Below are 72,089 nucleotides of genomic sequence, written 5' to 3' on the forward strand. Positions count from 1 at the left end.
GAATTATAGGTGAGAGCTACCATGCCTGGCTGTCCCTTAATAGATTCTAAAAAAAGAGGGTTTCCAACCTACTGAATCAAAGACAGGCTTACCTCTGTTAGATGAACTCACACATTGCCAAGTGGTTTCCCACATAAGTCGTTTCTAGTTTTTACCATTTGATATTCTGTTTTTCACTATAGTCCTTGATGAGCTCAGAAATGTCCTTTGTGCATTCCACAAGAGGAGTGTTTGCAGAATCAAAATAACTTTTTAACTCTATAACATAAATCCACACATAACAAAGAAGTTTTACAGATATCTTGTTTCTAGTTTTTATAATGGGATATTCAGTTTTTCAATGTATGCCTTAATGGTCTCCAAAATATCCAATTGTAGATTATAGAAAGAGAGTGTTTCCAATATGTTGAATCAAAAGTAAGTTTTAACTCTATGCAATAATAGCATACATCATAAAACAATTCAACAGAAAGCTTGTTTCTATTTTTTGTCAAATAATATTTGGTTTTTCATTATAGGCCTCATTGGGGATTGAAATGTCCCTTTGCAGATTCTACACAATAAGGGTTTCCAACCAGCTGAATCAAAAGAAAGGTTTAACTCTGTGAGCTGAATCCACACACCACAAAGTGGTTTCACAGATAGCTTCTTTCTATTTTTTATAGCGGGATATTCCATTTTTCACTATAGGCCTTATGGGCTCCAATATATTCTTTCACAGATTCTACAAAAAGAGTGTTTCCACCCAGCTGAATCAGAAGAAAGTTCAACTCTGTGAGCTAAATCCACACACACAAAGCAGTTTCACAAATAGCTTCTTTATAGCTTTTATCACAGGATATTTGGTATTTCACTATAGCCTCATAAAGCTCTTGAAATGTCCGTTCATAAATTCTATACATAGAGTGGTTTCAACCTGCTGAAACAAAATATCTTTATCTTGGTGAAACGAATCTTCACATCACAGTTGGATTCTTTCTAGTTTTATTTTGAAGGATATTCCATTTTTCTCTACAGGACTCAATGGGAACCAAAATGTCCCTTTGTAGTTTCTTCAAAAAGAGGGTTTCCAATATGCTGAATCAAAGGAAAGGTTTAGTTTTTTAAGATGAATTCACACATCACAAAGTGGAGAGCTTCTTTCTAGTTTTTATTGTGGGATATTTGGGATTTCAATACAGGCATCAGTGGGCTCTGAAATGTTCCTTTGAAGATTCTAGAACGAGTGTTTTCAACCTGCTGAATCAAAAGAAATGTTCAACTTTTTGAATCCACACTTTTCAAAGTGGTTTAACAGATAACATTCTAGTTTTCATGGCAGCATATTTCCTTTTTTAAAATTAGTTAATTAATTATTATTATACTTTAGGTTTTAGGGTACATGTGCACAATGTGCAGGTTAGTTACATATGTATACATGTGCCATGCTGGTTCACTGCACCCACTAACTCGTCATCTAGCGTTAGGTATATCTCCCAATGTTATCCCTCCACCATCCCCCCACCCCATAACAATCCCCAGATTGTGATGTTCCCCTTCCTGTGTCCATGTGTTCTCATTGTTCAATTTCCACCTATGAGTGAGAATATGCAGTGTTTGGTTTTTTGTTCTTGCGATAGTTTACTGAGAATGATGATTTCCAATTTCATCCATGTCCCTACAAAGGACATGAACTCATCATTTTTTATGGCTGCATAGTATTCCATGGCGTATGTGTGCCACATTTTCTGAATCCAGTCTATCATTGTTGGACATTTGGGTTAGTTCCAAGTATTTGCTATTGTGAATAATGCCACAATAAACATACATGTGCATGTGTCTTTATAGCAGCATGATTTATAGTCCTTTGGGTATATACCCAGTAATGGGATGGCTGGGTCAAACAGAATTTATAGTTCTAGATCCCTGAGGAATCACCACACTGACTTCCACAAGGGTTGAACTAGTTTACAGTCCCACCGACAGTGGAAAAGTGTTCCTAATTCTCCACATCCTCTCCAGGACCTGTTGTTTCCTGACTTTTTAATGATTTCCATTCTAACTGGTGTGAGATGGTATCTCATTGTGGTTTGGATTTGCATTTCTCCGATGGCAACTGATGGTGAGCATTTTTTCGTATGTTTTTTGGCTGCATAAATGTCTTCTTTTGAGAAGTGTCTGTTCATGTCCTTCACCCACTTTTTGATGGGGTTGTTTGTTTTTTCTTGTAAATTTGTTGGAGTTCATTGTAGATTCTGGATATTAGCCTTTTGTCAGATAAGTAGGTTGTGAAAATTTTCTCCCATTCTGTACGTTGCCTGTTCACTCTGATGGTAATTTCTTTTGCTGTGCAGAAGCTCTTTAGTTTAGTTAGATACCATTTGTCAATTTTGGCTTTTGTTGCCATTGCTTTGGGTGTTTTAGACAATAAGTCCTTGCCCATGCCTATGTCCTGAATGGTAATGCCTAGGTTTTCTTCTAGGGTTTTTATGGTTTTAGGTCTAATGTTTAAGTCTTTAATCCATCTTGAATTGATTTTTGTATAAGGTGTAAGGAAGGGATCCAGTTTCAGCTTTCTACATATGGCTAGCCTGTTTTTCCTGCACCATTTATTAAAAAGGGAATCCTTCCCCCATTGCTTTTTTTTTCCTTAGGTTTGTCAAAGAACAGATAGCTGTAGTTATGTGGCATTATTTCTGAGGCCTCTGTTCTGTTCCATTGATCTATATCTCTCTTTTGGTACCAACACCATGCTGTTTTGGTTTCTGTAGCCTTGTAGTATACTTTGAAGTCAGGTAGTGTGATGCCTCCAGCTTTGTTCTTTTGGCTTAGGATTGACTTGGCAATGCAGGCTGTTTTTTGGTTCCATATGAACTTTAAAGTACTTTTTCCAATTCTCTGAAGAAAGTCATTGGTAGCTTGATGAGGATGGCATTGAATCTATAAATTAAATTGTGCAGTATGGCCATTTTCACGACATTGATTCTTCCTACTCATGAGCATGGAATGTTCTTCCATTTGTTTGCACCCTCTTTTATTTCCTTGAGCAGTGGTTTGTAGTTCTCCTTGAAAAGGTCCTTCACGTCTCTTGTAAGTTGGATTCCTAAGTATTTTATTCTCTTTGAAGCAATTGTGAATGGGAGTTCACTCATGATTTGGCTCTGTTTGTCTGTTGTTGGTGTATAAGAATGCTTGTGATTTTTGTACATTGATTTTGTATCCTGAGACTTTGCTGAACTTGCTTATCAGCTTAAGGAGATTTTGAGCTGAGACAATGGAATTTTCTAGATATACATCATGTCATCTGCAAAGAGGGACAATTTGACTTCCTCTTTTCCTAATTGAATATCCTTTATTTCCTTCTCCTGCCTCATTGCCCTGGCCAGAACTTCCAACACTATGTTGAATAGGAGTGGTGAGAGAGGGCATCCCTGTCTTGTGCCAGTTTTCAAAGGGAATACTTCCAGTTTTTGCCCATTCACTATGATATTGGCTGTGGGTTTGTCATAGAGGGCTCTTAATATTTTGAGATACATCCCATCTATACCTAATTTATTGAAAATTTTTAGCATGAAGGGTTGTCGAATTTTGTCAAAGGCCTTTTCTGCATCTATTGAGATAATCATGTGGTTTTTGTCTTTAGTTCTGTTTATATGCTGGATTACATTTACTGATTTGCATATATTGAACCAGCCTTGCATCCCAGAGATGAAGCCCACTTGATCATGGTGGATAAGCTTTTTGATGTGCTGCTGGATTTGGTTTGCCGGTATTTAATTGAGGATCTTTGCATCAGTGTTCATCAAGGATATTGGTCTAAAATTCTCTTTTTTGGTTGTGTCTCTGCCAGGCTTTGGTATCAGGACGATGCTGGCCTCATAAAATGAGTTAGGGAGGATTCCCTCTTTTTCTATTGATTGGAATACTTTCAGAAGGAATGGTACCAGTTCTCCTTGTACATCTGGTAGAATTCGGCTGTGAATCCATCTGGTCCTGGACTCTTTTTGGTTGGTATGTTATTGATGATTGCCACAATTTCAGCTCCTGTTATTGGTCTATTCAGAGATTCAACTTCTTCCCGGTTTAATCTTGGGAGAGTGTACGTGTCAAGGAATTTTTCCATTTCTTCTATATTTTCTAGATTATTTGCGTAGAGGTGTTTGTACTATTCTCTGACGGTAGTTTGTATTTCTGTGGGATTGGTGGTGAAATCTCTTTTATTATTTTTTATTGCTTCTATTTGATTCTTCTCTCTTTTTTTCTTTATTAATCTTGCTAGCAGTCTATCAATTTTGTTGATCCTTTCAAAAAACCAGCTCCTGGATTCATTAATTTTTTGAAGGATTTTTTTTTTTTGTCTCATTTCCTTCAGTTCTGCTCTGATCTTAGTTATTTCTTGCCTTCTGCTAGCTTTTGAATGTGTTTGCCTTTGTTTTTCTAGTTCTTTTAATTGTGGTGTTAGGGTGTCAATTTTGGATCTTTCCTGTTTTCTCTTGTGGGCATTTAGTGCTATAAACTTCCCTCTACACACTGCTTTGAATGCATCCCAGAGATTCTGGTATGTTGTGTCTTGGTTCTCATTGGTTTCAAAGAACATCTTTATTTCTGCTTTCATTTCGTTATGTACCCAGTAGTCATTCAGGAGCAGGATGTTCAGTTTCCATGTAGTTGAGCAGTTTTGAGTGAGATTCTTAATCCTGAGTTCTAGCTTGATTTCACTAGAACTTGATCTGAGAGATAGTTTGTTATAATTTGTTATATCTTGATCTGAGAGATAGTTTGTTATAATTTCTGTACTTTTACATTTACTGAAAAGAGCTTTACTTCAAACAATGTGGTCAATTTTGGAATAGGTGTGGTGTGGTGCTGAAAAAAATGTATATTCTGTTGATTTGTGGTGGAGAGTTCTGTCGATGTCTATTAGGTCCACTTGGTGCAGAGCTGAATTCAATTCCTGGGTATCCTTGTTAACTTTCTGTCTCGTTGATCTGTCTAACGTTGACAGTGGGGTGTTAATATCTCCCACTATTATTTTTTGGGAGCCTAAGTCTCTTTGTAGGTCACTGAGGAATTGCTTTATGAATCTGGATGCTCCTGTATTGAGTGCATATATATTTAGGATAGTTAGCTCTTCCTGTTGAATTGACCTCTTTACCATTATGTAATGGCCTTTTTTTGTCTCTTTTGATCTTTGTTGGTTTAAAGTCTGTTTTATCAGAGACTAGGATTGCAACCCCTGCCTTTTTTTATTTTCCACTTGCTTGGTAGATCTTCCTCCATCCTTTTATTTTGAGCCTATGTGTGTCTCTGAATGTGAGATAGGTTTCTTGAATACAGCACACTGATGGGTCTTGACTCTTTATCCAATTTGTCAGTCTGTGTCTTTTAATTGGAGCATTTAGTCCATTTACACTTAAAGTTAATATAGTTATGTGCGAATTTGATCCTGTCATTATGATGTTAGCTGGTTATTTTGCTCGTTAGTTGATGCAGTCTCTTCCTAGTCTTGATGGTCTTTACATTTTGGCATGATTTTTCCGTGGTTAGTACCGGTTGTGCCTTTCCATGTTTATTGCTTCCTTCAGGAGCTCTTTTAGGTCAGTCCTGGTGGTGACAAAATCTCTGAGAATTTGCTTGTCTGTAAAGTATTTTATTTCTCCTTCACTTATGAAGCTTAGTTTCGCTGGATATGAAATTCTGGGTTGAAAATTATTTTCTTTAAATTGTTGAATATTAGCCCCCACTCTCTTCTGGCTTGTAGACTTTCTGCCAAGAGAGCCGCTGTTAGTCTGATGGGCCTCCTTTTGAGAGTAACCCAACCTTTCTCTCTGGCTGCCCTTAACATTTTTTCCTTCATTTCATTTTGGTGAGTCTGAAAATTATGTGTCTTGGAGTTGCTCTTCTCGAGGAGTATCTTTGTGGCATTCTCTGTATTTCCTGAATCTGAATGTTGGCCTGCCTTGCTAGATTGGGGAATTTCTCCTGGAGAATATCCTGCAGAGTGTTTTCCAACTGGGTTCCATTCTCCCTGTCACTTTCAGGTACACCAATCAGACGTAGATTTGGTCTTTTCACATAGTCCCATATTTCTTGGAGTCTTTGCTCATTTCTTTTTATTCTTTTTTCTCTAAACTTCCCTTCTCGCTTCATTTCATTCATTTCATCTTTCATCACTGATACCCTTTCTTCCATTTGATCTCATTGGCTCCTGTGGCTTCTGTATTCTTCACGTAGTTCTCGAGCCTTAGTTTTCAGCTCCATCAGCTCCTTTAAGCACTTCTCTGTATTGGTTATTCTAGTTATACATTCTTCTAAAATTTTTAAAGTTTTCAACTTCTTTGCCTTTGGTTTGAATATCCTCCTGTAGCTCAGAGTAATTTGATCATCTGAAGCCTTCTTCTCTCATCTCATCAAAGTCATTCTCCATCCAGCTTTGTTCCATTGCTGGTGAGGAACTGCATTCCTTTGGAGGGGGAGGGGCACTCTGCTTTTTAGAATTTCCAGTTTTTCTGCTCTGGTTTTTCCCCATCTTTTTGGTTTTATCTACTTTTGGTATTTGATGATGGTGATGTACAGATGGGTTTTTGGTGTGGAAGTCCTTTCTGTTTGTTAGTTTTCCTTCTAAAAGACAGGACCCTCAGTTGCAGGTCTGTTGGAGTACCTGGCTGTGTGAGGTGTCAGGCTGCCCCTACTGCGGGTTGCCTCCCTGTTAGGCTGCTCAGAGGTCTCAGGTCAGGAACCCACTTGAGGAGGCAGTCTGCCTGTTCTAAGATCTCCAACTGCATGCTGGGAGAACATTGCTCTCTTCAAAGCAGTCAGACAGAGACATTTAAGTCTACAGTGGTTACTGCTGTCTTTTTGTTTGCCTGTGCCCTGCCCCCAAAGCTGGAACTTATGGAAGCAGGCATCCTTGTGCTGTGGTGGGCTCCACCTAGTTCGAGCTTCCTGGCCACTTTGTTTACCTAAGCAAGCCTGGGCAATGGCGGGCACCCCTCCCCCAGTGTCACTGCCACCTTGCAGTTTGATCTCAGACTGCTGTGCCGGCAATCAGTGAGACTCCATGGGCATAGGACCCTCTGAGCCAGTTGCAGGATATAATCTCCTGGTGCACCATTTTTTAAGCCCATCAGAAAAGAGCTGTATTTGGATGCGAGTGACCCGATTTTCCAGGTGCCATCTGTCACCCCTTTCATTGACTAGGAAAGGGAACTCCCTGTCCCCTTGGGCTTCCTGAGTCAGGCAATGCCTTGCCCTTCCTCAGCTCATGCACAGTGCATGCACCCACTGACTTACACCCACTGTCTGGCACTCCTTAGTGATATGAACCCAGTACCTCAGATGGAAATGCAGAAATCACCCATCTTCTTCATAGCTCATGCTGGGAGCTGTAGACCAGAGCTGTTCCTGTTCGGCCATCTTGGCTCCTCCCCCCTGGTTTTTTAATATAGGCCTCAGTGGGCTGCAAAATGGTTCTCATAGACTCTATAAAAGGAATGTTACAGAGCTCCTGAACCAAAAGCAGGATTTCACTCTTGGAGATGAACTCACACATTGCATAGCAGTGTCACAGATAGCTTCTTTCTAGTTTGTATCACAAGATAATCAATTTTTCATTATAGGCCTTACTGCACTTTGAAATATCTCTGCAAATTCTATAAAAAGAGTGTTTACAAACTGCTGATTCAAAAGAAAGGTTTAACTCTCTGAGCTGAAACCACACAATACAAAGCAGTTTCACAGGTAGTTTTTTTCTAGATTTATTGCAAGATATTAGGTTTTTCACTATAAGTCTCAAGGCCCTCCAAAGTGTCCCTTTGCAGATTCTACAAAACAAGTGTTTCAAAACTGCTGAATGAAAAGTAAGGTTTAATTCTGTGAGCAGAATACGCACTTCACAAAGCATTACCATAGATAGCTTCTTTCTAGGTTTTATAGTGGGATATTCGAGTTTTTACTATAGGCCTCAATGTGGTGTGAAATGCCACTTCACAGATTCTACAATAAAAGTATTTCTACCCTGCTGAATCAAAAGATAAGTTCAACTTTGTCAGCTGAATCCACATCTCCCAAAGCGGATTCACAGATAGTATCTTTCCCATCATTATGGCTGGACATTTGATGTTTTAGTATAAGTCTCAGTGGATTGAGAAATGTCCCTTCACAGATTCTACAAAAATAATGTTTCCAACCTGCTGACTCAAAAGAAAGGTTTAATTATGTGAGCTGAATCCAGAAATCACAAAACAGTTTCACAAATAATTATTTCTAGTTTTTGTGACTGAATATTGGGTTTTGCACTATAAGCCTCACTGTGCTCAAAATGTCCCTTTATATATTCTACAAAAAGAGTATTTGCAAGCTGCTGATTCAAAAGTAAAGTTTAACTCTGTGAGCTGTTTGCACATATGACAAAGCATTTTCACAGATAGCTTCTTTCTAGTTTTTATCTAGTAAATTTCAGTGTTTCACCATAGGCCTTACTGCACTGGGAAATGTCCCTTTGCCGATTCTACATAAACCGTGTTTCCAAACTGCTGAATCAAAAGAAATGTTCAAATCTGTGAGGTGAACCCACACATCACGAAGCAGTTTCACATATAGCTTCTTTTTAGTTTTTAATCAAGAAATATTCAGTTTTTCACTATAGGTCATAATGACCTTTGAAATGCAGCTTTGTGGATCCTACAAAAGAGTGTTTTCAAACTCCTGAAGCAAAAGAAAGATTTAAGCCTGTGAGCTGAATGCCCACATCACAAGGAAATTTCACAGAGCAGATGTTTCTTGCTAGTTTTTATCAAGGGATATTCTATTTTTCACCATGGGTCTTAATGTCCTATGAAATACCACTTCACAAATTCTACAAAAACAGTATTTCCAACCTGCTTAATCAAAAGAAAGATTTCATCCTGTGAGATGAATCCACACATCACAAAGCAGTACTACAGATACATTTTTTCCAGTTTTTCATGTGAGATATTCAGATTTTCACTGTAGGCCTCACTGTGTTCCAAAATGTCCCTTTGTAGATTTTTCAAACAGACTGTTTCCAAACAGGGGAATCAAAAGTAACGTTAGCACTGTGAGCTGAATACACACAGAGCAAAGAAACTTCAAGATAGCTTCTTTCTAGTTTTTACTATGTCATATTTAGTTTTTCCCTGTAGACCTCAGTTACCTTTGTAATGTCCCTTTACAGATTCTACAAAGAGTTTCCAACCTGCAGAAGCAAAAGAAAGATGAATGGACCCATCACAAAGCAGTTTCATGATAGATTTTTCTGGTTTTTATCATGGGATATGCATTTTTTCACCATAGGCCTCACTGCACTGTGACATCTCCATTTGCTGATTGTACAAAAAGAGTTTTTCTAAACTGCTTAATCAAAAGAAAAGTTTAAATCTGTGAGATGAATGTACACTTCATAAAGCAGTTTCCCAGATAGCTTTTTTCTATTTTTTATCACAGGATATTAGGTTATTCATTAAAGGCCTCAGGGACTTCTGAAATATTTCTTCACAGATTCTACATAAAGAGTGCTTCAAAACTACTGAATCAAATAAAAAGTTTAACTGCATGAGGTGAATCCACACATTGCAAAGCTGTTTCACAGATAGCTTCTTTCTAAATTGTATTGTGAGATATTCAACATTTTACTATAGGTCTCAGTGAGGTGTGAAATGTCCCTTGGTAGATTCCAGAAAAAATTGTTTCTAACCTGCTGAATCAAAGATAGGTTTAACTTTATCAGCTGAATTCACACCTCAGAAAGTGGATTCACAGACATCTTTCCCATTTTTATGGCTTGATATTCTGTGTTTTACTATAGGCCTCAGTGGTTTGAGAAAATTTCCTTAGCAGATTCTACAAAAATAGTTGTTTACAACCTGCCTAATCAAAAGAAAGGTTTCACTCTGTGAGCTGAATCCACCCATCACAAAGCAGTTTCCTATATAGCTTCTTTTTATTCTTTATCAAAGGATATTCTGTTTTTCACTATAGGCCTCAATGCCCTTTGAAGTGTTCTGATGCACAATCTACAAAAAGAATGTTTCCAAACTGCTGAATCAAAAGTAAGGTTTACCTCTGTATGCTGAATGCACACATCACAAAACAGTTTCACAAGCAGCTTCTTTCTACTTTTTATTTCAAGATATTCAGTTTTTCACTATAGGTCTCTGTGGGCTCAGAAATCTCACTTTGCAAATTCTACAAAAAGAGAGTTTCCAAACTGTTAAATCCAAAGTAAGGTTTAACTGTGAAGTGCATGCACACATCACAAAATAGGTTCACAAATAGCTCCTTTCTTGTTTTTATTTTGGAATATTCTCTTTTTCACTTAATCCCTCAATGGGTTTTAAATTCTCCCTTTGGAGATTCTGCAAAAAGAGTGTTTTTAAACTGCTGAATCAAAAGAAAGGATTAACTTTGTAAGTTGAATGCAGACATCACAAAGCAGCTTCTCAGATAGCTTCTTTCTAGCTTTTATCGTGGGATATGTCCAAACTGATGAATCAAAAGAAAAGTTTCACTCTGTGAGCTGAATCCACACATTACAAAGCAGTTTCATGTATAGCTTCTTTCTAGTTTTTATCATGAGATATTTGGTTTTTTACTATATGCCTCCATGCCCTCCAAATTTCCGTTTTGCATATTCTACAAAAAGAGACTTTCCAATCTTCACTATATGTTTCAGTGGACTGAAATGTTCCCTGGCTGATTCCACAAAAAGTATGTTTCCAAATTGCTTAATCAAAAGAAATGTTCAACCCTGAAAGCTGAATCCACACATGAGAAAGCAGTTTCACAGATAGACTCTTGTTTTTATTTTAGGACATACATTTTTTCACTATAGGCCTCAGTGCACACACAAATGTTTCTTTGCGGATACTCTAAGAGGAATATTTTCAAACTGTTGAATCAAATGTTACATTGAACAATGTGAGCTGAATGTGTATGTCACAAAGCAGTTTCACCAATAGCTTCTTTCTATATTTTATTTCAGAATATTCAGTTTTTCACTATAGGCCACACTGGGGTCTGCAATGTCACTTTGCAGATTCTACAAAAAGAGTGTTTCCAAAATTCTGAATCAAAATAAGGTTGAAATCTTTGACATTAATGTACACATCACAAAGCAGTTTCACAAACAGCTTCTTGCTAGTTTTTCTTTTGTGATCTGTGTTTCACTGTAGGCCTATGGTACCCCAAAATGTCCCTTTGTAGATTCTAGAAAAAGTGTTTCCAATCTGCTGAATCAAAAGAAAGGTTTCACTCTGTGAACTGAATGCACCCTTCACAAAGCAGTTTGGCACGTAGATTCTTTCTAGGATGTTTTATTTTGGGATGTTTGGTTTTTCACTTTTAGGTCTCAGAGGGCTCAGAAATGTCCCTTTGCATATTCTACAAAAAGAGTGTTTTGAAACTACTGAATCAAAAGTAAGGTTTAACTCTGTGAACTGCATGTGCACATCACAAAATAGGTTCACAAATAACTTCTTTCTTGTTTTTATTTCAGGATATTTGGTTTTTCACTACAGGGCTCTGTGGTCTCTAATCTCTTTGCAGACTCTATAAAGAAACCATTTAAAAACATCTGATTCAAAAGTAAGATTCAACTTTGTGATCTGAATGCACACATCAGGAGCAGTTTCACAAATATCTTCTTTCTAGGTTTTATCTAGAGATATTCAGGTTTTCACTATATGCCTCAAAGAGCTCTGAATCACCCTTTGCAGATTCTGCAAAAAGTGTGTTTCCAAACTGCTAAATCAAACAAAACCTTTCACTCTATGAGCTGAATGCATGCATCACAAAGCAGTTTCAGAGATACTTTCTTCTAGGTTTTTATCATGCTATATTCAGTTTTTCATGATAGGCCTCAATGCCCTCCAAAATGTCCCTCTGCAAATACTATGAAAAGAATGTTTCCAACTTGCTGAATCAAAGGACAGGTTTAGCTCGGTGAGCTCAATTCACACATCACAAAGTAGTTTGATAGATAGCTTTTTTGTAGTTTTTGTCTTGGGATATTCAGTTTTTCACTATATGCCTCAGTGCATTCCCAAATGTCCCTTTGCAGATTCTACATAATAAGGGTTTCCAAACTGCTGAATTAAAAGAAAGGTTTAACTCTGTGAGCTGAATCCACACATCACAAAGCAGTTTCACAAATAGTTGCTTTCTACTTTTTATCAGAAGATTTTTCATTTTTCACTATAGTCCTCAATACCCTCATAAATGTACCTTCTCAGATTCTACAAAAAGAGTGTTTCCAAACAGCTGAATTTAAAAAAAGAAAGGTTTAACTCTATGAATTTAATGTGCACATCACAAAGAAGTTTCATTGACAGCTTCTTTCCAGTTTTTATCATGGGATATAGTGTTTTTCAGTACAGGCCTTCTGGGTCTTATAATATCCTTTCGCAGATCCTACAAAAAATGTGTTTTCAAATTGTTGAATCAAATGTAATGCTGTAAAACAAGAATTGAAAGCACACAACACAAAGCAGTTTCACAGATAGCTTCTTTCTAGTTTTTATTTCAGGATATTTGGTTTTTCACTATTTGCCTCAGTGGACTCCTAAATATTGCTTCACAGATTCTACCAAAAGAGTGTTTCCAAACTGCTGAATCAGAAGTAAGCTTTAACTCTCTGAGCTGAATGTATGCATCACAAGCAGTTTCACAAATTGCTTCTTACTAGCTATTTTGGGATATTCTGTTTTTCACTATAGGCCTCACTATTCCCCAAGATGTCACTTTATAGATACTGTAAACAGAGTTTTTCCAATCTGCTGAATCAAAATAAAGGTTTCACTCTGTGAGCTGAATGCACACATCACAAAGCAGTTTCACAGATAGATTATTTTTAGATTTTTTCTTTTTTTGAGATGGAGTCTCACTCTGTCACCCACGCTGGGGGTGCAGAGGATTGATCTTGGCACACAGCAACCTCTGCCACCCTAGTTCATTGATTCTCTGACCTCAACCTACCAAGTAGCTGAGATTTAGGCTCCTGTCACTGTGCCTGGCTAATTTTTGTTTTTATACAAGCAACAGGGTTTCACCATCTTGGCCAGGCTAGTCCTGAACTCTTGACCTCATGATCCACCCACACAGGCATCCCAGAATGCTAGGACTACAGGCAAAAGCCACCATGTCCAGCCGATTTTTTTTCTAGTTTTCATAGTGGCATATTCATTTTTTCAGTATAGACCTCAATGCCCTTTGAAATATCCCTTCACAGATTCTAGAAAAAGAGTGTTCCCAAACTGTTGAATCAAAAGTTAAATTTAATTCTTTGAGCTGGATGCACACATCACAAAGCAGTTTCACAAAAAACTTCTTACTAGTTTGTATTTTGAGATATTCTGTTTTTCACTGCAGGCCTTACTATGCCCCAATATATCACTTTGTAGATTCTACAAAAAAGAATGTTTCCAATGTGCTGAATCAAAACAAAGGCTTAACTCTGTGAGCTAAATGCACACATCACAAAGCAGTTTCACAGATAGCTTCTTACTAGTTTTTAACCTGGGCTTTTCAGTTTTTCACTGCAGACCTCAATACACTCCGAAATGTCTCTTGGTAGAGTCTAAAAATACAATGTTTCCCAACTGCTGAATGAAAACAATGGTTTAGCTCTGTGAGTTGAATGCACGCATCACAAATCAGATTCAGAAATAACTTCTTTATACTTTTTATTGTGGGATAATAAGTTTTTCACTATAGGCTTTACTGCATTCTGAAATGTCTCCCACAGATTCTACAAAAAGAGTGTTGCCAAACTGCTGAATGAAAACAAAAGTTTAAGTCTGTAAACTGAATCCATACCTCACAAAGCAGTTTTACAGAGAGTTTCTTTCAATTGTTTATCAAGGCATATTCAATGTTTCACTATAGGCTTCAATGCCCTCCCAAATATCCCTTTTCTAAATCCACAAAAGGAGTGTTTCCAAACTGCTGAATCAACAGTAAGGTTTAACTCTGTAAGCTAAATGCACACACCAGAAATAAGTTCTATTATAACTTCTTTCTACATTTGTTTCAGGGATATTCATTTTTTCACTATAGGCCTTAATGCACTTTGAAATGTACCTTTGCAGATTCTACAGAAAGAGTGTTTCCAAATAGCTGAATCAAAAGAAAGGTTTAACTCTGAGCTGAATGCATACATCAAAAAGCAATTTCACAGAAAACTTCTTTTTAGTTTTCTATCTAGGGATATTTGGTTTTTCAATATGGGTCTTTCTGCTCTCTGAAATATCCCTCACAGATCCCACAAAAACAGTGTTTCCAACCTGCTGAATCAAAAGATAGATTTAACTCTTTGAGTTGAATGCACACATCACAAAACGATTACACAGATTTCTTCTTTCTAGTTTTTATCATGGAATAATCAGCTTTTCACTGTAGGCCTTACTGTGCACTGAAATGTCCCTTCACTGATTCTACAAAAAGGGTGTTTCAAAACTGCTGAATCAGAAAAAACAGTTTAATTTTGTGAGCTGAATCCACACTTCATAATTCAGTTTCACAGACAGCTACTTTCTAGATTTTATCACTAGATATTCAATTTTTTCCTATTGGCATGGTGGGCTCTGAAATGTCTCTTCTAGATCCTTCAAAAAGAGTGTTTCCCAACTGTGGAATAAAAAGAAAGGTTTCATTCTGTGAGCTGAATGTAGACACCACAAAGCAGCTTCCCAGTTAGCTTCTTTCTGTTTTTATTATGGGATATTCAGTTTTTGACTATAGGCCTAATGGCCTCTGAAATGTGCCTTCTCAGATTCTACAAAAAGAGTACTTCCAAATGTTGAGTCAAAAGAAAGGCTTACACCTGTGATCTGAATACAGACATCACAAAGCAGTTTCACAGATAGATTCTTCCTAATTTTTATCATGGGATATTGGGTTTTTCATTATAGGCCTTAATGTGCTCTGAAATGTCCCTTAGCAGATTCTACAAATAGAGTGCTTCCAGGCTGGTGAATTAAAAGACAGTTTTAACTCTGGAAGCAGAATCCACACATTGCAAAGAAGTTTCACAGATAGTTTCTTGTTAGTTTTTTATCCCAGGCTATTTGCTTTTTCACTATAGGACTCTGTGTCCTCTGAAATATGCCTTTGTAGATTCTACAAGAGATGAGTCCACACACCATGAAGCAGTTTCACAGATAGCTTCTTTCTAGAATTTATCATGGGACATTCGGTTTTTCACTATAGGCCTGATAGCCCTCCAAAATGTTCTTTCACAGATTCTATAAAAAGAGTGTTTCCAAATGGCTGAATCAAAAGTAAGTTTTAATTCTGTGAGCTGAATGCACATATCACAAAGCAGTTTCACAGAGAGCTTCTTTCTAGTTTTTATCTAGGGATATTTGATTTTTCACTATAGGCCTTACTGCACTCCAAAATGCCCTTTTGCAGATTTTACAAAAGAATGTTTCCAAACTGCTGAATGAAAGGAACAATTTAACTTTGTAAGCTGAATCCACACATCACAAAGCAGTTTCTCGGCTAGCTTCTTTCAATATTTTATCAGAAGATATTTGATTTTTCACTATAGGCTTAGTGGCCTCGGAAATGCCCCTCACAGATTCTACAAAAAGAATATTTCCAAAATTCTGAATCAAAGGAAAGTTTTAACACTGACCTGAATGCACACAACAAAAAGTAGTTTAACAGATTGCTTCTGTCTTGTTTTTATCACAGTATATTCAGTTTTACACTATAGGCCTTAGTGTGCTCAGAAAAGTCCCTTAGTTGATTCTACAAAAATCATACATAGCATCTTTTTAATTTTTATCTCAAGTTATTTGGTTTTGCACTATCAGCTATACTATGCTTTGAAATATCCATTTGTGCATTCTACAAAGAGTGTTTCTAAACTTTTGAATCAAAAGACAGGTTTAATTCTGTGAGCAGAATCCACACATCACAAAGCAGTTTCACAGATAGCTTCTTTCTAGATTTTAATGGCAAGATATTCGGTTTTTCAATATAGGCCTTTGTGCACTCTGAAATGTCCCTTAGGCGATGCTACAAAAGGGGTTTTTCCAAACTCCTGTGTCAAAACAAAAATACAACTCTGTGATCTGATTCCACACATCACAAAGCAGTTTCACAGATAGCTTCTTTGTAGTTTTTATTGTGAGATATTATGTTTTTCACTATATACCTCACTGTGCTCTGTAATATTTTCTTGCACATTCCACAAAAATAGTGTTTCCAATCTGCTAAACCAGAAGAAAGATTTAACTCTGCAAGCTGAGGCCTTTCATAACTAAGCAGTTTCACACAGAGCTTCTTTCTAGTTTCTAATCAAAAGATACTCAGTTTTTCACTACAAACCTCAATGTGCTCTAAAACATCTCTTCTACAAAAAAAGTATCTCCAAAGCCAGGCACAGTGGCTCATGCATGTAACTCCAGCACTTTGGGAGGCCGAGGCACTCAGATCACCTGAGGGCAGGAGTTCAAAACCAGCCTGACCAACATGGAGAAATGCCGTCTCTACTAAAATTACAAAATTAGCCAGGCATGGTGACATATGCTTGTAATCCCAGCTACTAGGGAGGCTGAGGCAGGAGAATCACTTGAGTCTGGGAGACAGAGGTTGCAGTGAGCCGAGATCACACCATTGCAGTCCAGCCTGGGTGACAGAGTGAAACTCCATCTAAAAAAAAAAAAAAATTTGTTTCCAATCTGCTAAATCAAAATATTTACCTTTGTGAGGTAAATGCAGATGCCACATAGCAGTTTCACATAACTTCTTTCTGGTTTTTATCTAGGGATATTCAGTATTTTACCACAGGCCTTACTGCCCTCTGAAATGTCCTTTCACAGTTTCTACAAATACAGTGTTTTCAACCTGCTGAATCAAAAGAAAAGTTTAACTCATCCGAATACACATATCATAAAGCAATTTCACAGATAACTACTTTCTAGTTTTTATCATAGGATATTTGGATTTTCACTATAGACTTATTAGGCTCCAAAATGTCCCTTGTAGAGTCTCCAAAAAAAAAAAAATCCAATTCCAAACTACTGAATCAAAAGAAAACTTTAACTTTCTGATGTAAATGCAGACATTACAAAGAAGTTTCACAGAAAGCTTCTTTCTAGTTTCCAACACGAGATAATGTTTTTTTCACAATACGCCTCAATAAACTCTGAAATGTCTCTGCAGCTTCTACAAAAAGTGTGTTTCAAAACTGGTGAGTCAAAAGAAGGGGTTGGCTCTATAAGGTGAATGCAGACATCACAAAGCAGTTTCTCAGAAAACTTGTTTTTTTTTTCAGTTTTTACAAGCAATATTCAGTTTTTCACAAAAGGACTTAATGTTTTCTGAAATGTCTTTTCTCAGATTCTCCAAAGAAGTGTTTCAAGCCTGCTGAATCAAAAGAAAAATTTAACACTGTGAGCTGAATCCAACGTCACAAAGCAGTTTCACAGATACCTTCTTTCTAGATTTTAATGTAAGATGTTAGGTTTTCCACTATAGGCCAAGTTGTCTCTGAAATATCCCTTTGCAGATTTTAGAAAAAGAGTGTTCCCAAACTGCTGAATCAAAAGAAAGGTTTAATTTTGTGAGTTGAATGCAGATATCACAAAACAGTTTCACAGATAATATCTTTTTAGATTCTGTCGTGGGATATTCTGCTGTTCACGGTACATCTTACTGTACTCTGAAATATCTTTTAGCGTATTTCACAAAAGGGGTGCTTCCAATATCTGAATCAAAAGAAAGATTTAACTCTGTGAGCTGAATTGAGATATTCCAAAAGAAGTTTCACAGATAGTTTCTTTAAGATTTTATGATGAAATACTCTGTTTGACCCTATCAGCCTGGTTGTCTCTGAAATATCCCTTTGCAGATTTTTCAAAAAGTGTGTTTCCAAACTGCTGAATCAACAGAAAGGTTTAACTCTGTCAGCTGAATGACATCACAAAGCAGTTGCATAGATAGCTTCTTTTTGTTTTTATTGCAAGATCTTCTGTTTTTTACTATTGGCCTTCCTGTGCACTGAAGTGTCCCTTCACATATTCTAGAAAAAGGGTGTTTCCACTGAACTGAATCAAATGAAAGGCTTAACATTGTGAGCTGAATACACACATCACAAAGCATTTTCACAGACAGCTTTTTACTAGTTTTTATTGTGGGCTACTAGGTTTTTTACTGTAGGCCTCAATGTCCACCAAAATGTCCCTTTGCAGGTTCTAAAAAAAGTGTTTCCAAACTGCTGAATGAAAAGAAAGGTTTACTTCTGAGAGCTGAATCCAGACATCATGAAGCAGTTTCACAGGTAACTTCTTTTAGTTTTTATCATAGGATGTTCAATTTTTTACTACAGGCCTCAATACCTTCCAAATTATACAAAATCAAAACCAAAAGAAAGATTTCACTGTGTGAGCTGAAAGCACACATCAGAAAGCAATTTCACAGATAACTTTTTCCAGTTTTTGTCTAGAGATACTTGTTTTTTCATTGTAGGCCTTAATATGCTCCAAAATTTCCCTTCTCTCGTTCTACAAAAAGAGTGTTTAAAACTGCTAAATCAAAGGAGTGGTTTAACATTGTGTGCTGAATCCACATTTCACAAAGCAGGTTAACAGATAGATTATGTCTGGATTTTATCATGGGATATTCTGTATTTCACTATAGGCCTACTGTATTCCAAAATGTCCCTTTACAGATTCTACAAAAAGAGTGTTTCCAAACACTGAATCAAACGAAAATTTTAACACTGTGAGCTGAATGGAGACTTCACAAAGCAGTTTCAGAGACAGCTTCTTTCTAGTTTTTAAATAGGATATCCAGTTTTTTTCTTACTGCATTCTGAAATGTCCCTTAGCAGATGCTACAAAAATAGTGTTTTGAAACCATGAAATCAAAGGTAAGTTTAACTTTGAGAACTGAATCCACACATCACAAAGCAGTTTTGTAGATGGCTGCTTTTTAGTTTCTATTGTGGGACTTTCTGTTTTTCACTACAGGTTTTACTTTTCTCTGAAATATCTCTTTGTATATTCTACAAGAAGAGAGTTAACAACCTACTGAATCAAAAGAGAGGCTAAACTCTATGAGCTGAATCGACAGATGACAAAGAAGTTTCACAGATAGCTTCTTACTAATTTTTATCATGAGCTATTCACTTTTTCACTATAGGCCTCAATGTCCTCAGAAATATCCAGTCACAGATTCTGCAAAAAGAGTTTTTCCAAACTGCTAAATGAAAAGAAAGGTTTAACTTTGTGAGCTGAGTGCACACATCACAAAGCAAACTGACAACTATTCTTTCTTCCAATTTTTATTGTGGGATAATTTGTTTTTCACTATAGTCTTTACTGTGCTCAGAAATGTCTCTACATATCCTACAAAAATGGTGTTTCCAAGCTGCTGAATCAAAAGACCAGTTTAATTCTGTGAACTGAATGCACACTTCACAAAGCAGTTTCAAAGATCGCTTCTTTCTGGTTTTTATCATGGAATATTCACTTTATCATTATGGGGCTCACTGTGCTCCAAAATTTCTCTTTGCAGATTCTACAAAAAGAGTGTTTTCTAACTGATGAATCAAAATAAGGTTTAAATCTGTGAGCTGAATGTACAGGAAGCAGTTTCACAGATAATCTCTTTCTAGTTTTTATCTAGGAATATTCTGTTTGTCACTGTAGGCCTGATGGTACCCTGAAATGTCCCTTCACAGATTCTACAAAAAAAAGTGTCTCCAAACTGCAGAACCAAAAAAACAGTTTAACTTTTTGAACTGAATTCTCAAATAGCAAAATAGTTTCTCATGTAGCTTCTTTCTAGATTTCATCATGAGATGTTCACTTTTTCACTGTAGGCCTAGTGGTCTCGAAATTTGCCTTCACAGATTCTACACAAAGAGCTTTTGCAAACTGCTGAATCAAAAGAATGGTTTAACCTTGTGAGCTGAACGGAGACTTGACAAACGTTTTCACAGATAGCTTCTTTCTAGATTTTATCATGGGATATTCAATTTTTCACTATAGGCCTTATTGTGCTCTGAAATGTTCCTTCACAGATTCTGCAAAAAGACTTTCCGAACCACTGAATTAAAAAACGGTTTAACTTTGTGAGCTGAATCCACACATCACAGATTTAGTTTTTATTGTGGGATATTCGGTTTTTCACTATGGGCCTTACTATGCTCTGAAATGTCCATTTGCAGATTCTACAAAAGCACTTTTTCCAAACTTCTGAATCAGAATAAACTTTAAATTCTGTGAGCTGTATCCACACATCACTAGGCAGTTTCACAGATACCTTCTTTCTAGATATTATTGTGGGATATTCTGCTTTTCTCTATAAGCAAAATGGGATTTGAAATGCTCTTTTGCAGATTCTCCAAACAAGAGTGTTTCCAAGCAGCTGAATGAAAATAAAGGTTTAAGTGTATGAGCTGAGTCCACACATAACAAAGCAGCTTCACAGATAGATTCTTTCTAGTTTTTTAGTGGGATATACAATTTTCAATTTAGGACTCACTGCACTCTGAAATGTCCCTTCACAGATTTTACATAAAGAGTGTTTCCATCCTGCTGAAAAAAAGGAAAATTTTAACTCTAGGAGCCTAAGCCACACAGCATAATGCCATTTCACAGATAGCTTCCTTCTGGTTTTTATCACAGGTCATTTGGTTTTCCACTATAGGCCTCAATGTCCCTTCATAGATTCTACAAAAAGAGTTTCCAAACTGTTGATTCAAAAGTATGGTTTAACTCTTTGAGCTGAATTCACACATCATAGAGCAGTTTTCACAGATAACTTTCTAGTTTTTATCATGGCATATTCAGTTTTTTTAATATTGGCCTTACTCCACTCCAAAATGTACCTTCACAGAATCTATAAAGACAATGTTTCCAAACTGCTGAATCACAAGAGAAAGATTTAACCCTGTGAGCTGAATTCACACACAAAAAAGCAGTTTCACAGATAGATTCATTCTAGTTTTTAATATAGGATGTTAGGTTTTTCACTGTAGGTCTTAGTGTGTTCCAAATTGTTCATTAGCAAATTCTACAAAAAGAGTATTTCCAAACTGCTGAATCCAAAGAAAGGTTTAACTCTGTGAGCTGAATCTGTGTATCACAGAGTAGTTTCACAGATAGCTTCTTTATAAATTTCATCATGGATGCTTCTGTTTTCGCTATATGCCTGGTAGGCTCTGAAATGTCCCTTCACAGATTCTACAAAAAAGAGTTTCCAAACTACTGAATGAAAAAGAAAAGTTAAATCTGTGAGCTGAATGCAGACCTAAGAATAATGTTTCAGATATAGTTTCTTTTTAGTTATTCTCATGGAATATTGATTTTTCACTATAGGCCTTACTGTGCTCCAAAATCTTCCTTAGCAGATTGTACAAAAAGTGTGTCTCCAACATGCTGGAAGGAAAGAGATGTTTAATTCTGTGAGCTGAATCTACACATCATCAAGCAGTTTCACAAATAACTTCTTTCTAATTTTTACATAGGGCTATATGATTTTCCACTATAGACCTTACTGTCCTCTGAACTGTCCCTTCACAGATTCTACAAAAGAGTGTTTCCAAACTACCAAATGAAAAGAATGGTTTAACTTGTGAGCTGAATCCACATATCACAAGGCAGTTTCTCATGCAGCTTCTTTCAAGATTTTATCGTGGGATATTCAATTTTTCTCTATAGGTCTCACTGTTCTCCAAAATTTTCCTCAGCAGATTGTACAAAAAGAGTGTTTCCAACATGCTGAATCAAAAGAAAATTTTAACTCTGTGAGGTGAATCAACACATCACAGAGCAGTTTCACAGTTTCTCTTTAGTTTTTATCATGGAATATTCAGTTTTTTACTGTATGCATTACCGTGATCTGAAATGTCCCTTCGCATATCCTACAAAAAGTGTTTCACACCTGCTGAATCAAAATAAAAATTTAACTCTGTGAGCTGAAAGCATTAATTGCAAAGCAGTTTCACAGATAGACTACTTTGAAATTTTATCATGAGATATTCTGTTTTTCTCTATAGGCATAATGGGCTCCAAGATGTCCCTTTGCAGATTCTACAAAAAGAGTGTCTCCAACCTGCTGAATCAAAACAATGGTTTAACTCTGTGAATTGTATCCACATATGACAAAGCAGTTCCACAGATAGCTACTTTATACATTTTATCACAAGATATTCAGTTTTTCACTGTAGGTCTCAAGGTCCTTCAAAGTGTCCCTTTACAGAATCTACAATATGAGTTTTTCCAAACTGCTGAATCAAAAAAAAGTTTAACTCTGTGAGCTGAATGGAGACAAAGCACTTTCACAGAAAACATGTTTCTTTGTTTCTAGGTATATTTGGATTTTCACTATCGGCCTTACTGCACTCCAAAATGACTCTTTGTATATTCTAAATGACCCTTTGTAGATTCTAAAATAGGAGTTTCTGATCTGTGGAATCAAAATGCAGGTTTACTCTGTGCTGAAATCATACGTCACAAAGCAGTTTCACAGATAGCTTCTTACAAATTTTTATTGCGGGATATTTGGTTTTTCATCATAGGTCTTAATGCGCTCCAAAATGTCCCTTCACAGATTCTACAAAAGAAGCATTTCCAAACTGCTGAATTAAAAGAATGGTATAACCCTGTGAGCTGAATCCACACATCACAAAGCTGTTTCACAGATAACTTCTTTCTCATTTTTATCTGAGGATATTCTGTTTTGTACCATCAGCCTCAATGGGCTCCTAAATGCCAGTTTGTAGATTCTCCAAAAAGAGTGTTTCCAACATTCTAAATGAATAGAAAGGTTTAAATCTATAAGGTGAATTTTCACATTACAAAGCAGTTTCACCAATGGCTTCTTTCTAATTTTTATCTGGGAATGTTCAGTTTTTCCCCATAGGCCAGAATGGGCTCAAAAATGTCCCATCGCAGATTCTCCAAAAAAAAGTATCCAACCTGTTGAATCAATAGAAAAGTTTAACTCTGTGAGGTGAATCCACACATCACAAAGCAATTTCACAAATAGCTTCTTTCCAGTTTTTATAAGGGGATATTCCGGTTTTCCTCATAGGCCCTAATGGACACCCTCATGTGAGATTTTCCAAAAAGTGTTTCCAACCTCCTCAATAAGAAGAAAGTTTTAACTCTATGGGATGAATCCAGACATCACATAGCAGTTTCAAAGATAGCTTCTCTCTAGGTTTTGTCTTGGGGTATTCAGTTTTTCCCAATGGGCCACAGTGGGCTTCCAAATTCCCCATTGCACTTTCTTCAAAAAGAGTGTTTCCAACCTGCTGAAACAAAAGAAACGTTTACCACTGTGAGATAAATTCACACATCACAAAGAAGTTTCACAGAGAGATTCTTTCCAGTTTTTATCTCAGGATATTTGACTTCTCCCCATAGGCCTGAATGGGATACTAAGTGTCCCTTAGCGGATTCCTCAAAATGTGCATTTTCTAACTGCTGAATCAAAAGAAATTTTTATCCCTGTGAGATTAATTCAAACATCACACAGCAGTTTCACAGATAGCTACTTTCTACTTTTTCTGGGGATATTCTGATTTTCCCCTTAGGTCTCAATGGACTGCCAAATGTCCAGTTGTAGATTCTCCACAAAGAGCGTTTCCAACCTGCTGAATCCACATAAAGTTTTAAATTTGTGAGTTGAATACACACATCACAAAGTTGTTACACAGGTAGCTTCTTTCTTGTTTTTATATAGGGATATTCAGTTTTCCCAAAAGGCCTCAGTGGGCTTACAAAAGTCCCTTTGCAGATTCTCCAAGGAGATTGTTTCCAACTTACTGAACCATGAGCATGAAATGTTCTTCCATTTGTTTGTGTCCTCTTTCATTTCGTTGAGCAGTACTTTGTTGTTCTCCTTGAAGAGGTCATTCACATCCCTTGTAAGTTGGATTCCTAGGTATTTTATCCTCTTTGAAGCAATTGTGAATGGGAGTTCACTCATGATTTGGCTCTCTGTTTGTCTGTTATTGGTGTATAGGTATGCTTGTGATTTTTGCCCATTGATCTTGTATTCTGAGACTTTGCTGACATTGTTCATCAGCTTAAGGAGATTTTGGGCTGAGACAATGGAGTTTTCTAAGTGTACAATCAAGTGATCTGCAAACAGGGACAATTTAACTTCCTCATTTCCTAATTGAATACCCTTTATTTCTTTCTCCTGCCTGATTACACTGGGCAGAACTTCCAACAATATGTTGAATAGGAGTAGTAAGAGGGCATCCCTGTGCCGGTTTTCAAAGTGAATGCTTCCAGCTTTTGCCATTCAACATGATATTAGCTGTGGGTTTGTCATAAGTAGCTCTTATTATTTTGAGATATATCCCATCCATACCTAGTTGATTGTTAATTTTTAGCATGTAGGGCTGTTCAAATTTGTCAATGGTCTGTTCTGCATATAAGACAATCATGTGTTTTTTGTCTTTGGTTCTGCTTATATGATGGATTACGTTTATTGATTTGCATATGTTGAATCAGGCTTGCATCCCAGGGATGAAGCCAACTGTATTGTGCAGGATAAGCTTTTTGATGTGCTTCTGGATTCGGTTTGCCAGTATTTTATTGAGGATTGTTGCTTCAAAGTTCATCATGGATATTCGTCCAAAATTTTATTTTTTTGTTGTGTCTGTGCCAGGTTTTAGTATCAGGATGATGCTGGCCTCATAAAATGAGTTCAGGAGGATTCCCTCTTTTTCTGTTGATTGAAATAGTTTCAGAAGGAATGGTGCCAGCTCCTCTTTGTACCTTTGGTAGAATACAGCTGTGAATCCATCTGGATGTGCTTTTTCTTTGGTTCATAGGCTACTAATTATTACCTCCATTTCTGAGCCTGTTAATGGTCTATTCAGGGATTCAACATCTCCCTGGTTTAGTCTTGCGAAGCTGTATTGCATCTATTCAATTCTTCTCTCTTTTCTCCTTTACTAGTCTTGCTAGTGGTCTATCAATTTTGTTGATCTTTCCAAAAAACCAGATCCTGGATTCATTTATTTTTTGAAGGTTTTTTTTTTTTTATGTCTCTATCTCCTTCAGTTCTGCTCTGGTCTTAGTCATTTCTTGCCTTCTGCTAGCTTTTGAATGTATTTTTTCTTGATTCTCTAGCTCTATTAATTGTGATGTTAGCCTGTCAATTTTAGATCTTTCCTGCTTTCTCTTGTGGGCATTTGGTGCTATCCATTTCCCTCTGCACACTGCTTTAAATGTGTCCCAGAGATTTTGGTATGTCTAATCTTTGTTCTCCTTGGTGTCAAAGAACATCTTTATCTCTGCCTTCATTTCGTTATTTACCCAGTAGTCATTCAGGAGCAGGTTGTTCAATTTCTATGTAGTTGTGTTGTTTTGAGTGTACTTCTTAACCCTGAGTTCTAATTTGATTGCACTTTCATCACAAAGACTGTTTGTTATAATTTCTATTGTTTTAAATTTGCTAAGGAGTGCCTTACTTCCAACTCTGTGGTCAATTTTGGAATAAGTGTGATGTGGTGCTGAGAAGTATGTATATTCTATTGATTTGTGGTGGAGAGTTCTGTAGATATCTGCTAGGTCCACTTGGTCCACAGCTGAGTTCAAGTCCTGGTTATCCTTGTTAACATTCTGTCTTGTTGCTCTGTCTGATGATGACACTGGGGTGTTACAGTCTCCCATTATTATTGTGTGTGATTCTAAGTCTCTTTGTAGGTCTGTAAGAACTTGCCTCATGAATCTGGGTGCTTCTGTATTGGGTGCATATATATTTAGGATAGTTAGCTCTTCTTGTTGAATTGATCTCTTTACCATTATGTAATGGCCTTCTTTGTCTCTTTTGATCTTTCTTGGTTTAAAGTCTGTTTTATTAGAGACTAGGATTGCAAAACCTGCTTTTTGTTTCTTTGTTTGTCTGTTTTCCATTTGCTCGGTAGGTCTTCCTCCATCCCTTTATTTTGAGCCAATGTGTGTCTCTGCATATGAAATGGGTCTCGTGAATACAGCACAGTTGGGTCCTGACACTATCCAGTTTGCCAGTCTGTCTTTTAATGGGGGCATTTAGCCCATTTACATTGAAAGTTAATATCGTTATGTCTGAATTTGATCCTGTCATTAATATGTTAGCTGGTTATTTTCCTCATTATTTGATGCAGTTTCTTCCAAGCAGTGATGGTCTTTACAGTTTGGCATGTTTTTGCAGTGGCTGGTACCAGTTGTTCCTTTCCATTTTTAGTGCTTCCTTCAGGAGCTCTTGTAGGGCAGGCCTGCTGGTGACAAAATCTTTGAGCATTTTCTTGTCTGTAAGGTATTTTATTTCTCCTTCACTTATGAAGCTTAGTTTGGCTGGATATGAAATTCTGGGTTGAAAATTCTTGTCTTTAAGAATGTTGAATATAGGCCTCCACTCTCTTTGGCTTGTGGAATTTCTGCCAAGAGATCAGCTGTTAGTCTGCTGGACTTCCCTTTTTAGGATACCCAACTTTTCTCTCTGGCTTCCCTTAACATTTTTTCCTTCATTTCAACCTTGGTGAATCTGACAATTATGTGTCTTGTGTTTGATTTTCTTGAGGAATATCTTTGAGGCATTCTCTGTATTTCCTGAATTTGAATGTTGGCCTGCCCTGCTAGGTTGGGGAAGTTTTCCTGGATAATATCTTGAAGAGTCTTTTCCAGCTTGGTTCCATTCTCCCTGTCACCTTAAGGTACACCAATCTGACGTAGATGTGTTTTTTTTTTCATAGTCCCATATCCCTTGGAGGCTTTGTTTGTTTGTTTTTACTCTGTTTTTCTCTAAACTTCTCTTCCTGCATCATTTCATTCATTTTATCTTCTTTCACTGATACCTTTTCTTCCACTTGATCGAATCAGCTACTGAAGCTTGTGCATGCATCACATACTTCTCGTGCCATGGTTTTCAGCTCCATCAGGTCATTTAAGGTCTTCTCTATGCTGTATATTCTAGTTAGCCAATTGGCTAATCTTTATTCAAGGTTTTTAACTTCTTTGCAATGGGTTCAAACATCCTTCTTTAGCTCGCAGAAATTTGTTATTACCTATTTTTGAAGCCCACTTCTGTCAACTCATCAAAGTCTTTCTCCCTCCAACTTTCTTCTGTTGCTGGGGAGGAGCTTGCATTCCTTTGGAGGAGAAAAGATGGTCTGAGTTTTAGAATTTTCAGCTTTTCTGCTCTAGTTTCTCCCCATCTTTGTGGTTTTATCTGCCTTTGGTTTTTGATAATGGTGACCTTCAGAAGGGGGTTTGGCATGGATGTTCTTTTTGTTGATGTTGATGCTATTCCTTTCTGTTTTTTAGTTTTCCTTCTGAAATCCAGGGCCCTCAGCTTCAGCTCTGTTGGTCTTTGCTGGAAGTCCACTTCGGGCCCTGTTTGCCTGGGTATCACCAGCGGCAGCTGTAGAACAGCAAATACTGCACAACAGGAAACATTGCTGCCTGATCCTTCATCTGGAAGCTTTGTCTCAGAGGTGCACCCAGCTGTATGAGACTTCAGTCACTCCCTACTGGGAGGTGTCTCCCAGTTAGGCTACTTGGGGGTCAGGGACCCACTTGAGGAGATAGTCTGTCCATTCTCAGATCTCAAACTCCATGATGGGAGAATGATTACTCTCTTCAAAGCTGTCACACAGGGACTTTTATGTCTGCAGAAGTTTCTGCCTCCTGTTATTCAGCTATACCCTGCCCCCGGAGGTGGAGTCTACAGTAGCAGGCAGGCCTCATTGAGCTGCAATGGGCTCCACACAGTTTGAAGTTCCCAGCTGCTTTGTTTACCTACTTAAGCCTCAGCAATGGTGGACGCCCCTCTCCCAGACTTGCAATTGCCTTGCAGCTTGATCTTGGACTGCTGCTCTAGCAGTAAGCAAGGCTCTGTGGGTGTTGGACCCCCTGAGCCAGGCACAGAATGTAATCTCCTGGTGTGCCATTTGCTAAGACTGTTGGAAAAGTGCAGTACTAGGATGGGAGTGTCTTGATTTTCCAGGTACCATCTGTCATGTCTTCCCTTGGCTAGGAAAGGGAATTTCCTGACCCCCTATGCTTTCCAGGTGAGGCAATGTCTCTCCCTACTTTGGCTCACACTCCATGGTCTGCACCCACTGTCCAACAAGTCCCAGAGAGATAAATCCAGTTCCTCAGGTGGAGATGCAAATATCACCTGTCTTCTGTGTCACTCTGGGAACTGTAGACTGGACCAGTTCTTATTCAGCCATCTTGGATCAGTCCCTCACTTCTTTCTAGTTTTTAAATGGAGGTATTTGGTTTTTCACCATAGGCCTCAATGGGCTCTCAAAAGTTTTATTGCAGATTCTCCTAAAAGAATGTTTTCAACCTGCTGAATCAACAGAAAGCTTTAACTCTGTGGAATAAATCTGCAACTCACAAAGCTGTTTCACAAATAGCTTCTTTCTATTTTTTTATCTCTTGAAATTTTGCTTTTCTGCATAAAGCTCAAAGGGCTCCCAAATATGACTTCACAGATTCACCAAAAAGAGTGTTTCCAACGTGCTGAATAAAAACAAAATTTTAATTCTGTGACATGAATCCACATATCACAAAGCAGTTTCACAGATAGCTTCTTTATGGTTTTCACCTGAGGATATTCAGTTTCTCCCCAAGGACTCAATGGACTCGAAAATTCCCTTTGGAGATCCTTTAAAAAGAGTTTTCCCAACTTACTGAATTAAAAGAAAGGTTTAACTCTTTGAGATGAATCCAAATATTACAAAAGAGTTTCACAGATAGCTTCTTTCTAGTTTCTATCTGGGGGTAGTTTGTTTTTCAGCATATGTTTCAGTGAGCTCCAATACGTGTCTTTGCAGATTCCACAAAAACAGTGTTTACAACCTGCTGAATGAAAAGAAAGGTTTAACTCTGTTAGATAAATCTACACATCGAAGGTAATTTCACAGAGAAATTCTAGTTTTTTCTGAAGATACTTGTTTTTTTCCCAGAGGCCTCAATGGCCTTCCAAATGTCTTTACGCGGATTCTTCAAAAATACTGTTTCTAACTTCTGAATCAAAAGACAGTTTTAACCCTGTGAGATGAACCCCCATATCACAAAGTAGTTTTTCAGATAGCTACTTTCTAGTTTTTATCTGAAGATATTCAGTTTTTCCTCATAGACCTCAATGCACTCTCAAATGTTTCATGACAGATTCACCAAAAATAGTGTTTCTAACTTGCTGAATCAAAAGAAAGTTTTATCTCTGTGAGATGAATCCACACATCAGCAAACAGTTCCACAGATAGCTTGTTCCTAGTATTTACCTGTGAATATAAGGTTTTTCCCCATAGATTTCAATGGGCTCCAAAATGTTCCTTCATGAAGCACTTTCCTGGCATGATAATCCAAAATGGCTTTTGGAGACGTGTCTTGCAAATGGATGACAAAATCTGGATAAGGCTCCCTTGGAACCTGTGGAACTGAGTTAAAAGAATGGTAAGTAGTACCAGGGTTGTGAATTTTTTCCCAGGCTCTTAGGCATATAGTTCTTAGCTGATCAACAGGTTCAACACCCATTACCATCAGTTGATTTCAAGTACCTCATGCCTCTCCAATTCCAAGCAACAGATCAGATGTGATATTAATGGGAGGTTGTGCTTGAGCATTTCTGCATGCCTAATTTGTTGTTTCATCCATCCACCAAGTTTCAAATTAGAGAAATTGAGAGGGAGACAGGATGGATCAGGGTAATAACTCCTAATTCATAAATATTAAATGTTGGTTATAAGCCACAGATTGTAATAAGAAATGAACATAAGGAGAATTTGGCCCATATTGTCCAATTGCTTGCCTTAAGTCTTTTAATATTTTAAAATAAAATAGCTCCCACTGTGCTTGAGAATGTTCTCTGAAATTTTCAGCTGGCAAAATAATTAGTAAAAACTGCCAACATCCAAATACCCCATTTCTTGTGTCGGGAGAATGGATGCCTGGATTATCCCTGAGTCATAATTAGTATCTGGGCTGGCTCACAGAATTCCTTTACCATAATTAACAGGTGTACAAGCCTGGATCATTCCCTACTGTAATTGGCTGTTGGGCAAGCATGCAGCTTCCTTTCACCACAGTCAATGGTGGGGCATGCAACATTGGGAGTGGCAAGCCGTGTCTCAGGTTTCCTTTCCAGAAATTCATAAGGCTGAGGAAGGGGTGACCATTCCAGGCCTTCCCCTAAAGGCACAGTAGGTGGCAATATTTCTGCAGTAGATGGAACTGTTTCTTTCATAAGTTTTTGAAGATTAATATATAGCTTCCCATTTCTACCCCTTTTTAAACCTAGACTGTGATGGTTCACTTTGCTCATCATCAGACTTCTGATTGTTAAAATTTTCTATGTCATCCTGACATAGAAGGAACTCCTGTTCCTTCCTCCTCAGTGGGGAAGCACTTCAGTGCTGTTTAATTGCCAACCACAATGACCAAGTGGAGAAAGTAATATTGTGGCTCTCTCATTGTGCTAATTTTAAGTCTGATCCAACCTTATACCAATCTTTTACATGCCTGGTTCCATATTCCATGAACCGAGGAGAATACTCTTCTATGAGATGGAACAAAGATGTGAGATTTCAGGTACTCACAATTGCCCCACTGTAGCCCAATAACTGTGTCACCAGGCATAAGTAATTAGCAAACTTACTTTCAGCCTGACCCACATTTTCCTGAGGTTACCATGGAATTCTCCACAGAGCCTGAAGTGAAAACGTACGTGGGTGTCCTTTGTCAGTCATGCTCCACTTTCCATGCTCTGGCATTTCTTCACTGTATTATTGTAGAGATTACAGGGAGATCTGTGTTGGGTGCCAGATGTTGGGGAAACCAGTCCCACCCTACCCAGTGGGTACCCTGACTCTGGTGGAGAAAAAAAGAGTTAGACCGAGTAAGTGTTTAAAAGGTGGGTCTAGGCGACTGGAGCATTGAAGGCTTCCTCACAGCCTGGAGCCCTCAGGCTCCACCCAATTTATTGGTATACGGACAGTTTGTTCTTACAGCAGATGGGAGGGGGAGGAAGGAATGAGGAAAAGGATTAATCAGTGAAGGAGATCTTGTGAGTCATTCGATAAGATGTATAGCAGTGGTGATTTCTGTGAATTTCCTTGAGGAGAGGCGTGTGTCTAAACTACTTAAGATCTTTAACTTATTGGGACTGAAACAGGTGGGAGCAGGTTTTAGGAGAAGCCAAGATGTTTGGCTATACTCCACTGCTTCAAGGGAGCATTATCTCCCTGAGAAAACTGTGGAATGCTACTGAGTGGTTATGCTCTTGGGGCATAAAAACCTGAAGGTAATAAGGAGAATTTTCTGCTCAGAGACCAGCCATGGCTTTCCATGGGTGTCTCACACAGGTGAGACCAACACAACTGGCACCCCAGAAACCCTCCTTCTCACATTTCCAACCACATAAATCAAAAGAAAGATTTAACTTTGTGAGATGAATCCACATATCACAAAGCATTTTCACATTTTCTTTCTAATTTTTTGCTGGGGATATTGGGTTTTTCCACATAAGCCTGAATGGACTCCCAAATATCCCTATGCAGATTCTCCAAAAAGAATGTTTTTAACCTGCTGAATCCAAAGAAATTTTTAACTCTGTGAGATGAATCCACACATGACAAAAGCATTTTCACAGATAGCTTCTTTCTAGTTTTTACCTGAGGATATTCGTTTTTTTCCCAATAGGTTTTAATGGGCTGCCAAAAATTCCTTCATAGATCCTCCAAAAGACTGTTTTTAACCTGCTGAATCCAAAGAAATATTTAACTCTGTGAGATGAATCCACACATCACAAAGCTGTTACACAGATTCTTTCTAGTTTTTACCTGTGGAAATTCAGTTTCTCCTCATGGGCCTTAATGGGCTCCTAAAAATCCCTTTGCAGATTCTCCAAAAAGAGTGTTTCCAACCTGCTAAATCAAAACAAACTTTTAATTCAGTAAGATGAATTCACACATCATAAAGTAGTTTCATAGAAAGTTTTTTCTAGTTTTTACCGGGGGATATTGGGTTTTTCCCCATATGCCTCAATGGGCTCTCAAATGTCCCTTTGCAAATTTTCTAGAAAGATTGTTTCCAACCCGTTGAATCAAAGAAAACATCTAACTCTGTGAGAAGAATCAGTAAACCACAAAGTAGCTTTACAGATAGCTTCTTTCTAGTTTTTACCTGGTGATATTTTGTTTTTCTCATTGGCCACAATGGGCTTCAAAACGTCCCTTTGCAGATCCTCCATAAAGAGTATTTCAACCTGCTGAGCCAAAAAAAGAGGTTTATCTCTATGAGATGAATCCACACATCACAAAGCAGTTTCACAGATACCTTCTTCCTAGTTTTTACCTGGGAATATTTGGATTTTCCCCATAGGCTTCAATGGGCTGATAAATATCTGTTAGCAAAATCTCTAAAAAAGAGTGTTCCCAATCTGCTGAATCAAAAGAATCTTTTAACTCTATAAGATGAATCTACACATCACAAAAGAGTTTCACAGAGAGCTTTTTTCTTGTCTTTACCTGGAGATATTCAGTTTTTCCACATGGGCCTCAGTGGTCTCCCAAATATACCTTTGCATATACTCCAAAAAGAGATTTTCTTTTTCTTTTTTTTTTTTTTTTGGAGGTGGAGTCTTTCTCTGTCACCCAGGCTGGAGTGCAGTGTTGCAATTTCCCACTCACTGCAAGCTCCACCTCCCAGGTACCTGCCATTCTCCTGCCTCAGCCTACCAAGTAGCTGGGACTAAGGCACCCACCACCATGCCTGGCTAATTTTTTTTTGTATTTTTAATAGAATGGTGTTTCACCATGTTAGCCAGGACCGTCTTGAACTCCTGAGCTTGTCATCCACCCAGCTTTGCCTCCCAAAGTCCTGGGATTAGAAGCATGAGCCACCCCACTCAGCCGAGATTTTCTAACTTGCTGAATCAAAAGAAAGGTTTAATTCTGAGATGAATCCACAAATCACAAAGCAGTTTCACACATAGCATCTTTCAAGTTTTTACTTGAGAACATTCTGACTTTCCCCATGATCTTTTATGGGATCTAAAATGTCCCTTCACAGATTCTCCAAAAAAAAAAAAAAAAAAAGTGCTTTCAACCTGTCCAATCAAAAGAAAGTATTAACTCTGTGAGAAGAATCTGCAAATCACAAAGCAGTTTCACAGATAGATTCTTTCTAGTTTTTAATCATGGGATATTCCATTTTACCCCATTGGCCTCAATGGACTTCCAAATGTCCCTTCACAGATCCTCCAAAAAGAGTGTTTCCAACCTGCTGAATCAAAAGAAAGTTTTAACTCTGTAAGTTGAATCCACACATCACAAGGCTGTTTGACAGACAGCTTGTTTTTAGTTTCTACCTGGGTACATTCTATTTTTCCACATGGTCTCCTAGGCTCCTAAATTTACTGCTGCAGACTCCCCAAAAAGAGTGTTTCCATCCTACTGAATCAAAAGAAAGTTTTAACTCTGTTAGATGGATCCACACATCACAAAGCAGTTTCACAGACACCTTCCTTCAAGTTATTCCTTGGGATACTTGGTTTTTCCCCATGGTCCTCAATGAGCTCCCAAATATCCCTTCATAGATTCTCCAAAAAGAGTCTTTCCAACCTGCTGAGTCAAAAGAAAAGTTTAACTCTGTAAGATGAATCGACACATCATGAAGCCATTTCTCATACATCTTCTTTCCAATTTTTATCTGTGATATTCTGTTTTCCCTCTAGGCCTCAATGGGGTCCAAAATGTCCCTAGGCAGATATTCCAAAAAGAGTGTTTCCAACCTGCTGAGCAGAAAGGATGTTTTCCTTCTGTTAGATGAATCCACACATCACAAAGTAGTTTTACACATAACTTCTCCCTAGTATTTACCATGGGATATTCAGTTTTTCCCCATATGATTCAATGGGCTCCCAAATGTTCCATTGTAGATTCTCCAGAAAGTGTTTTTTACCTGCTGAATCAAAAGAAAGGTTTATCTCTGTGAGATGAATCCACACATCACAAAGTGGGTTCTTTGATAGCTTTTTTCTATTTTTTACCTGGGGATATTGCACTTTTCCCCATAATCTTCAACATGTTCCCAATTGTGTCTTCTCAGATTCTGAAAAAGAGTATTTCCAACCTGCTGAGTCAAAAGAAAAGTTTAACACTGTGAAATGAAGCACACTTCACAAATCAGTTATACCAATAGCTTCTGTATAGTTTTTACCTGGGTATATTTTGTTTTTCCCCATGGGCCTCAATGGGCTCCCAAATGTCTTTTTGCAGATTCTCCAGAAAGAGTGTTTCCAACCTGCTGAATCAAAAGAAATGCTTAACTCTGTGAAATGAATTCACAAAAAACAAAGCAGTTTCACAGATTCTTTATTTCTAGTTTTTACCTAAGGATACGTGGTTTTTTTCTGCATGGGCCTCAAAGGTCTCTTAAATGTCCCTTATCAGAATCTCCAAAAAGAGCATTTCTAACCTGCTGCATCAAAAGAAACGTTTAAACTCTGTGAGATATAGCCACACATCACAAAGCAGTTTTACAGATAGCTTCTTTCTAGTTTCTAACTGAAGATATTCAATTTTTTCCCTTAAGCCTCAAAAGTGTCACAAATGCCCCTTTGTAGATTCTCCAAAGAGAGTGTTTCCAAACTGCTGTATCAAAAGAAATGTTTCACTCTGAGAGATGAATCCACATATCACAAAGCAGTACCACAGAGAGCTTCTTTCTAGTTTATACCTGGAGATACTCCATTTTTCCTCATAGATCTCAATGGCCTCCAAAATGTCTCTTCACAGATTCTTCAAAAAGAGGGTATCCAATCTGCTGAATCAAAATAAATGTTTCACTTTGTGAGATGAACCCACACATCATAAAGCCATTTCACAGATAACCTCTTTCTAATTTTTACCTTGGATATTCAGTTTTTTTCCTGATTGTCCTCAATGGGCTTTCAAATGTCCCTTTGGAAATTTTCCAAAAAGAGTGTGTCCAACCTGCTGAATCAAAAGAAATGTTTAACTCTGTGAGGTGAATCCAGATGTCACAAAGCAGTTTCATGGATAGCTTCTTTCTAGTTTTTTCCTGAGGATATTGTTTTTCCCCATTGGCCTCAAAAAGCTCCAAAATGTTCCTTTGCAGATTCCCCAAAAAGAATGTTTCCCACCTATTGAATCAAAGCAAAATTTAACACTGTGAGATGAATCCACACAAAACAAAGCAATTTCACAGTAGACACTTTGTAGTTTATACCCGTGGATTTTCAGTTATTTCCTTTAAGCCTCAAAGGGTTCCCAAATGTACCCTCACAGATCTCCTGAAGGAGTGTTTTCAACCTGCTGAATTAAAAGGAAGGCTTACCTCTGTGAGGTTAATGCATACATCACAACACAGTTTGATACATAGCTTCCTTCCAATTTTGATATAGGGATATTTTGTTTTTACTCTAGGCCTCAATGGGCTCCCAAATGTTCCATCACAGGTTCTCCAAATACAGTGTTTTTTAACTGCTGAATCAAAAGAAAGGTTTAACTCTGTGAGATCATTCCACACATCACAAAGCAGTTTCACATACAGTTTTTTCCAATTTTTATCTGGGGATACACAGTTTTTCTCAATAGGCCTCAATGAGCTTCTCAATGTCCCTTCACAGATTTTCCAAAAAGAGTATTTCCTACATGCTGAATCAAAAGAAAGATATAACTTTGCAAAATGAATCCACACATCACAAAATTTCACAAATATCTTATTTCTAGTTTTTATCTGGCATGGTTTTTTTTTCATAACCCACAATGGACCCCCAATGTCCATTTACAGATTGTCTAACAAGAGTGTTTCCAACCTCCTGAATAAAAAAAAAAAGTCTGTAAGATGAATCCACACATCACAAGGCAATTTCACAAAGAACTTTTTTCTAGTTTTTATCTTGGGATATTCCATTTTCCCCCAAAGGCTGCAATGGCCTCCCAAATGTCCCTTTGCAGATTCTCCAGAAAGAGTGTTTCCAACCTGGTGAATCAAAAGAAAGATTTAACTCTGTGAGATGAATCTTCACATCACAAAGTAGTTTCAAAGAAAGCTTCTATCTTTTATCTGGGGATAGTTGATTTTTCCCTATAGGCTTAAAAGGACTCCCAATGGTCTCTTCACAGATTCTCCAAAAAGAGTGTTTCCAAGCTGTTTAATAAAAAGAAAGGTTTAACTCTGTGAGATGAACCCACACATCACAAAGCAGTTTCATAGATAGTTTCTTTCTAGTTTTAATCTTGGAATATCCAATTTTCCTCCATAGGTTTCAATGGAATCCAAAATGTCCCTTCACAGATTCTTCAAAAAGAGTGTTTTCAACTTGCTGAATCAAAGAAATGTTTAGCTCTGTGAGATGAATCCACACATCACAAAATAGTTTCACAGATACCTTCTTTCTAACTTTTATCTGGGAATATTCAGTTTTTCTTCATAGGTCTCAAAGGACTCCCAAATGTTGCTTCACAGATTCTACAAAAAGAGTATTTCCAACCTGCTAGATTGAAATAAAAGTTTAACTCTATGAGATTAATCCACACATCACCAAGTAGTTCCACAGATAGCTTCTTTCTAGTTTTCATCTGGGGATATTCTTTTCTTTTCAAAAGGCCCACAGTGGCCTCCAAAATGTCCCTTTGCAGATTCCCCAAAAAGAGTGTTTACAATCTGCTGAATCAACAGGAAGGTTTAGTTCTGTGAGACGAATTTACACTTCCCAAATCAGTTTCACAGATAGCTTCTTTCCAGTTTTCTTCTGGGGATATGTAGTTTTTCATCATAGACCTCATGGGCTATAAAATGTCCCTTCACAGATACTGTTAAAAGAATGTTTCCCATCTGCTGAAAGAAAAGAAAGTCTTACCTCTGTGAGATGAATCCACACATCACAAAGACATTTCACAGATTGCTTCTTTCTAGTTTTTATTTGCGGATATTTGGTAGTTCACTGTAGGCCTCAAAGGACTCCCAAATGTCTCTTCATAGATTCTCCAAAAGTTTTCCTAACTGTTGTATTAAAGAAAAGGTTTAACTCCATGAGATGAATTCACACATCACAAAGCAGTTTCAGAGATAGTTTCTTTCCAGTTTTTGTGTGGGTATAGTAGATTTTTCCCCATAGGCTTTTATGGGCTCCCAAATGTCCCTTTGCAGATTCTACAGTTAGAGGGTTTCCAATCTGCTGAATCAAAAGAAAGGTTAAGCTCTATCAAATGAATCCACACATCAAAAGTCAGTTTCACAAAGAGCTTCTTTAGGTTTTTATTTTAGGATATTTTGTTTTTTTCCATAGGTCACAAAGGGCTCCCAAATATCCCTTTGCCACTGGGAATTGCTACTGCAAATAAAAGAAGAAGTGGTAAGGAGACAGCTAATTCTTTCAGGCAAGGACCTGCCAGTCAAAACAGAAGATGAAAAAGAACTTTTAGAAGCATGGAAAAATTATAACTAGACCTAAAAAGAAAGCATCATAGTTGAAATGATAACCAGTGATGCTAGTCTCAGTAAGTCAAAATCATTGCATCTCTAGTGAACAATACTGTGACCTACCCCTTTAGAAAAAGTTGTGGTGAGGAAAAAAGAATAAAAATTAATGCCACAACACCAAGAATGTTCATTTTGACAATGAAAATAGGTGCTATATTTGTAAGTCCCAGTCAACATTGACTAATTCACATACATACGTGTATATATATACACACACATACATATATGTATTAGGTACTGTGTTACATCAGTGCTGGGTGTCCAAGACAGACAGTAAAACTAATGTGATAGACAAGAAGCACTATCCTGGAAGGAGTGATGTCTGTGTTGTAGTCGTCTTAAGTAGGCAAATTGGGGAGATACTTTTATCTACAAGAAAATAATGGGACTGAAGTTACCAGATAGAAAAGGGCATGTCTGAAAGTGGAACGGTCTGAATGTCTCACTGTGGTGAAATAGAAGGACATGAAGCTGAAAGGAGAACAAATATCAGGTCTGGAAGGGATTTATTTAGCCATGCTGAGGATCTGGACTCAGAATCTAAAAGGTGTTAATCCTGACAAAAGCAATTAAATCTGACTTTGTATGGAGCACGAAACCAATGTGATGAAAATCTGCATTAGAAGTGGGATATGGTGGCTCAAGCTTGTAATCTCAGCACCTTTGGGGGCCATGGTGGGTGGATCACAGGCAGCCAGGAGTTCAAGACCATCCTGGCCAACATGGTGAAACCCTATTTCTACTAAAAATATAAAAATTAGCCCAGTGTTGTGGGCATGTGTTTATGTGAGCATCTATTCCCTTTCTGTCATGCAAATTTTTGCCCTAATTTGATTTATGCCAGAGTACTTTAGAAGTCACTTATTACTTTTTCCTAACTCCAGTTGTTTCCTTTCCTTTGCCTGCTGTCATTGTTTGATATGTCCCCTCCAAATTTCACATTGAAATTCTGTGTCCATTGAGATACTGTTGGGAGGTAGGATGTTTGAGAGGTGATTAGCCATGTGTGTGTAACCTCATGACTGAATTGATGGTGTTATCTGGAGAACAAGTTATTTATTCTGTGAGTTGTCTTTGATGAAGGATGAGTTTGGCCTCGATTTTCTGTTCATCTCATGCCCTTCACCATATGAGGTCAACCTACCATGTTGTAACATAGAAAGAAGATCTCATGAGATGCAGCCCCTAGGACTTCCCCACCTCCAGAACCATGAGCAAAATAAGTCTTTTTACAAATTACCCAGGCAGTGGTACTGTGTTGTTTCAGCAGCAAATGGACCCAAAGACTTTATTATTTTTTCCTCTTTAGAGAACTAAACTAGTTAACTTACATAGGAGCACATTAAATTTCCTTACAAATGATCAAAAAGCCCATATATACTTTTACAAAAATTAGTACAATAGCCTGACACTGAAAGAAAACACCATTCTACTTTTAACTATACTTTGAGAAAAAGAGAAAAAAGCAAACATGAAAGTCGACATGCAGTTTTATTGTTCAGTAAGATAATTACAGAATTTTTTAGGATTTTTTTGGTCAATGTAAATGTTAGTCTCTGTTGTCCCGCATAATTTGGTACTCTTTTAATGGAAGATCATTTGTAATTAGGGTGATATTTGTCCAGTTGTGATGGTTGAAGATCTGGCCTGGAATGAGGGACAGCTGATGTATCAGGTATCATAGGCATTTGCAACCACGAGTTGCCTGCTGGTAGCAGGTTAAAATGTGTAGCCTTGTTGACTGATATCACAGGATATCTTGTTGGAAGAGCAGATTGTTCCACTATCAGCCCCAGATAATGGTTTTGCTAGGGAGATATGTTAGGGTATTGAGAAGTTGTGGTTGTAATGAAACTCACAATGTGGCCACTTGCTTGGATGCAGGTGCTATGAGAGTGCACATGAATAGTGGTCAACTGATTTAAAATAGCATGTTGATCTTTTGTAATTTGTTGAGACAAGTGGCAATAACAAACATAACACTTAAAATATCAGATTTCTGTTTCATCACACAAACTTAATGTCATCAAGTAATTCATGAACATGGTTTACTATCTTCAGGAATGTGCTTTTGGGAAAAAAGCACTCAAATTGTTAAGCCCTCAAGTGAAAACATGTTATATATTAATAGTAACATTGCATTAATGGCTTTGGTACATTTATTTTGATAAATGAGATTCAAAGTTGTTAGCAAAATTTCTTAAAACCCTGAAAGATTAATGCTCAAGCTGAACTCAATAATTTCAAAAAATTAAATAATTTTTACATTAGTGTTTTATATAATTTTCAAAATGTGGTCTCACTGCATGTATTAATATATTTACTGATGTACAAAGTAAAATTACATATCTACTCTATGTAAAGTGTTAACTGAAATATGTTAAATACCTTGCTCGAGACAATGGATTTATTCTCTTCTGCCAGAAAGGTGGCTACAAAGGCAGATGTTTGAAAATTCTGTAAATTTTACTAAATCCATAAAGGCTGAGCTGTCAAACAAAACTTGTAATACTGTCAGCTTGAAATATTCTGCAAGGAGACTTTCTATCCAAAATTTCTTTCTTGAAGAGTTCTTCATTAATCACTATGCAAGTTCCATTCTCATCCCATAGAATAGACGTGAATTGGTCACTCTCAAATATTTTCCAACGTTTCCTGGGAAAGGTCACAGAAAAAAAAATCATTATCTTTATCTGGCTCAGAGACACACACTCTGTAACATGGCCATTTTAACAAGGATTCTTGTGACAAAACCTGAACAGAATTTTCTTCAATGTTTGACCTTAAGTCTGAGTCCCCAGGGAATGTGTGTTTACACAGTGGAGATCTAGTGGAAGGCTTCTGAATCAGTTAATTCATCTCTGGGAGAAACAACTTGAGTTTCTGAAGAAACATGTGCCATCTCAAATAAATATTTCTTTAGATATTTTTTCAGCCTCTATGATTTTCAAGACTGCAGCTTCAAACACTGCTTCAGAAGGCCTATGAAGGCAAACCAATCTAAAGCATCACTCTAGTATATGTCAAGCTGAGTAGCAAAGACATCACAAGAGTACTTTAGTCTCCTAGCAACCAATAAAAATCTGGCTAAAAGTATTTCCTTCCAAGTCTGAGAAATGTATCCAGTGAAAATAAATTATAGACTGCTCACTTACATACTGTAGGCTGCAAAATCTCATCCCTGTAGCAGCATTTAAATAAATAAGAAAATAATGTCCTCAATCCCTGAAATAAATGTAATAATTCTCTCACTGACACACACACTCTTACTAGATTGGTGAGAGGAGCACAGGGCCTGGTAATTGCAAAATGAAAAAAAAAAAAAGGAAAAGGAAAAGAAAAATGAACAATTTTAAAACCTCTATGACTTTGGCATGTTGGATTGAAAACTGCTGCAGTGCAAAACCCATGTGGTAAAAAGGCATAGCCATAGAGATAAAAGGTAGGTTACTGGTTATCAGGGACTGAGAAATAAAAAGAACTGTTTAGTAGATATGGAGTCTCCTGTTGGACAATAGAAATGTTTAGGAACTAAAGATAGATGATGATTGTACAACATCATAAGCAGAATAAATTTCATTGAATTGCATACTCAAATGTAATTTCACATTATGTGAAACTTACCTTGATAAATTAAGGAGAAAACAAATGTGAATAAAACTAACTGATTACTTTTCAGAATAAAAGTTATTTATATGCATGTCTCTTCAAAACATTTTTCAGTCATATCAGAAAAATAAATAATGATTTTATTTGTTATGTCTGTAAATATCTGACAAATATTAATGATGAAATATTTTAAAAGCTGGTGATTTACTTGTAAGGAATTCCCAAAGAGTAGATGTAAATAAATAATAATAACAATAAAAATAATAACAAGAAAATGTTTTAAGAAAAGAACATATGTATGTGTGTCTAAGCAGCAAAATTTTTATTTGGCTCCAAGAACATAATCTCTATTAAAAAAAGATTTGTAAGGAATGATCTTTGTGTCCTGCAAATAATATTATCATTATTAAGCAGGACTTGAATTCATAAAGTAATATTATTATTGAATGAAACAACAGTGCTGCATTTACAGTAAGAATTTTTATATCTTCATGGTTGAATTTGACATATTAAAATTTGAACTCTTTGGCATTCATAAGTGTTGAATATGTGTAGAAGAAAGAAATAAAATATTGATATTTCTCATATCATAGGAGGTAGTTCTCTTATACTGGAAAGAGGTGTCATTGTTAGAAGATTGTCCTGGTTTAATATCCTTTAGGTTTTTTGTTTGTTTTTTTTTTTTTGGAAAACGTAGACTTTAAATAACTGCTTTTATCAACAGGTTAAGCCATGCAGTTACAAAGTAGTGAGAAATTTCTGAAGGGTGTTATAGTTTAAAAAAAAAGAAGTTGATTCTTACACATATATTATCTACCACTTCATCGGGACACTACTGTTCAAAAGGCACTGGCCAAATAACTCCCAAGTGAAACACTCAACCCAAGGTTGTTTTGAGCCCACTGTTAGTGAAGCTGGGTGCAGAATGCAAAGCCTCTAAAAGGAGAGGATACAAAGTAAGGTGAGTAGGGGCCATTGGCAATGCTCAGAGCCAGCCAGACTCCAAAGAGGGAGCCGAAGTGGTTTCTTTCTGGGACACTCTACTTGAATTATTGTTTAATTAGTCAACCATAGGTCTTCAAAAGAGAAAAATTAGTTAACATGATAAAAAGATTCCTGCATTCTTTGGACTATGTTTCATAATTATAGTAAGCAAATTCTGACAGTTTTAGTGAAAATAGCCTCCATATTTTGCAGGTATGAAGAAAACTTAATTATCCACAGGGCTTTTAATATTTGCTGGACAACAACACATGAATGATAAGCTATAAATAATATTGATTTATGATATAAAAATACTAGTTTTTTTATTTATTATTTTTATAGGCATTCACTGTTTGAGTCAAGGTTAGGCTTGTTAAGTGATTAAAGACAGCATGTACTTATTCTATTCTAAAATAATAAAATTCATAAACAGAAACAGCTTTTATATTTGTCTGTAACCTGCAAAATTGTGTTATTTTGCTGACATAAAATACTAAGAACTCACTTGAGGACCATGCCACCTTCTGAAAAGGCCACACAACTACTTCTTAAATGTGTTAAAGTTAAAGCATGTCCCAGACTCATCCAGAGCAAAATAAGTAAGCAACTGACTGCTCTTGACTGTCCCTTCCCCAACACTAGCACTGATTGTGTTGGGAAAAGCCACAGAGCAAGGCTGCATAGCCAGATTGAGGAGGCTTTTTATTTAAAGGCAAAATACCAAAATGGCTCTCTGATGTAGGTGATTTCTACTTTCACACTCAGCTCGTACATGATCCTCTAACCTTAATTTATTACTCCTTAACAGGCTGATTTGGATTGACTTGTTGAGAATGGTATCCATTATTAATGAGTCAGGAGAGAAAGGGATTTATGTGGTTACATGTAAACTTGTGATAGGTCTGCAGAAGTCACACGTGAAGAGGGCAGTGAGGAAGTCAGCCATGATCCATCTATGTGAAGGTCACGCCAGCTTCATTGCACACTTTGAAGGCTTTCTCAATGGTATTGACATAGGCAACTGTTCTCAGGTCCAATCCCAGGTTATACTTCCTGGCTGTGCACATGATTTTCCTGGCAGAACACTCCATTGTGTACACAAAGCCAGAGTGCCTGATGTCTTTCTCAGTTGCACCTGACATCCTGTCTTGGAACTCTGCCATGGGTACAATGGGAATAGTTTCACCGTGCTTTCCAAATTGTCTTTCTAAACTCTCTTGAACAGACATGAGCATGTGGTAGTTAGAATCCCTTTTATATTTGAAGGTCAAATGGCCATAGCTCACATGATTTAGATTCTTCAGCCACTCGAAGTAAGATACTGTCACTCCTCCAGCATTCAAGTAGAGATCTGGAATAACAATAATGTTTCCGTCCAGGAAGATCTTGTCAGCTTCTGGAGTTGTGGGCCCCTTGGCACCTTCAGCAATGAGCTTGGCTTTGACTCTGGGTTCATTGGATTTGGTCAACTGCTTCTCACGGGCAGCAGGGATCAGTATGTCACAGTAGGCCTCCAAGATGCTTCTTTCATAGGGCTTTGCCTTGGGGAAACCCAGAATGGACCCATGTTGCAATTTGAAGTCTTCCAGTTCCTTTGGGTCAATACCATCTGGATTCCATATACTCCGATCAGACTCATCAACAGCAATGCATTTACCACCAAAATGATGTAATTGTCTCATAGAGTGTAGGCCCACATTACCAAATCCCTGAACGAGAAATGTTTTTTCTCCAAACTCTCGTGTCATTCCTAAAACGCTCATGTAAGAGGCTTCATTGATGAAGTTTTCAATCCCATGGAAGACACCATGGCCAGTAGCAAAGATGCGTCCATGGATTCCCCCTTGGCTGATGGGTTTACCAGTAACAGAGGAGAGTGCATTAATAGCATCGTGACCTATGGTGCTGGCATAGGCATCAGCGATCCAGGACATCTCCCGCTCACCTGTGCTCATGTCTGCAGCAGGCACATCAATGCCAGGACCAATAAAGCCCTTCTTTGCTAGCTCCATGGTGAACCTCCTTGTGATCTTTTCCAATTCATTATTAGTATAGTTCTTTGGGTTGATCTTAACACCAGTTTTAGCACCCCCAAATGGCACAACAACCACTGCACACTTGTATGTCATCAGAGAAGCCAAAGCTTTTACTTCATCTGCACTCACATCAGTGCTGTAACGGACATCTCCCTTGCAGGGTGTGCAGTGCTGGCTGTGCTGGGCTGGGTAGCCTTAGATGACCTCCCAGGAGCTGTCGTCGCTCCGGATGCGGAAGGAGACTCAGCACAAGGTTGCCGGGCTTGAAGATCAACAGGATGCCGTGCAGCCGGTTCCGCTTCTGCTCCTCGCTCTCCCGGGTCCTCAAGTCATCCACCAGCTTGTCCTCCACGATGCTGGCGCCGCGATTGAAGAAGCCCTCCACCGTCCTGAAGAAGTTAGGATCGTCCTCGCGCTCGGCCACCGCCTCGCTGTAGTGGCGCCAGGCGGCCAATGCGAACCCTGGCTGTGAGGCGGCGGCGGACTGTCTCTGGGCCCGGCCCAACAAGGCGGCGGAGAGGGGGCCGCCGAACCCAGGGCAGAGGGCCCGTCCCGGGCCAGCAGCAGGGCTTCACTTCAGGTTTTGGGGATTTTTTGTTCTTGTTTCATTCAGAATTTTTTCTACTAATATTATGTAACAAAAATGTTCCTATCAGTAAATTCTTTGTGAAGATGAAACCCGTCTCCTACCAGATGCATGTGGTTCCTCAATTTTGACCGTTTTTTAAAAATTAAAAAAGTGCAAAATTAAAATATGTATTTTTTTATTTTGTGGTTTTTCTGGGGAATTTTCATGTTGCTGTATCTGAAGGGAGTACAGGCTTCTTTTGTGATGGGAGGGGATGAATGATTACTGACAGTAGCCAAAGATGGGACTTGAGTGTGGAGAAAAGAGAGCGTTAATGGAAGGATCAGAAGACAAAAATCACATTAATTTAGGACAATCTAAGTCAAATTGGCTGAACCTTTTGGGGCACTAAGATGGGTGACTGTGTAGGAAGGAAGAATGCCTTGTGTTTTCAGGGAAGATGGCTCAGCTAAAGCTGTCCTCTGACTCCAAACTACAACCCTACCTATAGTCATACAAAGTCAAGAAAATAAGCAATTTTACATGAAAAAGATAAATGTAAAGTAGGCTGTATCCACTTAGCTATGTGAAAGAATCAGGTATCTGTCTCATCTCCTTAGTGGCAGCCTGTGATACCCATGTTCTTGCAGCTTCAGCCTCCCAGTTAGCTGGTTCTCCAGGAAAAGGCCAGTAGGCTCAGATAATTATTTAATTTCTTTAATTATTTTAATTTTTTGTATAGACAGAATCCTGTTATATTGTTCAGGCTGGCCTCAATTTATATGCTGAACTGATCCACTCACCATGGACTTATAGATTGCTAAGGTTACCGGTGTGAGCTACCATAACTTCTTGATTTGTAAAAACTTTTGTGGAGATTGTGTTTCACTCTTTGGCCAAACCATGTTCAAAATTCTTGGCCTCAAGCGATCTTTTGCATTGGCCTTCCAAATTATTGGAATTATGAATATCACCAAGAAAACCTCATCTACAATATGTTATATCTTTTTAATTATCACTTAATATTTTATTTAGTAAAGGTAAAACTTCATACTTAACGATAAAGTGGAAAAACGTGCAATACGAAGGTATTGGAGTAGGAACCAATTTTGAAATAATAAACACACATTTAGATTAGACAAGTTTAAGTTTAGGAAGAATTCTCTCACAATTACTGCAAAAATGTTTATTGTATATTTAAAATTTGAAATAATGTTTTTATGGTTAGGAAAATATAAAGCAGTATAATAGACAACCAAACCAATTATAAGTTCCCTATGAATAAAATCCAAAGCTGTATACCAGTCACTGGCAGGAACACAAATTACTTTTTTAAAATGTAAAATACAATGATAATGAGGAATACAGCAGCAATGTGTATACTAATCAAAGTAATTTATTTTGATTCAGGCAGAAAAATAATTCTGCTCTTTAAATAAAAAGTACCTATACAGTCAAAAACAGTTGTATTTTCAAGCTCTTTCTTAACATAATTTTTGTTAGTTAAGACTAGTTTTACTGATGATCTTACCACTTCACTAACCCACATTTTAAACTAATGCTTCAGTAAAAAATGATCACTGGTGTAATAAATAAATGCTTTTCATATATCCATACATTAAGTTCCACTATTCTAAGGTAGAGATATCTTAAATTTTTTTACTTTAGAATAATTAAACCAGAAAGGCAACACATTCACATAAATTAAGGCTAATGATTCTATGAAAAAAGCAAAAAGAAGACTGAAGAAAAATATTAAAAACATGTTGATGTCTTGTAAAGAATTGTAGAAGCCAAGGACACATTATTTTTATTACGAAGAAGCTAATCTAAAAGCTTAGCATGAGCAGGGTTTAAATAAACACCATTACATGTAAGCAGTTCTTTCACAAACTGCAAATACTCTCATCTTTATTGCTTTCATTTAGGAATAAATGTCATTTTCTTTTTTTTACCGTACGCTTTTCTTGAAGGCTGGTGACATGACGATGTAATGTGGTCTTGCAACAGTTAGTCATAATATATGTCTTATCATCTCATCTCCTTCATCAATCATGTCCATCTGTTTATTGCTTCAAAACTATATAAGCATTTTATCACCTCTTCTGCTGTCTGTATGACATGCACTTCAGCATATGATTAAATACATTCATGTACTCTCCGTCAAAACACTAATTTTTAAAATTTCTTTTTTTTATCATTACACTTAAAGTTCTAGAGTACATGTGCACAACGTGCAGGTTTGTTACATATGTATATAAGTGCCATGCTGGTGTGCTGCACCCGTTAACTCATCATTTACATTAGGTATATCTCCTAATGCTATCCCTCCCTCCTCCCCACTCCTACCATCCCACAACAGGCCCCAGTGTGTGATGTTCCCCATCTTGTGTCCAAGTGTTCTCATTGTTCAATTCCCACCTATGAGTGAGAACATATGGTGTTTGGTTTTCTGTCCTTGGTGATAGTTTGCTCAGAATGATGGTTTCCAGCTTCATCCTTGTCCCCTCAAAGGACATGAACTCATCATTTTTTATGGCTGCATAGTATTCCATGGTATATATGTGCTACATGTTCTTAATCCAGTCTATCATTGATGGACATTTGGGTTGGTTCCAAGTCTTCGCTATTGTGAATAGTACCACAATAAACATACGTGTGCATGTGTCTTTATAGCAGCCGATTTATAATCCTTTGTGTATATACCTAGTAATGGGAGGGCTGGGTCAAATGATATTTCCAGTTCTAGACCCTTGAGGAGTTACCACACTGTCTTCCACAATGGTTGAACTAGTATACAGTCCCACTAACAGTGTAAAAGTTTTTCTATTTCTCCACATCCACTCCAACACCTGTTGTTTCCTGACATTTTAATGATCGCCATTCTAACTGGTGTGAGATGGTCTCTCATTGTGGTTTTGATTTGCAATTCTCTGATGGCCAGTGTTAATCAACATTTTTCAATGTGGCTTTCTGCTGCGTAAATTTCTTCTTTTGAGAAGTGCCTGTTTATATCCTTTGCCAACTTTTTGATGGGGTTGTATGATTTTCTCTTGTAAATTTTTTTAAGCTGTTTGTATATTCTGGATATTAGCCCTTTGTCTGATGGGTAGATTGCAAAAATTTTCTTCCATTTTGTAGGTTGCCTGTTCACTCTGATGGAAGTTTCTTTGTCTGTGCAGAAGCTCTTTAGTTTAATCAGACACCAGTTGTCAATTTTGGCATTTGTTGCATTGCCTTTGGTGTTTTAGACATGAAATTCTTGTCCATGCCTATGTCCTGTATTGCCTAGGTTTTCTTCTAGGATTTTTATGATTTTAGGTCTTACATTTAAGTATTTTCAGAGAATACTATGAACACCTCTACACAAACAAACTAGAAAAATCTAGAAGAAATGGACAAATTTCCTGGACACATAAACACTCCCAAAACTAAACCAGGAAGAAGTTGAATTCCTGAATAGACCAATAACAGGCTTTGAAATTGAGGCAGTAATTAATAGCCTATGAACCAAAAAAAGTCGAAGACCAGGTGGATTCATAGCTGAATTCTACCAGAGGTACAAAGAGGAGCTAGTACCATTCCTTCTGAAACTATTCCACTCAATAGAAAAAGAGAATCCTCCCTAACTCATTTAATGAAGCCGGCATCATCCTGATACCAAAGCCTAGCAGAGACATACCCACAAAAAAGAGAGTTTTAGGCCAGTATCCCTGATGAATATTGATGCAAAAATCCTGAATAAAATACTGGCAAACTGAATCCAGCAGCACATCAAAAAGCTTATCCACCATGATCAAGTGGGCTTCATCCCTGGGATGCAAGGCTGGTTCAACATACACAAATAAATAAATGCAAACCATCATATAAACAGAACCAAAGACAAAAACCACACGATTATCTCAATAGATGCAGAAAAGGCCTTTGATAAAATTTCTTTATCATCATCCATGTTAAGTCCTGTTAAATCTTCATCATGAAATTTATACCAGTAATCTCAGTCATCATCCTACCATTTTTTGAATAATATGAGAATAATAATGTCCACTGCTTTGCTTGACCACAGTATACAAGCACACTAAAAGTCTGCATTTTGTGATCTTTGTAGTTTTATTTTCAGGTTACTCTTTCTGTGGAATCAACCAATTTTCTGATTTCACATTATTCTCTTCCAGCTTTGCAATGCCTGCTTCTGTGTAAGGTCCCATATCCAACTCCCAAGGACATTCAAAATAATCACTGAATGTAAATGCCCATTTTTTAGTCATACACAAATCATTTCTGTTGGCCAAAAAAAAAAGAAAAGAAAATTATTTAAATAGCAAGTGCTTAACTGTGTTACACACCTTAAACAGAGAACATGTACAAATGTTCACATTCCCTGAGCAAACATTAAAACAATTTAATGATAATTTTAAGGTTTATAATCTTTTAATTTATTTATAAAAAGATAAGTAAATAAAAATTAGCATCATTAGGGTGATTATGCCATAACTACCTTAAGCAATACTTTCTTACCAAAGCTTAAAATATTTCCATATAGTAATCGTTTGATATTTGTAGGGGTTTGGCTCAAGGAGCCTCTTAAATACTATAATTTGTGTCTGCTCAAGCTTCTGGTTTACGATGATGGAGTATGTAAATATAATTCACACTCCTCCTCCTGTGTAGTTTGCTTTATCTCTACATAAATATTTAATAAAATGTAAATGATCTGTAGACAGATAATATACTCTCATGGCTTTAAATTTGTTACATTTTACTGTAGTATTGATTTGTTTTTGTTTTCAAACATTTTAATATATATTTGGAGAAATCTGTTTGCAGAACCTGTGTATGTAGAAGTCTCTTATTTGTTGCAAATCAGAAAACATTACCGACACGGACACTGATGGCTATGTGCCCTGTGATAAATAACTTACGAGGAATAAGATAGCTTGTTCTGCTAGAATTCAGAGTCCTCTTGTGAGTATAATGTATTTTTACAGATTTCATGATATAATTTATGTGATGTATTTGGAATTATTACCACTCAATAAATACGAATGTTAAGAGTAGTTGTGGAAGGAATGAGAACATACACAGGTGCTCCAAAGGTCATAATTTCTTTGTAGCTACAGAGCAAAATACAGTCATTTTACACATATCAGTTTCTATATGTTTTTCTCTACACCTGAGGTTTTTGATACAAAAATAAACAATACCCAGTTTGTGCCCTGATGAAGTTCATCATGCAGAAAAATTAGCTAGGCAGATATGCATGCCACAGTGAATCCTAAGAAAACATAAAGCAGAGGCAACCAAGAACACAGGTGGGGACTTTATTTGAATTTTATATTCTGTCTGCCTCATTCACTTTTTGTCAGTATAATTAACCATCTCTATCTGTTATTTTTAATTTTATTATTATTATACTTTAAGTTTTAGGGTACATGTTCACAATGTGCAGGTTAGTTACATATGTATACGTGTCATGCTGGTGTGCTGCACCCATTAACTCATCATTTAGCATTAGGTATATCTCCTAAAGCTATCCCTTCCTCCTCCCCCGCCATCTGTTTTAAATTCAAAACCCTTGAGGTAAAACCGACTACAATGCCAGGACTTAAATTTTACTTTTTTGTTGTTGTTGTCTGTTAGTGGCTGTTAATCAAGTGTTAGTGAACATCCCATATGGAGATTCTAATAAAAGAAATGCTACCAAGGTTGTAATAACTGTATGGTGTGATCTATCAGATCTAGAAAGGCAGAAGCAAGTTTGTGTTTCAATCTCTATTGATGATAAGCGCTGAGATGTTATTTGAAAACCAAACTATTTATGATCACTGAGGAAGATAAACAGAAATTTAAGAATTATTTACTAGAGTTAAAATATTCTAATTTTTTTATTTAGTTTCTGTCAATATCCATGCAAAAAAGTATAGGAATGATAAATTACTTGAATACAAACGTTTCCAAAATTAAAGTTTTCTGGGTTCATTTACTTAATAGCTATATCTTAAATATGTAAACTGCCACTAAAACCTAACGTTTTTTCTGCTTTATTTTCAACCATGTACTATGTATTTTCAACCAGATGTTTTTATACACTTAGCAGCCTGATTGTAAGAATTATATCATGTTGCTAACAGGTCCATGTAGCATTATCTCAAAAACAATTTTTTTCCTTAGCAGAAAAAACCCTAATTTGAGAAAAATATTCAGAGATTCCTAAAAATAAGCACAGCTTATATGACACAGACAGAACAAAAGTAAAAAAAAAATGGCTCTTTAAAAGACAAAATGTGAATATAATTATTAAAAATAAAAGGCCTGGCACATTGTCTCGTGGTTGTAATCCCAGCAGTTTGGGAAGCTGAGACGGGCAGATCACGAGGTCAGGAGACCACCCTGGTTATCACAGTGAAACCCCATCCCTACTAATAATATGAAAACAATATAGCCGGCAGTGATGCTGGGCTCCTGTAGTCCCAGCTTCTTGGGAAGGTGAGGCAAGAGAATGGTGTGAGCCCAGGAGGCAGAGCTTGCAGTGAGCTGAGATTGCATCACTGCACTCCAGACTCGGTGACGGAATGAGACTCCACCTCAAAAAAAAAAAAAAAAAAAAATTCTCATTATTCAAAGGCTGAATTTCATTTACCAGGTCATAGAAATGTGATTGTATCTACCATGGTTTCAAAACAAACAAACAAAAAGTGATACATATTATTAACCAAAATTTCAAGTTACTAGATAGAGAGCACAATAAATATGCCAGTCATAGTATCTCATATTTTCTAGCCATATCATCAAAATGCAGTACGGATAAAAATCTCATGAAAGTACATTAATCTCAGGAATAACAACAGTATCTACTATCAGAATATTTAAAAATATATAATTAAAACTTACCTCACAATTTTGTTTCCCATCTCTGAACAATCGTCATCTTTATCACCAACTGTTTCTTCAATTGTAGATAAACTATTTCTGATGACTAGGATTATGTATAGTTGATGGATCACATAATTTAGGTGAAAAGTAGCAGCAGTTTCTCTGAGTCTCACCAATCTTTTTGGTGGGCAGGATCCAACAGGGGACAGTTATTCCTACTCACTGAGTGCTTCACAAGCTAAGAAAAAATAATGATTTTGCAACAAAAATAATGATTTTACCCATTGTTCTCTTAATTGGGCTGTGAAATTTATTCTATCAGGCTAACACAGCCATTTTGAAAGAGTACTTTAAACTTTTACATCAGCAATGTGAGCCACTATAAAGACTATTAAATACAGAATTTTTAAGTCCACATTTTTAATGGCATTGCTTTTGTAATAATTCTATTAGAACGAGTTCATACACGATGATATAATATTAAATTCTCATGTGTTAAACAGAGACTTAGCATTAATCATTATGACTTTACATATTAAAAAACTTTTGCACTTAAAATAATTATATCCAATACACTTTCATCAGAACTGTATATAAATGGAACATTAGGGTTTTCTCAGTTTTAATTGAGCACTTCATTTAAATTATTTTTCCAACTCATAAAAACTATAACCTCCACATACATATCACTTTCTTCCTCAGCTAATAGTGATAATTGCTTTAAATATGTTCACAGTTTTATTGTAAGAAGAAGTCAATTAGATGATGTCTTTAAAATACCCATGAAAATTGTAAATATTACTTTTTGTAAAACTGAATACAACTTACACCTCACTTCAACTTAGAGGTGGATTGCATAAATTAGAGCACATTGAAATGCAATTTAAGTAGCTACAAAAGAGAATTAAACAGATCTTCATGTATTGACAGGTGTGTGACTAAGTACAAAACAAAGTTAACCATATTGTATATTGCATATTTCTGATAAAAAAATAGGTAAGTGTTTGAAGATGTGCATATACCTAAAAGAAAATCTCTGCATCAGAAATACATATTGGTGACAAGTTCATAGATTTTACTGCATATCCTCTTATATATTTGAAAATATATATTAATCACAAGAAAACATTGGCTAAATAGTTTAAGAAAAATAGTGTTTAGTTAAAAAATCTCTTTTGAAAATATATATTTACTATTCTAATACAATAGTTAAACAAATAAACAAAAAAAGTGTTTTCAAAAAGGAAATTCTTCTCTCTACGTAGATCCTACAGAACACATAAAGATCTGAACTTTTGAATACTGAGTTTAGCTAGAAACTCCTACAATGTACTAAAAAATATACTCAAACCGAGAAAAAACATAAACAAATATAATTTCATATTTCCAATTAAATATCTGTACAGAATGCTGTTGTTAATTATATTCTTAACCCTCAGATTTCTCTTCAAATCAACTAAATTTCATGCTATTACTTGTTAACCTACTTACATTGGCTCCCACTCTGAGATTCAGTTTTGTGTAAAATTTCGACATTCCTACTCATTTTGCTTAACTAATATGGACATTTAAAAGTAATAAAATGCATTCAAATGTTCTCTTCTCAAATTATGATTTTTTTTAAAAAGTACCTCTCAGAATATAATTAAAATACATTGAGCAACTTTAACATTTGGGTTATGAAAATCTTTTTAATGAATACATTTTATATATTTATTTTTTTTTAAATTTATTTTATTTTATTTATTTTATTATTATTATTATTATACTTTAGGTTTTATGGTACATGTGCGCAATGTGCAAGTAAGTTCTGTATGTATACATGTGCCATGCTGGTGCGCTGCACCCACTAACTCGTCATCTAGCATTAGGTATATCTCCGAATGCTACCCCTCCCCCCTTCCCCCACCCCACAACAGTCCCCGAAGTGTGATGTTCCCCTTCCTGTGTCCATGTGTTCTCATTGTTCAATTCTCACCTATGAGTGAGAATATGCAGTGTTTGGTTTTTTGTTCTTGTGATAGTTTACTGAAAATGATGATTTCCTATTTCATCCATGTCCCTACAAAGGACATGAACTCATCATTTTTTATGGCTGCATAGTATTCCATGGTGTATATGTGCCACGTTTTCTTAATCCAGTCTATCATTGTTGGACATGTGGGTTGGTTCCGAGTCTTTGCTATTGGGAATAATGCCGCAATAAACATACAAGTGCATGTGTCTTTATAGCAGCATGATTTATAGTCCTTTGGGTATATACCCAGTAATGGGATGGCTGGGTCAAATGGAATTTCTACTTCTAGATCCCTGAGGAATCACCACACTGGCTTCCACAAGGGTTGAACTAGTTTACAGTCACACCAACAGTGTCAAAGTGTTCCCATTTCTCCACATCCTCTACAGCACCTGTTGTTTCCTGACTTTTTAATGATTGCCATTCTAACTGGTGTGAGATGGTATCTCATTGTGGTTTTGATTTGCATTTCTCTGATGGCCAGTGATGGTGAGCATTTTTTCATGTGTTTTCTGGATGCATAAATGTCTTCTTTTGAGAAGTGTGTGTTCATGTCCTTCACCCACTTTTTGATGGGTTGGTTTGTTCTTTTCTTGTAAATTTGTTGGAGTTCATTGTAGATTCTGGATATTAGCCCTTTGTCAGATGAGTAGGTTGTGAAAATTTTCTCCCATTTTGTAGGTTGCCTGTTCACTCTGATGGTAGTTTCTTTTGCTGTGCAGAAGCTCTTTAGTTTAAGTAGATCCCATTTGTCAATTTTGGCTTTTGTTGCCATTGCATTTGGTGTTTTAGGCCTGAAGTCCTTGCCCATGCCTATCTCCTGAATGGTAATGCCTAGGTTTTCTTCTAGGGTTTTTATGGTTTTATGTCTAACATTTGAGTCTTTAATCCATCTTGAATTAATTTTTGTATAAGGTGTAAAGAAGGGAGCCAGTTTCAGCTTTCTTCATATGGCTAGCCAGTTTTCACAGCACCATTTATTAAATAGGGAATCCGTTCCCCATTTCTTGTTTTTCTCAGGTTTGTTAAAGATCAGATAGTTGTAGATATGTGGCATTATTTCTGACAGCTCTGTTCTGTTCCATTGAACTATATCTCACACCTATTCCAAAATTGACCACATACTTGGAAGTAAAGCTCTCCTCAATAAATGTAAAAGAAGAGAAATTATAACAAACTATCTCTGAGATAACAGTGCAATCAAACTAGAACTCAGGATTAAGAATCTCGCTTAAAACTGCTCAACTACATGGAAACTGAACAACATGCTCCTGAATGACTACTGGGTACATAACAAAATGAAGGCAGAAATAAAGATGTTCTTTCAAACCAATGAGAACCAAGAAACAACATACCAGAATCTCTTTGATGCATTCAAAGCAGTGTGTAGAGGGAAATTTATAGTACTAAAAGCCCACAAGAGAAAGCAGGAAAGATCAAAAATTGACACCCTAACATCACAATTAGAAGAACTAGAAAAGCAAGAGCAAACACATTCAAAAGCTAGCTGAAGGCAAGAAATAACTAAAATCAGAGCAGAAGTGAAGGAAATAGAGACACATAAAACCCTTCAAAAAATTAATGAATCAAGGAGCTGGTTTTCTGAAAGAATCAACAAAATTGATAGACCGCTAGCAAGATTAATAAAGAAAAAAAGAGAGAAGAATCAAATAGATGCCATCAAAAATGATAAAGGGGATATCACCACTGATCCCACAGAAATACAAACTACCATCAGAGAATACTACAAACACCTCTATGCAAATAAACTAGAAAATCTAGAAAAAATGGATAAATTCCACAACACATACACCCTCCCAAGACTAAACCAGGAAGAAGTTGAATCTCTGAATAGACCAATAACAGGAGCTGAAATTGTGGCAATAATCAATAGCTTACCAACCAAAAAAAGTCCAGGACAAGATGGGTTCACAGCCGAATTCTACCAGAGGTACAAGAAGGAACTGGTACCATTCCTTCTGAAACTATTCCAATCAATAGAAAAAGAGGGAATCCTCCCTAACTCATTTTATGAGGCCAGCATCATCCTGATACCAAAGCTGGGCAGACACACAACAAAAAAAGAGAATTTTAGACCAATATCCTTGATGAACATTGATGCAAAAATCCTCAATAAAATACTGGCAAACGGAATCCAGCAGCACATCAAAAAGCTTATCCACCATGATCAAGTGGGCTTCATCCCTGGGATGCATGACTGGTTCAATATACGCAAATCAATAAATGTAATCCAGCATATAAACAGAATGAAAGACAAAAAACTCATGATTATCTCAATAGATGAAGAAAAGGCCTTTGACAAAATTCAACAAACCTTCATGCTAAAAACTCTCAATAAATTAGGTATTGATGGGATGTACCTCAAAATAATAAGAGCTATCTATGACAAACCCACAGCCAATATTATACTGAATGGGCAAAAACTGGAAGCATTTCCTTTGAAAACTGGCACAAGACAGGGATGCCGTCTCTCACCACTTCTACTCAACATAGTGTTGGAAGTTCTGGCCAGGGCAATGAGGCGGGAGAAGGAAATCAAGGGTATTCAATTAGGAAAAGAGGTAGTCAAATTGTCCCCGTTTGCAGATGACATGATTATATATCTAGAAAACCCCATTGGCTCAGCCCCAAATCTCCTTAAGCTGATAAACAACTTCAGCAAAGTCTCAGGATACAAAATCAATGTACAAAAATCACAAGCATTCTTATACATCAATAACAGACAAACAGAGAGCCAAATCATGAGTGAACTCCCATTCACAATTGCTGCAAAGAGAATAAAATACCTAGGAATCCAACTTACGAGGGATGTGAAGGACCTTTTCAAGGAGAACTACAAACCACTGCTCAAGGAAATAAAAGAGGATACAAACAAATGGAAGAACATTCCATACTCATGGGTAGGAAGAATCAATATAGTGAAAATGGCCATCCTTCCCAAGGTAATTTACAGATTCAATGCCATACCCATCAAGCTACAAATGACTTTCTTCACAGAATTGGAAAAAAACTACTTTAAAGTTCATATGGAACCAAAAAAGAGCCCACATCGCCAAGTCAATCCTAAGGCAAAAGAACAAAGCTGGAGGCATCATACAACCTGACTTAACGAATACATTTTAAAAATAAATTTTTGTAGCATTAAATTAGGTTTCTTGTTACTCTAAAGGGTTGATTTTTTTTTTCTCATATGACTAAATAAAACCCACTGTGGTAAAGTACTAAAATCAACTATAGGAGAGAAGTTAAGAAATACATGCTTATTAAAAAATTGATGTTCTCTTAGTTAAATGGTTTAAATTATATACCTGATGATTACAAAATGGTAAACTAGTTGACCAAAAACAAAAAAAAACCATGAGTTAATTTTTCTAAATGAAATAATAGAATTTCAAGCAAAAGTATGATTAATGAACAAAACTGTTTATAATTTAAGATACTCGCAGTTTTTACTTTGTCTATGTAATACATTTCTGTCAGAGAGTCTAGCATCACTGTGAGTTTTTTTACACAGCCAATAGCTGGTGCTGCAAGTGGCTCAAAACCAGGGTTGATGGTAATGGGTGACTTACGGACTACAACAGCCTCCTCTGATAGCAGTTATTTGCTTGTCATATATTACAGGGGAACTTTAGGTGCAGGGAAGATGAAAAAAATTAATTTCTAGCATGTTAGAAAAAAAATCACATATTATTAGTAGAAAAGATAGGTTATAAAAACTTTCTTTTCAAAGAAAATACCTTTAAATTTATTTCACATAATTGAACATCTCAATGTATCTTGAAGCAATTTTGAATTTTCTTACAAAAGAAAATCCTGAGGAAAATAACCCAAGTACAATCAAATAATGTAATTAATTTTCCAAATTAGTTTTTTAAAGAAATTTCTAAAACCTCATTACTTTACACACAGCAAAAAAAATTCTTAACATACTTACTATTTTAATTACATATTAATACAAATAAACTCATTTTCAATTACAAAAAATACATTAAAATTATACCATTTTCTTTAGTAATGAGACATATAAAGAAACACATCAAAAATATAATATGGAAAATAAGGTTTTGTCAGATGGATTTTTTTTGAATTAGAAATTCAGTCAGGGGCCAGGCATTGTGATTCACACATGTAATTCCAGTACTTTTGGAGGCCAAGACAGGGAGAGTACTTGAGGTCTGGAGCTTGAGACAAGTGTGGCCAATATGGTAAAAATCCATCAGGGGTGGTGATGCACACATGTATTCTCAGCTATTCAAGAAGCTGAGAAAGAATAAACACTTGAAATTGGGAGGCAGGGAGTTGCAGTCTGCTAAGATTGCACCACTGCACTCCAGCCAAAGAGAGTGTGAGATTTCATTCTAAAAATAAAAGAAAAGAAATTCAATCAACTTAAAATTGAGATATGCTACTTATTTGCTTTTCAATGAAGTTTGTGACAACGCTGATGTGTAATTACAAAATGTTTTAAAGTGTGGCACATTTTTCAAAACTACTATAACCTCACATCCAGAAAAAAAAAACTTTTTATTTGTATTTAATTAATTTAATATTGTTTTATATTAAGTTCCATGGTATATGCAGGACATCCTGGTATATTTCACAAATGACAGAATGTTATTATAGCAGCAAGTTAGAGAAAATATCAGGATGTTAGAATAGCCAAAAATCAGAGAAAAATGATATCTCATATAAAATTTCTGCAATTTTTTTTTTTTAAGACAGAGGTTTTCTCTTGTCATACAGGCTGCAGTGCAATGGTGTGATCTCAGCTCACTGCAACCTCCACCTCCCAGATTTAAGAGATTTTCCTGCCTCAGCCTCCCAAATAGCTGGGATTACAGCTGTCCACCACCCTGACAAGCTGATTTTACTTCATGTCTGTGTGTGTAATTTTAGTGAAGATGAGGTTTCACCCTATTGACCAGGCTGGTCTACAACTCCTAAACTTAGGTTATCCTCTTGCCTCAGTCTCCAAAGTTGCTTGGATTACAGGTATGAACCACTCATCCTGGTCTCTGCAAAATTTTATAAAGCGGTTTTTAATTTCTTCTTCAGAGCTCTCTAGAATAGTAAATGTCAACGATTCAGATTTCTTGAGACACAAACATATTAGGGTATTTCAACCACAGAAAATGGATGTTACTATTGCATTTAGCAGAAAATGGCAGAAATGCTGCTCATCATATTACAACCCTGAGCAAAAGTGACTCTCAAACAGAAATTACATGAGTACAAAACATCAAAGTCCAGGAATTAGAAATACTCTTTCATACGTAAGCTTCATAATCTACTAGGAGAATGCTAATCTGAACTCCAATGCCATGCTGCACACCATGGTGGGTGCCTGTAATTCCAGCTAGACGGGAGGCAGAGGCAGGAGGTACACTGAGCTGAGAAAATGCCATTGCACTCCAGCTTGGATGAGAAAACTGAAACTCCATCTTAAAAAAATGTAGTGTACATAAGATGGATCAGGTGGTTCAATGCAAATAATAATCTGTCAAATTTGATTTTGTAAAAATTTTGAAATATAATCATTTGCAAATGAGGTTAAAAAATACCAAAATGTAGGACACTGAATAGTCATTATTTCAGGAACCAAAAGAAGTAAGTCATTTAAACATAACCAGCTATGCTTCTATTGCTATGGGTGTTTAGGGGTGTCACTTTGCAGACAAAAACCTCTTTGGCCTGTGGTGCCTTTCCCTGAGCTTTAATCAGGCCTGCTAAGTTGTTCTACCCTCTCTACTTGACATGCTGCACTCATCTGGTGTTAATGGCCAGGATTTATCACCTGTCAAGGGCAAGCAGGGATGAGTGGTGAGTGGTGTATGAGCAAGTGTGGGCTTCAGCTGCTAAACAAGGTCAGTCATGCCAGCTGTATCAGGCCAGGAAGTTTTAGTTGCCAACAGAACTGCCAGATCATTGAAAAGCTGCAGTTGGACCAGGCGAACCGCAAGCAGCTTCCACAGCTGATAATGGGGAATGTAGTGATACCCAGAAGTTTGGAGATGCCAGAAAATGCAAAGCTGCAAAGGGTGTGGCAGCCCCCGCTGGCTTTGAGAGCTCCTAGGTCTGTGCACACTGAAGGGCCACAGCTTTTGTTTTATTTTTGTCTTACCACAATGTGGTAAGCCAGGGGAAACTTTTATCCCTGTTTGTGTTCCAGGTCATTCAGCCCTGCCATTCAGATAATCTCGCATTATGTTTCTGCATCCAGGAATAATGAGATTCATGCTGCCATCAGCCCTTTCACCTGTTTCTGTAGAGATAATCCCCATGCTGGTTATGGCAAGAGTGATGGCCTCTCCTAGAAGATGCTTGAGTTTTCATTGTACTTAACAGCCAGAGTTCTCTAACCGTGGCTGTAATCCTTGAAATCTTGGTTTCCATTTGGCATGGTTATTGTAAAATCTTAGCAAATATTATGTCATAAGAAACATTTAATATTTGTCTTATGAGAATCATTATGCCCAGTCTGTATGCATAATGAAGTGCACTAATGCACATATATGCATCTGTATTCTGTATAACTTCCAGTTGTATTCAAGATTAGTTCTATCCCAAAAGCCTAGGAGTGTTCTCCATGGTATCCCAAAAATAGAGTGTGCCTAGGGTTTTATTTTGCTATATTAGTGCTTTACAGAAATATTTTATAGTAATGGAAAAGAAAGGGGGAGAAAAAAGGAAATAGTTTACTTTCTTTTTTTTTTTCTTGGAGATGGAGTCTTGCTCTGTCACCCAGGCTGGCGTGCAGTGGCACCACCTTGGCTTACTGCAAACTCCACCTCCTGGGTTCACACCATTCTTCTGCCTTGGCCTCATGAGTAGCTTGGACTACAGGTGCCTGCCACCATGCCCAGCTAATTTTGTGTGTGTGTGTTTTTAGTAGAGACAAGGTTTCACTGTGTTAGCCAGGATGGTCTTGATCTCCTGACCTTGTGATTGGCCCACCTTGGCCTCCCAAAGTACTGGGATTATAGCCACCACACCTGGCCTGAAATTTACTTTCTAATTATTGATTAACTGAACTGACTTCACTTTACTAACACTTACCCTAACTTGAATCAACTGAACTTTACAAGAGCTTCTTAAAATCCTTCTGATTTACAGAAACCAAAGATTGAGTTAAGTAACCTTGAAAATATAAAATCAATGTTTTCTAAAAGTGTGCTTCTTTTTTTCTCTTTTACAATTTTCTGGAGAGATGGGTCGATACTGTTAATTGTTCAAAGGTGCCTGAGACTAGATTTTAAGATATTCAACAGCATTTCTAGCCTCTTGGCACTAGATGCTAGTAACAACCTTACCAGTTCCACTTCCTGTCATGAACTTGGCTTAAAGTGAAACTAAAGTAAAATCTACTGACCTATGGAAACCCTAGACAATCACATCAACTGTGTGTTACACCTATAATCTCATTGTCTACAATCATTTTCCTTCCACAGTGTGCTCCATCCACAGTGACCTGGTTGTTTTTCAAACAATTTATGCAGGCTTCTGTCAGAGATCATCACACTTGTAGATCTTGCTGCATGCCTACATAATTATTCCCTTATTATTTTATTTTCATATGTACTTGAAAGTCACTTTGGAAACAAAAAATTGTATACATGTTTTACATAAAACCAAGACGTGATTCATAATAGAGAATATTGCCCTAGTCTTTTATATGAAATTGATAACATCAATTATTAAAAAGCAAACAACAAACTTTATACCATAACCACTAAAACAAAAGCTAACAATTAGAAACACAAATTAAAAGTGTAAAATTCAATTTTAGTATTTTAAACCATATTTCCAAGGGACAAATCATAGATCCCCTAAATAAAATTAATTTCTGAGATTATAAAACAATCAGTGTTTCCCAAATAAAAATGAGGGCAAAACTGCAGGGCTGGCAGCTTCAAACCATTCAAAGAAACATCAAACCAATCAAAAACTGTCTGATCCCTGTAAATCAGTAGTTTGTATAAACCAAGCAAACCATCAAAAGAGACAGTTTTAAAGTAGTAAATATTTTTTTGGATTGCCATACTGCCTCCCAGGCACAGATGAAGCCTTCAAAATTAGAAATCCGCATTTTCCATTTCAGGCCCTGTTTCCTAATTCTGGCAGGAGTGAAGAAGCACTTGTGTGCTAACTTATTGTGTTTCTTGTAGCCTTTCTAGAAGATAAATAAAGAATCAATGAAACATATGTACTTCTGTTTTGCAAAGTCAGAAATCACTCTTGGTTGAAAATGCCAGGAATTGGTCACGAACAAGTTTTAAGTTGTTGAAAGCAAGAATACAATTTTTTCATACAATAGACAATACAAAAGATTTGTTAATACAGATCCAATTTTTTTAAAAAATGATAGTTTTTGTATTGCTCTTATTCATAGTGTTAATGGAATGCATTCTAAGCTATCAATAACTAAGAAAAACACATTGGAGAAATGAACAAAATCTATATCTTATGAAAATGATACTCAAGCAAAAAATGTCTACATATAGAAAAGCTAAAATAATGTGTGATTAACATTTGCCTAAAAAAAATGCTGTTACTATTGCAATCCTGGCAAAGTTAGCTATTACTATTACAGATCTCATAGGCAGCTATTACACAAAAAGTTACAAATTTACCCTAATGGACACTCAGTGTGTACAGATATAACCTGAGACAATTTATATTGAGAAAGAGAAAAGTATAAGAGCAGCATATATTTATATTGTTAATATTAAAATTTTGAATATTCAAACAAGTTAATATTATTCAAAGAAGTCTGTTTATGTTTAAAATATAATTAAAGTCCCAAATATAACTAATTATTACATGAAAATACAGAAAAAAGTTTTAAAATGTTAACTTTTTTAATGGATAAAGGAGTAATTGAGGATCAAATAAGAAAAATAACATATAAAAAAGGTAAGTAAATGTCACAGTAAGTAATTTTTTTTACCTGTAATCACTGTAAATGTGAGCTCTTATATAAAAACACACAGACTGGTAAAAATGCATCTTTGAAAAAAATTCACAAATGTGATGTCCATGCATCTCTTACTTTAGGTTCAAGAAACAGACATTGAAAGTAAAATAATACAGGTTCTTAGGAAACCATGGAAACTTATTTTCAAACTTAGAAAAAAATTCTGGTCCAGGTTCAGTGGCTCTAAGAAAAAAAAAATCTGGAGATGAAAATAAAACAACTGACATTAAAATTCATGGCTGGGCATGGTGGCTTATGCCTGTAATCCCAGCATATTGGGAGACTGAGTTGGGTGAATCAAGGGGTCAGGAGATCAAAACCATCCTGGCTAACATGGTGAAACCGCATCTCTACTAAAAAAAATATAGAAAAAAATTCACTTGAGGCCTGCAATCCCAGCACTTTGGGAGACCTAGGTGGCAGATCATAAGGTCAAGAAGTTGTGATTTTGCTGGGGAACATGATGAAACCCCATCTGTACTAAAAATACACAAATTAGCTGGGTGTGGTCACAAATATCTGTAGTCCCAACTACTCAAGAGGCTGAGGCAGGAGAATCATTTGAACCCAGTATGCAGAGGTTGGAGTGAGCCAAGATTGTACCAATGCACTCCAGCCTGGTGACAGAGCAAGATTACATCTCAAATAAATAAATAAATTATTACTACAGACATTTAACAGGAGACTTGTGCATATAGAACAAAATGTTAGCAAATTGAATAAAACAGGTAATTGAAATTATTAAGTTAAGAAGAGAAAAAAATAAATAAATGTGAAAACAGTTTAGAAACCAGTGTGACACCATCAAGCAGACCTACTTAGGCATTTTGGAAATTCAAGAGGAGATAAAGAAATAGGGAGACTAAAAAAAGTGGTTAAACATGTCACAAATTTGAGATAATAAATACCTAAGAAACTCAACAAACTCCAAATAAAATAAACTCAAAGAAACACACCCAAACATACATGATAGTTAAACTGTCTAAAACAAAGACAAAGAGAATCTTGAAAGCAGAAAGAGAAATCTTGACTAGTAATGCACAACATACCCTCACAAATAACAAGGGAATTTCTTATCTCAAAACTCAGAGAAGACTCATATATTCCAAGTGCAGTAAGAAAGAACTTTCAAAGAGAAAAGTTATGTTTAAACAAAGCGTCCATCAAAAGTGAGGCAGAAGTTATGAAATTCCCAAATAAAAGCCACATTATTTTGCCAGTAGACAACCATTTAACAAATACCTTATGGATTATTCCAGGGTAAAATGAAAGGACAATGAACAGCAGTATTAATAAACAAAGAATAAAGTAAAGATAAATATATGAACAATTCCAAAAGATAAAAAAATTAACAATGTGCACCTTCACAATCTGTTCTCCACATAATTTAATACACTATTATATTAAAAAAAACTCACTAGCTTGTGTTTTTGAGATAGAATGCATATTGTTATAATTTTGAGAACTCAATAACTGAAATAAAGCAAGCCATGCTATAAAGGAGTAAGGGTTTTGTATGTTAAGTGAGAATAAACTAATGTGATTTTAGAAGTGTTTTACTTTTAGAATGTTCTATATAAACACTGGAGCAACTACAAAGCAAAGAGTTATAGCCAGGAAGGAAGATCTCTTTACCACACCAGAAAGTAGGAGTACCTGAGGCTACCCAGCCAGAAAACTTGGCATGATAAAGAGAAGCCTGAGCTGTCCCACCATGGACTAAGTTAGGAGATACAAAGGTACATAGCATAGCTGCTTCTTCACACAAATTTTACTACACCAGTGGCCACAAAGTGGACAGGCTCATCCATACCCAGGGCTGGTGCAGCAATGGAGGCTGAAAGCAGTGACAACATGGAGACTCATCAGAAAGAAAAATGACAGGCCAGGCGCAGTGGCTCATGCCTGTAATCCCAGGACTTTGGGAGGCCGAGGCAGGTGGATCACGAGGTCAGGAGATTTAGACCGTCCTGGCTAACACGGTGAAACCCTGTCTCTACTAAAAGTACAAAAAATTAGCCGGGCGTGGTGGCACGTGGCTGTAGTCCCAGCTACTCGCGAGGCTGAGGCAGGAGAATGACGTGATCCGGGGAGGTGGAGGTTGCAGTGAGCTGAGACTGCGCCAATGCACTACAGCCTGGGCGACAGAGTGAGAGTCTATCTCAAAAAAAAGAAAAGAAAAGAAAAATAAAAATGACACAGTAATTGCTCCAATCCTATCTCTTCCTTCATGGCATCCCAGGAGTTTGAGGTTGAAACTGTTGTTGACAAAAGATAAGACAAAAATAGGAAGGTAGAGTACTTCATTCAGTGGAAAAACTATGACAAACAGAATGACACTTGGGAAGCAGAGCAGCAATTCACAAACTGTGAAAAATGTATTTATGACTTTAACAGATGACAGATTAAAAAACAGAAAAAGAAGTACATGGACAGGAAACAATTAGAACATTTTAAAGATTTTCAAACAAGGCCAGAAAAGGAACTTCTGGATCTACCAACTCCAACTTTTTTTTTATTTTTTATACTTTAAAGTTTAGGGTAAATGTGCACCATATACAGGTTTGTTACATATGTATACATATGCTATGTTTGTTTGCTGAACCCATTAACTCATCATTTAGCATTAGGTATATCTCCTAATGCTATCCCTCCCCACTCCCCCCACCCCACAACAGTCCCCAGAGTGTGATGTTCCCCTTCCTGTGTCCATGTGTTCTCATTGTTCAATTCTCACCTATGAGTGAGAACATGCCATATTTGGTTTTTTGTCCTTGCGATAGTTTACTGAGAATGATGATTTCCAATTTCATCCATGTCCCTACAAAGGACATGAACTCATCATTTTTTATGGCTGCATAGTATTCCATGGTGTATATGGGCCACATTTTCTTAATCCAGTCTATCATTGTTGGACATTTGGGTTGGTTCCAAGCCTTTGCTATTGTGAATAGTGCCACAATAAACATATGTGTGCTTGTGTTTTTATAGCAGCACGATTTATAGTCTTTGGGTGTATACCCAGTAATAGGATGGCTGGGTCAAATGCTATTTCTAGTTGTAGATCCCTGAGGAATCACCACACTGACTTCCACAATGGTTGAACTAGTTTACAGTCCCACCAACAGTGTCAAAGTGTTCCTATTTCTCCACATCCTCTACAGCACCTGTTGTTTCCTGACTTTTTAATGATTGCCATTCTAACTGGTGTGAGATGGTATCTCATTGTGGTTTTGATTTGTATTTCTCTGATGGCTAGTGATGGTGAGCGTTTTTTCATGTGTTGTTTGGTTGCATAAATGTCTTCTTTTGAGAAGTGTCTGTTCATGTCCTTCACCCACTTTTTGATGGGGTTGTTTGTTTTTTTCTTGTAAATTTGTTTGGGTTCATTGTAGATTCTGGATATTAGCCCTTTGTCAGATGAGTAGGTTGTGAACATTTTCTCCCATTTTGTAGGTTGCCTGTTCACTCTGGTGGTAATTTTTTTTTGCTGTGCAGAAGCTCTTTAGTTTAATTAGATCCCATTTGTCAATTTTGGCTTTTGTTGCCATTTCTTTTGGTGTTTTAGACATGAACTCCTTGCCCATGCCTATGTCCTGAATGGTAATGCCTAGGTTTTCTTCTAAGGTTTCTATGGTTTTAGGTTTAACATTTAAGTCTTTAGTCCATCTTGAATTAATTTTTTGTATAAGGTGTAAGGAAGGGATCCAGTTTCAGCGTTCTACATATGGCTACCCAGTTTTCAAGATTGATTTTTATCTAACCCTAACATAAATATTTTATTAATGCCTATAATCTCAGCACTTTTTGAGGCCAAGTCAGGCAGATCACTCGAGTCCAGACATTTGAGACATGTCCAGGCAACATGGCAAACATTTGTCTCTACCAAAAAATACAAAAAGTTAGCCAGAGATGATAGCTGAGTCTAAGGTGTAGGATCAGTTGATCTTGGCAGCTAGGGGCTGCAGTGAGCCATGATGGCAATTCTGCACTCCAGGCTGGGAAAAAGAATGAGATCCTGTGTCAAAAAAAAAAAAAAATAGAAGAAGAAAAGGAATAAGAGTTGAAAATTTTATGTGCTGTGATCAACCTCAGTATTTTTTAATATTGTCTTTTCATTTTGTTTACTGCTACAATTTAAGAAATTTACTTAAAAACAATTTTGGAAGGTTACTAGGTACAGTATTTGAAGAAGCAAAAGAACTATACCCAGATGGTCAACAAGTCAACTATATGACTTACAAGCAAAGCATCCCTGACAACTTTAAAAACAGAAACAATAAAAAATGTGGCAAGATGTGGTGGCTTAGGTTTTTTAGTGTTTGTTTTTTTTTTTTTCTTTAAGAAATCCCTTTTTTCTCTTAGACTAATTATAATGTATAACAATTTAATAGGTTATACTTTTGTAAATAGAAGTGAAACTTTATAGAAAAAATTAACTCTCAAGTCCCCCCACCCACCACAGTCATCTGAATGGACCTCTCCTTTTGACCAAGGGCATTCCAAAAGTGGTCCAGTTCCCAACAGGAAAAAGGGACACACATGATTCATTACACACTCTTCCCTTTTTCACTTTAGAAAAAGTTGACCATCATTAACAGCAACACATACCTTAAGTCTGACAAGGAATATTTACCTTCTATTCTCTCAAGCCTGCTACATGGAGTCGTCCTCATCATGATAAAACTTTGGTCTCTACATCCCTTACTATTTATTGTAACCCAGTCATTCCTATCTGTTTTAGGTTTTTAGGTAATAACTTCATTCTTTCAGACAACTGCCATTGAAAATATATTTAAATCTACCTGTAAGTTGAAAGTCCAGCTCCGCACCATCGCTATTTCCAAGTTGTCCATCCTTTCTCGACCAAACCAATGTACATCTTACATATATTTGATTGATGTCTCCTGTCTCCCTAAAATGTACAAATATAGTCTGTATACCCATCACCTGGGGCACATGTTCTCAGGATCTCCTGAGTAGGGCTGTGCCATGGACCATTTGTCACTCATATCTGGCTCAGAATTCTTCAATTAATTTTATGATATAATATTAAAATTTGATACTGTTAGTACATCTCAGCTAATGTAGGATGTCAATCTTCATAAAGTGGACATTTTCTTCACCATTAGAAATCCACTCTGAATTAAACTGTGACTGTCTCAGGAAAAGAAAAAATGTTGCTAACCAGTCATATATCATATACATAAACTTAAATAATAATTCAAGTTCTCATATACCTACTTAAAAACTTTTCTATGTTGTTTGAACTACTTTAGTTCTCTAAGAAAAATGAGTCATGAAAGCATGAAAAAAGTGTTGTTGGAGGTTGTGATTTCTCCCCTGGCCTCAGCCAGTCATAGTGGTTCCACTCAGCACCTCTCCTTTCTCTGTACCAGAATCTCCCCCAGAAACAAGCTCAGATCATCTGCAAACCACACTTTGGTAGCTGTGACAATGTGTGGTCACTGACTCACTCAAGGGACACTTTCGTATAGTCAGAATTGGAGGCTAGGGCTGGGAATTAAGGCTCAGGACAGTGCCCCTCCTCAGTTCTGGGTGCTGCAGACAGGGTGTCTTTTCCTCACCTGGTCACCAGATGTCTGAATGCCATGTTCTTTCCTGGGAGGGTTCTGCGGAGACGTTTTTATTCTCACCTGGTCGTAGCACCAGATCTCTTGTAGCAACGGCCACTCCTGGACATGTCCGGAAGGGAAAGGGGCTTCATCTTCATGGTGGACGCGACCCCATTTATGCCAAATCCGCGACCACTCTTGGGCGGGTCCTGAGATGAACGAGGCATAGTCTTGAAGATGAACGTGCCACCGGTGTCCCCAGGTACACAGAAACAATGGCCTTTCTCCGGTGTGTCCTGAGGAGAAGGAAGCACTGTCTGAGGCTCTGTGAGGACACCCTGCTCCTCAGAGTTGGTTTGCCGGCTCTGCGGGCTCATTGCATAGGCTCCGTACACCCTCTGGTGGTAGCCCGGGAAAATCTCTGAAATTAAGTGTGGGTTAATCCACGAGGTAATCTCAGGAAGTGGAAGTTAAATAGAGCCAACTTTCACATACCTGAATGGAGATAAAAAGAAGTAAAGAAGACTGGCAATAGATAAAACACAATTGAGTTTTTGTATATCAGCAACAGTGAATAGAAATCATTGGAATTTGAATATTAAAACATCACTTACAATACTACCCACAAAATTGAATCCATTAAGTATAAATGTAACAAAATATGCAAGATTCATTCAGTAAACAACAAGTCACCTTTGAGAGAAATCAAAAGAAATGCTAGTAAATGCAGAGAGGCCTGGCATGTTGGCAGATGCCTGTAATCCCAGCACTTTGGGAGGCTGCCACAGGCAGATCACTTGAGCCTAAGAGTTGGAGACCAGCCTGGGGAACAGGGTGAAATCCATCTCTACCAAAAATACAACGCCTGTAGTCCCAGCTACTTGAGTCATTGAAGTGGGAGAATCTCAGTGAGTTGAGATAGCAGCACTGCACTCCAACATGGGTGACACAACTCTTTCAATAAATCAATCAATCAATAAACAGACGTTTCTCGTTCTGGAGAAGTACATTTTTGATTATTTCAGCCATATCCCAATCAAATTCCAGGTAAATATATCAACAAACTCTTCCTAAACCTAGAATAGATGAAATAAGACTGAAGAAGAACAAAGCTAAGGGACTTGCACATCTGGATATGAATACTTACACTAAAGCTAACGTAATAAAGAAGAGTGTGGCATTCATAATTTAACAGACAAGCAGATAAGTGGAAGAGAATAGGTAGCCCTAATACCATCCCAAGTCAACTGATTTTGTCAAAAACGCAAAGCATAATTTTGGAAGAGATAAAGCTATTTCACAAGTGGCAAGAAAACTACTGGAAACTATATGGAAACAAATGAACATAGACAAAAATTTTACAGTTAAAAAATTAGTCAAAAATACACATACATTAAATTTATTCAATGCAAAGTTGTAATTAGAAAACATCTTCATGGGTCTGGGTTTGGTAATGAGTTATTAGCAAGTCCATGAAAGAAAAAGAATGGATAATATGAACTTTATTGGAAGTTGAAGTGTCTACTCTGTAAAACACCCTGTTACCATTGGACATGGCAGTTCAAGCCCATAATCTTAGCAGTTTTGAAGGTCAAAGCAGATAGATCACCCGAGAACAGGAGTTCCAGATCAGCATTGTATACATGGTGAAATCACGTCTGTACTAAAAATACAAAAATTTAACTGGGATTTCTGGTGTGCCCCGGTAATCCTAGCTGCTCAGGAGTCTGAGCAAGGAGAATCCTTTGAACTTGGGAGGTATGGATTGCAGTGAGGCTAGATTGGGTCATTGCACTCCAGCCTTGGTGACAAAATGAGACTCCACTTCAAAAAAATAAAAATCTGATAAAGGGAACCAAAAAGCCAGCCACAGGTAGAAAAATTTCGCGAACTCATCTGAAAAGTGACTTGTATGGACAATATATGAGGAAACTGTCAAACTCAAAAAGATAAGCAACCCAATTCCAAGGTAAAAACCTGAGTAGATACATCACTAAGGAAGACACAGAGATGGAAATCAGGCAGGCACACCAAACACTGCTTGCGGAAATCCTGCTCTTTCTGCTGAAGGCTGAGACTCCAAGCTATCCACGGGGAGCAGAAGTGCTTGCCAGAGTGGCAGTGGCTCCAAAGGCTGCCCCCACCTACCCCACTTCCACCCTTCCTCCAGGGTCCAAGGGTCCCCAAGGCACTGGGCATCCTCTCCCAGAAAGAGCCTGAAGTTGGATATTTTGTTTCTCCACTTTCCTTAAAGTTCTGGAGGCTGCCAAGTATCCTTAGGTTGGAAGTTTTATTTTTACCCTGAGTACCTTGCAGCACTGACAAGCATTAGGAGAGTTGGTTTTTAATCCACACTTGTCTTCATAAAGAGATAAAAGAATTGGCTCCAACTGCTTTTTAGTAAATTCTTTTAAAATGTTCGGTACAATATATTTTTATTTTGTTTTCCTGGAGACACAAAGCGCAGACAAATTATAAAGTAAAACCCAAATAGGGAGTAATAATGAATTCATGGATACTATTTAGTCTTCATTTAACCTGACTTATTTTAATTATAATTTAACTTCTAGGATACATGTGCAGATCAAGCAGATTTGTTACATTGGTGTACATGTGACACGGTGGTTTGCTGCACCCATCAACCCATCATCTAAGTTGTAATTCCTGTATGCATACGGTATTTGTCCTAATGATCTCCTTCCACTTACCCCCTACTCCCTGAGAGGCCTCATTGTGTCCTCATTGTTCCATTCCCACTTATAAGTGAGAACAGGTAGTGTTTGCTTTTCTGTTCCTATGTCAGCTTGCTGAGAATGATTGTTTCCAGCTTTATTCATGTCCCTGGAAAGGACATGAACTTATTCTTTTTCATGGCTGCATAGTATCCCATGGGATATATGTTCCACATTTTCTTTATCCAGTCCATAATTGATGGGCATTTGGGTTTGTTCCATGTCTTTTTTGTTCCTGAATAGTGCTGCAATAAGCATATGTGTGCATGTTTCCTTATGTAGAATGATTTATAATCCTCTGCCGGTATACGACATAATGGGATTGCTGGGTCAAATGGTATTTCTGGTTATAGATCATTGAAGAATCACCACACTGTCTTCCCCAATGATTGAACCAATTTACACTCCCACCAGCAGTATAGAGCATTTCTTTTTCTCCACACCTACACCAGCATCTGTTGTTTCCTGACTTTTTAATGGTCACCATTCTGACCAGTGTGAGATGGTATCTCATTGTGGTTTTGATGTGTATTTCTCTAATGACCAGTGATGATGAGCTTTTTTTATACACATTTGTTGGCTGATTAAATGTCTTCTTTTGAGAATTGTCTGTTCATATCCTTTGCCCACTTTTTGATGGGGTTTTTTATTTTGTTGTATATTTTTAAAAATTTCTTGTAGGTTTTGAATAGTAGACCTTTTTCAGATAGATAGGTTGAAAAAATATTCTCACATTTTGTATGTCACCTGTTCACTCTGATGATATTTTCTTTTGCTTTGGAGAAGCTCTTTAGATTAGTTAGGTCCCATTTGTCAATTTTGGATTGTGTTGCAATTGTTTTTTGGTCTTTTTGTCATGAAGGCTTTGCCCATGCCTATATCCTGAATGGTATTGTCTTGATTTTCTTCTAGGGTGTTTAGGGTTTTTGGTTTTATGTTTAAGTCTGTTAACTGATCTTGAGTTAATTATGTGGTGTGAGAAAGGGATCTAGTTTCAGGTTTCTACATATGGTGAGCCAGTTTTCCTATATCAGGGAATTCTTCCCCAGTTGCTTTTTTTTGTCAGGCTTGTCAAAGATCAGATCACTGTAGATGTGTGAATTACTTTAAGCAGTATGGTCATTTTCATATTTATTCTTCTTACCGGTGAACATGATATTTTTTTCCAAATTTTGGTGTCCTCTCTTATTTCTTTGAGTGGTGGTTTGTAGTTCTCTA

General features: G+C 37.0%; 2 pseudogenes; both read right to left on the reverse strand.

The window, feature by feature from the left end:
- Positions 1–27,277: 27,277 nt before the first annotated feature.
- On the reverse strand, positions 27,278–40,380 carry LOC129053289 (heat shock transcription factor, Y-linked-like; annotated as a pseudogene).
- A 2,644-nt stretch (positions 40,381–43,024) lies between these two features.
- On the reverse strand, positions 43,025–53,094 carry LOC129053290 (glutamate dehydrogenase 1, mitochondrial-like; annotated as a pseudogene).
- Positions 53,095–72,089: the final 18,995 nt, after the last annotated feature.

Source organism: Pongo abelii, chromosome Y (assembly GCF_028885655.2).
Source record: "Pongo abelii isolate AG06213 chromosome Y, NHGRI_mPonAbe1-v2.0_pri, whole genome shotgun sequence".
NCBI lineage: Eukaryota > Metazoa > Chordata > Mammalia > Primates > Hominidae > Pongo > Pongo abelii.